Source organism: Capsicum annuum, chromosome 4 (genome assembly GCF_002878395.1).
Source record: "Capsicum annuum cultivar UCD-10X-F1 chromosome 4, UCD10Xv1.1, whole genome shotgun sequence".
Lineage (NCBI taxonomy): Eukaryota > Viridiplantae > Streptophyta > Magnoliopsida > Solanales > Solanaceae > Capsicum > Capsicum annuum.
In genome coordinates this window covers 219,222,159-219,294,247 of record NC_061114.1, presented here as the reverse complement: position 1 = coordinate 219,294,247, position 72,089 = coordinate 219,222,159, and the positions used below count along the sequence as shown (strand labels likewise).

Below are 72,089 nucleotides of genomic sequence, written 5' to 3'. Positions count from 1 at the left end.
TATTAGCCTAACCATTATCCTTCATATAATCCTTATTCACTCAATAGCAACTAACCACTATTTATTTAATAGCCAATATCTAACATCTAGTCAAGGTTCATCACTAGACCAAAACCGCTATTTATCCAACATTCATTATTATCAACTAATCATCCTATATCCGTTAATCATTACTACACAACACATTACTACTTGTTACCCAAACCATCTTTTATTAGCTGATACCATTCATTTTCTAACCATCATTTACCAACTAATCCTTGCTTAACTATTCATTATTTAACTATTTAGCAACTATTCAAAGTTATTAACTAGTCACCTCTTATTAATAACATCATCTCTTATTATCTAACCTCATTAAAAGACAACTCCTCATTTATCAACTAATCAACATCACAAACTTAGTCATCAATACCAACTAATCTTCATCCATGCTAGGTCCGACCTCACCATAAGTCACACATTAACCATTGCTGGTACTATATTTAAACTAAACAAAATTCATTAACTAATACATTAGATTCCTTGCCATCACCAGTATCTAATCAATAAAATCGTAAGCAACATACTGCGTCTTCCTCCGTCCCATACCGAAGAGATGTGTATATAAATATATATGTATTCATGAACCGTAATCATATCCTTTAACTGATAAACACTCCTTGGATATTCAATCATTATCATAACACAACCCTTGCCCATAAATTTATCAGAAATAGTCACAACATCATAATCACGGCCTTAGGCCAATATACATATTCGAAACTCATATCGATAATCTTATTTATATGCCGTAGCATATCTCTAACCATCTCACATCTAGGAGGTATCTCACCTATTGGAGGCATAATATAGATAGACATGTAATAATCTATAGAATATCTTATATAGATAGGTCATACATCATAAATATGAGGAATATCACCTCTCTAGGCCAATTTATATATATAAGAGTAAATAACATCTCTATAGGACAAACATCAGGTCTAAGAAGAGATAGTAGCGTATCTACAAGGAATATCATCTCTAAATGCCCAATATCACTTCCACAGAAAGTATCATAACTATAATTCAAAACCCATAATCCGGGAACATCAACACTAGTTACCAAGTTACGAAGTAACCTTATTCTAAGATTTACTAGCCTCATCTATGTCTAACATCCGCAACTAAGTCCACAAGACTTAACAAAAGTTAAGGCCTAAGTGGGTCAGACGATCCCACTTCGAATCATCAATTTCCATAATAAGGCACACTTCTAGATGTCACGCAAGCTATATTCAAGCCTAAGATAGCAGCTTCCACCAGAAACAAGATACTCAAGTCAACTCTATCCAACTTACGGTTTCATAACTACCACACTAGCCTAATAAGGCTAAATATACAAATCATGCTTCAAATACTAAAACCACCTCCAAAACATAGGTTTACATCATAACTACGCTACAACTAATCTAAACTAGAGAGAAAAATCAATAAGATTCAAAAGGGGTATAAACATACCATTTTATGGATCCCACAGTTTTAGGGCCTACAACACATTATCCTCCACAACATTGTTAATATCCATCTAATCATCATACCTTAACCACTCAACAAGAATTATCCACCAAGTATAATTCAAGGAAAGACTAATCATGCCATTTAATAATTCATTTATTCTCTCATTCAGGATCATCCTTAATTATTTTATGAATGTAACCAAGTTATTTGATTTTGCATTGCCACTATCATGAAAATTACTATCCTCTAAAAGTGTCATATATCAGCCAACTTTGTGGGACATGCAAATGTATAATTTAACCACAAGGTTAAGTCAATAATAATTTATCTTCTCAAAAATTTTCCTAATGCATAAAGCCATAGCTACAACTTATGTCCTGACAATCACTAACCCAATATTTTTCAACAACAACACTTCATGGTCAAGCCAAACCTCTCTTATATCACTAATAACAATTTAAGATATACAGAGTCATTCTTATTTCTACCTAACAATATTTTTATTACGGGCTTTACTTAACTCTTAATCACCTAAAGAGTGGTCCCCACACCACTAGCACATAAGCAAGAAAGAATAAAATAAATAGATTATAGGTCATTGATAGTCTCATCACCAATATCACATTCTAGACAAGTCATCGATCAAATTTTATAGGTATCAACAACCTCTACCAGTCTTTGTCACTTTTATTTAAAACTTATTATTTTTCCAAGTATTAAGAATTCTTTCACACAAGGAACTCAAAGATAATGTCACTTAGCTAGTCCACACAAGGAACTCATTATAATTTTAATAATAGAACTATACAAAAATTTTAAATACGGTCTCAATGACCTGACCACACAAGGATCCCCAAATAATATCAAATAATCGAACTACACAAAGATCCATCCACAACATCATTAACAAGAACCTTTCATTACAGAAAACACATATCACCTCAGTCTTTTATTCATGTCATTTTTTCACCATCTTTTCTTGACATCATATTCTCACATCATCCTCTCAATTCCCATACCATCAATCTCATCAGTATAATATTATCAAAATAAGTAAGCACCATAGAATTTCTAGTTTCACAATAACAAGAAATCAAATAATCCCATCACATTTATCAACAAAAACAACTTAGTCAATTTTCATCACTTAACAAAAATAATTCACAACAATGAAAAAAATCTAGTAATACAAGTTTACCAAAATATCAAACACAAGCAATCAATAAGTTCACAACTTTCACAAGTATTTACCTATTAACAATAACTTTTAGACCTCATTAATAGATACCAATTGGAATCTCCTAGATTTTTATTCAAAATTATTAAGATACCAAGTGGAATTGTCTAGATACCAATTGGATTCAATCTAGTAGTCCAAGATTAGGATGACACGATGGAGAGAAAGAAAGGAAAATGATTTTTACATGCCTCATAGCCTTATGAAGATTGGGTGTGGGGCCCTACACACGAATCTACGAAACTCTACTTGACATTGCTCTTATTAACATAATGTTGGGTTCGAAATCAAGAGGGCGTCATGCGGAAGCTATTAGTTGCAAACCATTGTGGTGACAAATCAGAAGACATATAAACATCACTAAAAAGCTTAATATTATTTTATTATTTGGTCAATTGACCTAAATATAAAACTTAATATTAAAAACATAAAAACTAATAAGAGAGCAAATCTCCCCCTAAACAAAGACTCTTTAAAGAACTACATTGGAGATGTTAGTATGTTATGGTATGAGAAGAGGTCTTTTATTTATAGATGTCCAAAAGTTTTCCTCCAAGAAAGAGGTTAGCCAAATATAGAAAAGAATTATATTTTTTCTTTCAGGAAAAGTAAAAGTAATTATGTTAACTTTTATTTTCCTTCTAAGAAAAAATAAAACTTAAATATAATAAGAAAATAAGGGCAAAAAACCTAACAAATCTCCACTTTTTGGCTTGATTTTCTTCAAAATATTCTTGATCTTCCTTCTTCTTGTGCATGATCTTCGTTCTTCATATATTCTCTTTATATATCACTGTTGTTTGGCATGCTTAAAAATGAAGCTTTTGGGGTTAAAATAATATATTAGCCCTTTTCGGGTTAAAAATATTGGAGCCTTTTTATAGGGTTAAAAGTGAGCTTTATTTTCAAATATGTGACAGCAGGATTGTTGAAAATATGATTGAAAATTATCTCCACATGTAGCTTTTGGACATATATCTTCATTATCATCAAATTGATTGCAGCTTGATTTTGAAACCACTTTGAACTTGTTTAATCTCGTCTCAGCACACCATTGGACCATTGAACCGTAAACTCTAATACCATTTGCTGGGTTCGAAATCGAGAGGGCATCATGCGGAAGCTATTAGTTGCAAACCATTGTGGTGACAATTCAGAAGACACAAACAATACTAAAAATCTTACTATTGTTTTATTATTTGGTCAATTGACCTACATATAAGACCTAATATTAAAAACATAAAAACTACAACAACAACAACAACAACAAACCCAGTGTATTCCCACTTTGTGGGGTCTGGGGGGGGTAAGATGTACGCAGTCCATACCTCTACCTCTGATGAAGTAGAAAGGCTGTTTCCGAAAGACCCCCGGCTCAAGTTACGAGATATCAAACAAACACATAGTACAGCACAGAAGCAGATGACATAACATAGATACTGCAGCCATAAGGAATATAAAACAGAGTAAAGCAGGAATGCAGGAATATAAAGCAGAGGAAAGCACACAGATTCGTAACAAACATAGAACACGGAACACGGAACAGAACATTGAATACGGAATCATACCAGGAATACACCCCCACCAATTACCTCCCTACATTAGCGACCCGAACAGGCCCTAATCCTCTGCCGTAATTCGCGTCTTCCAGACCTTCCTATCTAGGGTCATGTCCTCGGTAAGCTGTAACTGTTCCATGTCCCGCCTAATCACCTCACCCCAGTACTTCTTCGGTCTACCCCTACCCCGTCTAAAACCATCCAACGCTAGCCTCTCACACCTACGGACCGGGGCATCCATGCCCCTCCTCTTCACGTGTCCGAACCATCTCAATCGTGCTTCCCGCATCTTACACTCCACTGAAGTCACCCCAACCTTCTCCCGGATAGTCTCATTCCGAGCTCTATCCCTTCGGGTCAGTCCACACATCCAGCGCAACATCCGCATTTCTGCCACCTTCATTCTTTGGGTGTGGGAGTTCTTAACTGGCCAACACTCCGCTCCATACAGCAAGGCCGGACGGACTACCACCCTATAGAATTTACCTTTAAGCTTGGGCGGCACCTTCTTATCACACAGCACCCCCGATGCAAGTTTCCACTTCATCCATCCCGCCCCGATACGGTGCGAGACATCCTCGTCAATCTCACCGTTACTCTGGATCACGGACCCGAGGTACTTGAACTTATCCCTTTTCTTTACCTCCTGCGCTTCTAGCCTCACCACTACCTCATTCTCTCGCCTTACGTCATTAAACTTACATTCCACATACTCTGTCTTGGTTCTGCTCACCCTGAACCCTTTAGACTCCAGAGTTTGCCTCCACAGCTCTAATTTGTCGTTCACACCCCCTCGCGTCTCATCTATCAGGACTACATCGTCTGCAAAAAGCATACACCACGGCACCTCCCCTTGGATACGCCGCGTTAACACATCCATTACTAGCGCAAACAAAAAGGGACTAAGAGTAGATCCCTGATGCAATCCTGTCAGGACAGTGAAATGCTCTGAGTCTCCTCCCGCCGTCCTCACCTGGGTTTTCGCTCCCTCATACATATCCTTAATTACTCTGCTATATGCCTGCGGTACTCCACTCACCTCCAAGCATCTCCAAAGCACCTCCCTGGGGACTTTGTCGTACGCCTTTTCTAGGTCGATGAACACCATGTGCAAATCCTTCTTCCTTTCCCTATATTGCTCCACCAACCGCCGTACCAGGTGAATTGCCTCCGTCGTCGAGCGGCCGGGCATAAATCCGAACTGGTTTTCCGAGATAGACACTATCCGTCTCAGCCTCACCTCGACCACTCTCTCCCAGATCTTCATAGAGTGACTCAGTAATGAGAGAGAAATACTCCCCTAAAGAAAGAGAAATACTCCCCTAAAGAGAGAAATACTCCCCTAAAGAAAGACTCTTTAAAGGACTACATTGTAGATGCTAGTATGTTATGGTATGAGAAGGGGTCTTCTATTTATAGAAGTCCAAAACCTTTCCTCCAAGAAAAAGGTTAGCCAAATATGAAAAAAAATTATATTTTTTTTCTCAGGAAAAGTAAAAGTAATTATGGTAACTTTTATTTTCCTTCTAAGAAAAAGTAAAACTTAAATATAGTAAGAAAATCAGGGCAAAAACCCTAACAAATCTCTCCTTTTTGGCTTGATTTTTTTCAAAATATTCTTGATCCTCTTTCTTCTTGTGCATGATCTTCGTTCTTCATATATATTCTTCATATATTACTGCTGTTTGGCATGTTTAAAAATGAAGCTTTTGGGGTTAAAAAAATATATTAGCCTTTTTCGGGTTAAAAATATTAGAGCCCTTTTGCAGGGTTAAAAATGAGCTTTATTTTCAAATATGTGACAGCAGGATTGTTGAAAATATGATTGACAATTATCTCCTCATGTATCTTTTGGACATATTTCTTTATTATCATCAAATTGGTTGCAGCTTGATTTTGAAACCACTTTGAACCTGTTTAATCTCGTCTCAGCACACCATTGGACCATTGAACTGTAAGCTCTGATACCAGTTGTTGGGTTCGAAATCGAAATGGTGTCATACGGAAGCTATTAGTTGTAAACCATTGTGGTGACAATTCAGAAGACACATAAACAATACTAAAAAGTTTAATATTTTATTATTTGGTTAATTGACCTACATATAAAATCTAATATTAAAAACATAAAAATTAATGAGAGAGAAAATCTCTCACTAAATAAAAGACTCTTTAAAGGACTACATTGTGGATGCTATTGTGTTATGGTATGAGAAGGGGTCTTCTATTTATAGATGTCCAAAACCTTACCTCCAAGAAAGCGGTTAGCGAAATATGGAAAAGAATTATATTTTTTCTTTCAGAAAAAGTAAAAGTAATTATGATAACTTTTATTTTCCTTCTAAGAAAAAAGTAAAACTTAAATATGTAAGAAAATCATGGCAAAAACCCTAACACATATACCAATGGGAATCACCAGATACCAATTGAATTTAAGTAATAGCATGTAAGAAAGAAGAATTTAAATTTTTCTATTGTCCTTTAGCCTCTCGAAGAAAAGTACAGACATCTCCGTACCGTTCCGCAAGACACTACTAGATATGTTCTTGTACGACGAGATCGACGAATCTAGGGCTCTGATACCAACTTTGTCACGACCCAAATGGCCATGAGTGGCACCCTTACTAATCTTCCTGTGGGAGAACCATCTAATCCGAACCATTACTCAATCACTTAGTCAATATTAAGATGATATTATTATAAAATTAACATAATAACAATAATTCAGGACTAATCATTATTAATGTGAAAGTCAAACAAACTACTTACTAAAATTTTCAAGACCCGAAAGTCATCGTACAAGAACTACTAACAAAGATCGTGTCTAAAGAGATATCCAAAATAAAGTAAATAATGAATGTTTCGTTGCCCGAAATATGGATAATAACCAATAAGACGCCGCACCAGTTTCTTGCCCTTTTTTTCCAGTTTATTTTTATTTTTTTGCTTATCCTTCAAAGGAATTAAACCCTATTAACTGAAATTCCTTTCACGTAATATCTGATAGTAAAAAGTTTGTGATTTTGATCCATTAAATCATTAATTACACTAATCATTTAAAATACCCTAAGCTTTTAATAAATTCTCAAAATTTATTCGAAACGACGTAGAAATACATTAAATATGTACATTCACTAAAAAGTACATTCTGAACCTATTGAAAATACTACAACACTAATTCGAGGTCATCTCAATCGAAGATTGACCATGATTGGGTTTAACTTTATTAAAAGTCAATAATTCAACTAATGACTTCAATAACCTCCGAACACCTCAAGAATTGGTGCTATCATCCCGTGAGTCGTAATCTAAGTATACAAATTACGAAAAACATTAAAATAGAGAAGATGGAAAAATTCTACAAATGACCGAGAGGATCGTTACACTATCTCTCCTGTAATCAAATACATGCATTTAGGAACATAGCGTTATCGAAAAATTTAATTTGTTTACCAAAAAAAATAATAATTTAATTTTACTTTTTGTGTAATCCTTCAATAGGTTGGCCTAATTTTGCAAAATTTTAATCATTAGTCTTTTCTATCCTTTCTCAAAAGATCAAGTTCCACGTGAGATTAGTCATTTCCATTCCTATCCTTTCTCAAAAGATAAGTTCCACGTGAGATAAAAGACAAAAGTGAACTAGTCGATCAAAGATACATTCAAGTTTAATTATTATTGCACGTAATAAACTATTTTATTTCTAATAATGATGAATTATTTTGAATCATTTTTCCTCTAAAGCTATCATAGATTCATTTGAATAGCGAAAAAGTTACCAAGAAGAGTTACATAGTTTAATTGTGGTTTAGAATATTGATATATGGTATTTAAAAAATGAAAGGGGTGGAATGGAAATGAAAAGAGATAATACATCAAAAATCTCTGAACTTGTCCCGATAACTTACTTTAACACTTAAATTTTATGGATAATTATTTACCTCCTAAATCTTTTTGAAGTAATTATATACCACCTTAAAAAACCAACACCACTCTTACTGCGGAGAGTGTGTTACACCTGTGCCTCATCAGCTACATCAGCGCCACATCAAAATTTATTTTTTAAAAAATGACTTCACTAATTTATTTATAATAAAATATTAATAAAAAAAAAAATCTCCCCCTTCTGCCCACCCTGTCCCTATTCATTCTTCTTCAAGCCCCACCACCCCCTTTCTTGTTCCACCCCCGGACAGCCCGCACCTCACCCCAAAATCCATAATGATGAATTACGAAACAAATCTTATCAAATTCAAACCAAACATCCAAATTTAGGTATGAAATTAAAATTTATGGATTAAATTAAACATCTAAATTTATCTTTATGAATTATAAAGATCCAAATTTGTTTGTTTATTCAAATTAAAACTTGCATCAACAATCAAATTTTTTATACATATATTTTTCTTGTAAAATTGATGAAATCTAATAAAAATGGAGATGGTGGATTTAAAGAAGGAGAAAAGGAATTGGGTGGGGTGCGGGCTACCCCTGGCGGGGGTGGGGTGAATTAGAGGTGAAGGTGTAAGAAAAAAATAAAATAAAGGGGTGTGGAGTGGGGATAGTGGTGGAGGTGTAAGAAAAAAATAAAAAAAAAGGGCGAAGGGGTGCGGGGGTATGGGGTGAGGTGAGGGGCTGGTGGGTTTTGAAGAAGAAGGGGTATGATTTGGATATATAGGATAAGAAAGGATGTAATTTGGATATATAGAAGAAGAAAGGGTGTGATTTGGATATATATATTATATAAAAGTAGGATCATTTATTTTTTAAAATTAAATCACACTTTTTTTTTCTTTTTTTTTAAACATCACGTCAGATTTAGGGTTTAAATTAATTTATATTAAAAATGTTAAGGAAATAAATAAACACGTATTAAGTTTAAGTGCTAAAGTAAGTTAAAGTGACAAATTCAGTGGGTTTTGATATGCATTATCTCAAATTAAAATGTTGGAAGGAATGTGTAAGACATTTAGGGAGATATTACAACAATCGATTTTTGTTAATTACCGGATGTTTCTACACTTAGATTAACATATTATTTTATTCTGCTTTAAATCATTTTCTCACAACCTTTCTAACTCGATTTACATATAGTCTATCTTTATCAAAATATACTTCATAAAGAATATATTACGAGAAAATTGAAGTGGTTCAATGAACATCACTAATAACCAAAAAGAACAAGCAAGAAGACCGCCCCAAACTTTCTTTTTTAACTTGCACCCTATTCTATTTATTTTTATAATTTATATTCTAACCTCTTGGATAAAAACTTGCACCCTATTCTATTTATTTTTATAATTTATATCCTAACCTCTTGAATTTCTTGCATTTTACATCTCAAGATGTTTTCTTTTTTTAACTTACATCCTATCCTATTTTTTTTTTTACAATTTACACCCTAACCTTTGTATTTTCTTAAAAAATAATAAAATTATTTTTTTAATAATTTTTTCATGAAGGCAAAATAGAAATAACAATATACTCCCTCCGTTTTATTTTACTCGTTTCAATTTGATATTGTACATTGATTAAGAAAAATAATTAATAACATGACTATTTTACCATAATACTTTTATTAAATAATGTTTACATTTTAATTTAGAGATAAAACAATTAATACTAAGGGTAAAAAAGGAAAAAAAAATTATCTTGTCTTGATTAATGAAAAATAATAAGTAAAATCAAAAATTGAATTAGGAAATTTGGAACGAGTAAATGAAACGGAGGAAGTATTATTTTTTAAAATAAATTTATTTAATTTTTAGTGTAACGAACTTTCAAGATATGTTCTTGCATTCACATTTATCATCTAACTATAGTCGTGTGATAAGTATTCTCACTTTAATTTGTAAGTGCTAAAATTTCGTAGTGATGTTGCTTCTGAGCGGTAAAAGTACGGTGCAGTGAAATTTCTGGAGCCATGTCAATATTAATGCAATCATAATCACCTATACTACCTGTCAGAAAGAAAATAATAACGTAAAAAAAGGACCAAAATATTGAGGAAAAATGAATAGAATAGCAGTAGTTAAGGATAAAAGCAAAAAATATAACACATGAATTGATAGAATTTGTCTTTAACAATGTCTTTATATATCACTAGTTCTACAATATCAATCTTCTCTTAACTCAGATGGCATTCGTTTGAAATTTTCTAAAAATTTGAGTTTGCAAATTTTTCATCTAACTTCCTACATTAAAAATTAAATAAATTTATTTTAAAAAAAATACTTCCTCCGTTCCATTTTACTCGTCCGAAATTTTCTAATTTAATTTTTTATTTTACTTGTTATTTTTCATTAATTAAGACAAAATAATTTATTTATTTTTTACCCTTAATATTAATTGTTTTATGTCCAAATTAAAATATAAACATTATTTAATAAAGGTACTATGGTAAAATAGTCATGTTATTAATTGTTTTTCTTAATCAATGTACAATGTCAAATTGAAATGAGTAAAATGGAACGGAGGAAATATATTGTTATTCCTATTTTGCCCTCGTGAAAAAATTATTAAAAAAGTAATTTTACTGTTTTGTAAGGAAATTCAAAGATTAAGGTGTAAATTGTAAAAAAAAAAAATAAGAGAGGGTGTAAGTTAATAAAAAAAAAAAAAAGACACCTTGGGGTGTAAAATGTAAGGGACCCAAAAAGTTAGGATGTAAATTGTAAAAATAAATAGGACAGATACAAGTTTAAAAAAGAAAGACACTTTTAGGCGTAAAATGCAAACAATCCGAAGAAGACACAGACAAGTTGAAGATCAGACCCCATAAAAGTCTTCTTCTATTGTACTTTTTTCACAGAATAAAGATGAAGGTCACAAGTTAAACAGAACAATAATCGATCATGACATTCATTTGATTTATATATATATATATATATTTGGATTTTGGACTGTTCATTACATTACAGTCCAGAATATTTGAGCAAAACTATATAGAAGTAATCCTTACAAGAAATCAAATATTGATGAACTGGCAATTAATGTAGTAGCAAAGATATATACTCTCTTTAATGTAACAATGGCACGTCAATATTTACGTGTCAAATTCACGAATATCATGCAACTCTGCTAATCAATAAAACAAAACAAACAATATGATCATCCAGCTCAACTATTTATTACAATAAGGACACAAGTTAAAATTACAAATTAAATAATATAATTTAATTTATCCAATCTATATGTACTTCTTTCATTTAAAAAAAATGATTCATTTTAACTTGACATAAAATTTAAAAAAAATAAAATTGAATTTTATATTTTTAAATTAAAATTATATCAAATATACAAAAATGTCCTTTAATCTTGTGGCCTTAAATATACTACATGAAAAATTGAAATTAAAGTATTGTAAAAAAAAATATATTTTTTAAACAGATTAAAAAAAAAAGTAAGTCATTTTTTTAAACGAAGTGAGTAGTACTTTTAGCTTGTTCATACGCCTTAGAAAATCAATTCATCCTTCAAAAAATTAGTATTGCGTACTTAGTACCCGTTTGACCATCAGAATTTTTTTCGAAAAATATTTTCACTTTGTTTCAAATATAATTTCAAAATGGTGTTTGGTCATGAGAATTTCTAATACAACTTAAAATTATTTTTGAAAAAGTGAAAAGAAGTAAATGTTGCTTTCACTTTTTTCACTTCTATCTCTTTCATAAAAATTCAAAAATAACTTTTAATTTATATTCATGAAAAAATACAATATCAATTCTAAAAAAAACTGATATTCATGACTAAACGCCTGATTAATATAATTTCAAAATTAAAAATATCATATAATATGAGCAGAAAGTAGTGAAGTATAATTAAATTAATTAGAATAAGATTGAACAAATGAATTTGAATTTTGCAAGAAAGAGATGGGTAGTTAACAAGTCACATAAAAGCCAGTAGGTTGTGACATCAATATTTGGCTGGCCCCTCTTTTAAATATTTATATTTAATGCAGTCATGTTAATATTCATGTCTCCCAACTTCCACTTTATGAGTGTGTTACACCCACGTACTCCTAATTAACACCTACATCTAATTCATCTTTAATATTCTTTATTCTAGCTGCAAACACATTAATTTCATGATCAACTCTCGAAAAACACCACATCAAAGGATGTGAGGTAGTGAATGAAGCAGTTCGTCTCTTAATTAGACGTCTCGGGTTTGAGTCCTGGGTGTGAAAAAATCCTCGATATAGAGCACTAATTTTCGAATGGGCCCTATCCGGTGCGAATTCGAATTAGTCGGACTCCAATGTGCATACTAGACACCGGATGAAAAAAAAAAATTTTTTTAAAAAAAAACACTCTCTGGAAACACTAGCATTTGACATTTTGAAATTTTTCTAAGTTGCTCTAAAGCTTCAAAAATGTGTCCGAATATGTGTCGAATCCTTCAAAAATAATATATTTTTAAAGAATTCAACACGAATGCAACAATTATTTTAAAGAATTCGAGCAACTAAAAATTTATTAGTGGAAAAAAGTATTGTTTGCTAATCCATTGGCATTTATTATTTTCTTGACACTTGAATATGCCTTTCTTAAAATCATATGGCACACCATATATTTCTTAACAAACAATAAACAAAACGATAATTTTATGGACTTTGTGAACTTCATGTAAAGTAAGTGAGACTCAATATGGGTAATATATTGATAGGGTTGTTACATAGTTGATATGGGTAATATATTGATAGGGTTGTTAGATAGTTGTCAAATAAGTAAATGTGGCATACTCATTTGGACCGATTAAAAAGGAAAGAGTCATATAATTGGGACAAAGGGGATAATGTTCAATAACAAAGGTGAAAATAGATATAAAATGATAAATTATCTCTTAAATTTTTAAATTGAATAAATAAATTTAAACAATTATTTTTACTTAACCAAATAAGTAAAAATAGACTAAGAGTGTTTAACATTTTGTTAAGAATTCATATCAAACTGTACTTTTAAGTTTTAACCACTGCATTGAGTAATGGCAGAAAAATTAGGTTAAGGACGGTCATGTAGTAATTAAAGGCCAAGCTGTAAAATTTATACTCCATTTGTAGCTTATAGTGTTGGTGTTACTTATTTAGTTGAAATATTCATGGAATATACTTTTCTTTAAATAATTGGAAACTTTTTGTATAAATAAATACTCGAACAACGTGCTTCAATTAACATAGTGTACCTACACATACAAAATAATTCAATTTTCACAAAAACTTCCCTTGCACAATGATCGACCAAGGCGGACTTGGCATGCCCATTTAGGAGTATTATTTCATATTCTTTTGTAATTTAATTATAGTATTATTTTGATATAGTAATTATTTTTCTTAAGTATATTCTGCCATTTTTCTTTAAATATTTTGTCTTAATTTTTCACTTTTATTATTTTCGTTTTTCTCGAACAGCTTTGTAATATTTTTATCTGAGTCAAGTGTCTGTTGAAATTAATTTCTCTATATCTCAAGGTTGGAGTAAGATTTGCACGTTAATTTTTTCAGAATATATTGTAGGATTACATTGAGCAACTTATTGTATTATCCATCTTACTAAATCGAGAGGTATTATTTTTACTTTATTAATATTAAATAATTGCAAGACAAATTTAGAGTTTTAAAATAGCATTCAAAAAATTGCTTCGTGATTAATAAAGTGAATTGAAATCTCACATTTCAAATCTAAATTCAGCATAGAAGGTTTAAATTCGAGTATAGATAAATTACTAGGTGATTTTTTTCATCTATTTTATTTTAATGAATCGAGTTAGCTGAACTCTGCTGAGGCGACAGATATTTGAAAAATTTAGTAGACACAAGTGAAAATGAATAAATTCCTTTTGCAATTATTCCACCGAAATATGCATTTAATATACTCGATAACCAGTGAGATTAATTAATTACATTTTCCTAATTAGATAAAAAGGTCCAAGAAGGTTTCTTTTTAAAAAATAAAAAGATTGTAAGCAAGCAAATTAACAAAAAGACAGAAAAGTGTTATAGAATTTAAATTTTGTGCATCGTCAGTGTACAAAGTATTCTACCAGGTAAACTTGACTTGTTATTACAGGTTAGTTAATTTTTTCTTTTTTAATTTTTATGTAAATAATTAGATAACCTACGATAACTGCAATAGCAGATTAAATTAAGTGATAATGTAGAATATTTTATGTATTGACAGTGCACAAAACTTAAACTCTAAAGAAAATGCAGAAAAAAGTTTTGAGTGTATGAGATCAAGTCTGTTTGTCGGTGCTTTTGTAACTCCGACGAAAGATAAGGTTATAATAAGAGGACAAATGGATTATAGAGCCTCACATTCCCAAACTCAAAAATTTCTCTGTTAATTAGGGGCAGTGGTAGGGGGAGAGTTTTTGCCAAGAGGTTCTTACATATATAAATTAATCGAAGGAGTTTAACAATCATATATTATTAAATTCGATGTGGTTCCGCACCTGACTGATGAGAGGTAACAAATATTTTAAGATGTAAATAGATTATTTCCGTTTCCCCATCAATTAAGTTCTTCACAGTTGAAAGAATAATATGTATCTGGACACACGAAAATTGTTTATACCCTAAAATATGTCTATTGTGAACTCTAGTTTTATACGACGCTACATAGAGAAAGCATCAACCACTTTCAATAGTTAGGATTTCCTAAGACTAGTTAGGATAATTAAAATAGCCCCTACTGGCCACTTTTCAACTATGTTTTTTGGAAAAAAAAAAAAAACAGCACAAATAATTAATAGGAGAGAATATATGGTCCATTATTAATAAGGTATAATTCATATATAACTCTACGCATCCACTGAATCAACTTCTCCAACTCGATGCACCTCAACTAATACTTCCATTCAACCAACTACGTAATTGAGAAATGATCATATTGTGTTGTATCAAGCAGCCGTAAATAAATTAATTGACCAAGCATCTGAAACGATACTGAAAACGAAAGGAGGAAAAAATTCATTCAGAAAAGAGCATGTAAAGTCAGGGCAGCTAAATTAACCTCGAGGAGAAAAGAAAAGAGATCAACCTCTAACTACTTTATTCCACGACAATATGCTTGCGTCGTTCAATTTTTCTTTCACAAATTTTCAACAGAAAGAGAAACACGAAGAATTATATATGAAAACGAGACAATCCATTATTAATTGGTGATTCAAAATATAATCTTCTAAACAAACCTTAAAGCGTGATAAACAAACCCTAACATATACACTCTAAAATTTGATATGCCAAGAACTCATAATGTGTAATTTATACAAGAAAATAAGATTTCTTGTATAATGATTGAAAAGGGCAACCATTCCTTTAAATAAGGGAAGAATTATTTGGATAAAATAAAGCAGTTTGGGGAATTTGCCGCATAAACCTAATAGGACACGAATTGAAAAAGTCACGTAGCAAAATTTGTCGTAGAAATCAAAATAGAATTTTTCAGCAGATTGTCTTCTTTTAATTAGGAATGGTAAGTTTTCTTTAAATGAAAGGAATTTTATTCTTGTGAGAAAAGTTTTTTTTTTTTTGTGATAATATAGTAAATATTTAATATTAATAAAATAATAGTAGCAGGTGAAAAGACGATTTTATATAAAACGAAAACTTTAAATGAAGGACAAAAAGTTCAAACGACATTTTTAAGGCCCTTCACACTTTTAATATTATATATATATATATATATATATATATATTATATTATATATTATATATTATTATTATTATTATTATGATATTATTATTACTATATAGATATAGATATAGATATATATATAATAATTTTAATTATGTATAAATAATATAATTTTTAATCAAAAAAAATTTGGATGACCGCCTAAGCTAAAGGTAGCTCCGCCCCTAATTAGGGGTACTATTGGAAATCCAAGCTAAAAGAACTCATTTGTATTGAATTCGATTGCGCGTATTAACTATTTCACCGAATATCTATTATTTTTTTAAGCAAAAAATGATGCTATTACTACAAAAACTAGTGTACGTACCCACGTAATACATGCATAATATTAAAATAATATTTTTAATATTTTATGTTGTAGTGTTTGTTCAAACATGTTAAATTCTATTATCTTAAAAAATATCAACAATGATGTTATTTCTCAATGAAATATAAAAACAAATATTTTTTTCTCTAGCCTCACCCACCTCCCACCACCTCCACACCTCCTCAATTTGTTTTTTTTTTAAAATAAATCTCCCTCATCAATTTGATATTTTTATTTATTATATTATTCACAATTTAAAGATATTATATTTTTATCCTTTTCTTCAATATTTATAAATATTTTTAAAATTAAATACATATTTATCATTATTATCAATAATTTTTATCTTTTCCTAATATGTAAATAAAATATATTTAAATATATTTTATAACATTTAAATTTTAAAAGAGATAAGTTTGAAATGTACTATTTACTATTGTTTCTACCACTAATATTGGTTATATAGATATTAAAGAGATATTAAGAAAATAGAACTCTACTTCAATTTAAATTTCATTTAAATTCAAATTCAAATATAATATGTATTTGGTAAAAGAAGATCAATTTATTATTCTTCCTTATCCATAATTTTTCAAATAAAATACATATTTATCTTATAATGTATATATTTGAATTAAGAAAAAATTTGAAATCAATAAGACTAATTCACATGTTATTTTCTTTTAAAAAAAAGTCCCCACTTTTTTTTTCTGCTATCACTATAACTATGTTCTACCCACTACTACAATTTATTTATTTACTTATTTTTAATTTTTTTCTTTTATTATTATTATTATTATTATTATTATTATTATTATTATTATTATTCAGTACTATCACTACCAAGCCTGTTTAAAAAAATAACTAAAAGTACTACTACGTACTAAGTGTGTACTACTATTATTAATATTAGTTATATTAATATTTTTATCTATTTTTTCAATATTTATAAATATTTTTTTAAAATTAAATGCATATTTATCATTATTATTATTCTCATCAATAATTTTTATCTTTCCCTAATATGTAAATAAATTATATTTAAATATATTTTATAACATTTATATTTTATAAGAGATAAGTTTGAAATAGTATATGTCTATTAGAACTCTTTAATTATTAGTTTCTATTTTTAAGATAATGAAAATCTTTGTTGTAAAGGATAATTTATTCAAATTCAAATACTTAATTTCTCAATTCAAAATTTTTATTATAATATTTTTAATTTTGTCTTAAAATATATTTTAATATTGTCTTGAAAATTATCACGTGACTATTTTAGTAGCTTGACACGTGGCATCTTGTCTTGCTTATGTTTTGCCTTTATTATTACTATGTACTACGTGTGTACTACTAAATAATAATAATAATAATAGTTCTCTTAATATTTTTAATCTTTAATTTAATATTTAATAATTTTTCAGAACATTAAAAGGAAAAAGTTTATGAATAGTAAGAGTTCATTTATTATATTATATTAGTTATTTATTTGTTACATTAGTATTATTTTATTTTTATTTTTATTTAATATATTATTTTTATTATTATTAATGTATATTATAAAAATAGTAGTAAATATTATAAATTTAGGAAATATTAAGAATTTAGAATTCCATTCCCATTCAAATTCTATTTAAATTCAAATTTAAATATTATATTATATTAATTTGTTATAAGAAGATCATTTTATTATTCTTACCTTATCCTTAATTTTTTCAAATTAAATGCATATTTATTATACAATTTATAAATTTTAATAAGAGAAAATTTTGAAGTTAATCTAAATAAATTTTTTATTTATTATACTTTTTATATTTATCCCTACTACTACTTATCAGTACTAACACATATTGTTTACTATTGTTTGTTATTTATTTATTTACTTATTTATTTATTTATTTATTATTATTAGATGGACCAATCCATGTAGTGACAATAACAACCTTGGCTTTGTACGCTTGTCATCGAGATCTTAATAAGAGTACAACATGATTAATAATGAAAATTCATAAAAATATCAGTCGCAAATTAATTTGAAATTAAAACATAAATATTATTGTTTGTTGGCATACATAAGTTAGAGACTCTAATGTTTACCCCAAAAAAAAAATGTTAGATACTCTAAGAGAAGTTTATGGGGACCAATCCCATACAGAAAAACATGTATTTTAAATATTAATTATACTTTATTTTTTCAATTATAATGTTATTATAATTTTTTCTTTAAATATGATCTGATAAATATTACGTGATACTTAAAATTTTAGTATCATATACGACGAAAAAATATGAACATTTATTTTAATAAAATAATAGTATAAAAGTGGTAATAAAAGTTAGCATTTAAAAAGTTAATATGCGACTCAAAATCTTAAGAGAAACCTAATTTCATTTTTCATTTATATAATCAAGTGTATTATTTTTATCAAAAATCAAACAAACAATATTAAAATAACAAATTACTTACTTGAATTTGGGCCTATATATACAAAAGAAAAATAGCCACTAATATGATCATCACTCATCTGCATATAAAAATAAAGAAATTAAATCAAAAGTGTTTCAAGAAAATAAATAATATGAAGAATGCAACAACAGTTAAAAAAAAAAAAAAAAAAGATTGAGGAAAGTTTAGTGTGTACATTGCAGAAGTATATAGAGAGAGGTTAGGAAGCTAACTTCACTCCAATTCAAATTTGAATTTGAAATTTAAATGTCATAATAGGTGATTACATTTAAAAGATTTTTCTTTTGTGCAATAATAACAAACTAAAAATCTGTAACAATAAAATAATTGTGCATCTGTTCATAATACTACTTATACTGACCTCTATTACTCAGCCTATAAGAGACAAATAATCACCCGAAAAATAGTTTTAAAAACAAAAAAGAAAGAAGAAAGGGTGGTAGAAGAAAAGAAAAAGAGAACAAAGGTTAGGTAAGTGCATTTAAAAGATACTATTATCATACTTCTATGTACTACGTACTATAAAAGAGATTTTAAGAAAATAGAACTCTACTTCAATTTAAATTTCATTTAAATTCAAATTCTAATTCAAATATAATATGTATTTATTAAAAGAAGAACAATTTTTTATTTTTTCTTATCAATAATTTTTCAAATATAGTATATACTTATCTTATAATGTATATATTTGAATTAAGAGAAATATTTGAAATCAATAAAATTAATCCACATGTTATTTTCTTTAAAAAAAAAAATTCACTTTTTTTTTTTCTATCACTATAACTATGTTCTACCCACTACTACAATTTATTTATTTATTTATTTATTTATTTATTTTTTTATTTATTATTATTATTATTATTATTATTATTATTATTATTATTATTATTCTGTACTACTACTACTACCACGTCTGCTTTAGAAAATAATTAAAAGTACTACCACGTGCTAATTACTATTATTAATATTTTTATCTTTTTCTTCAATATTTATAAATATTTTTAAAAATTAAATGCATATTTTAAATTATTATTATTATCAATAATTTTTATATTTTTCTAATATGTAAATAAAATTATTTAAATATATTTTATAACATTTAAATTTTAAAAGAAATAAGTTTGAAATGTATTATGTATTATTGTTTATACTGGTTATATAGATATTAAAGAGATATTAAGAAATAGAACTCTACTTCAATTTAAATTTCATTTAAATTCAAATTCAAATTCAAATATAATATGTATTTGTTAAAAGAAGATCAATTTATTATTATTCCTTATCCATAATTTTTCAAATAAAATACATACTTATCTTATAATATATATATTTGAATTAAGAGAAACATTTGAAATCAATAAAATTAATTCACATATTATTTTATTTTAAAAAAAAGTCAAAATAACTAAAAGTACTACTACCTAAGTGTGTACTACTATTATTAATATTAGTTATATTAATATTTTTGTCTTTTTTCAATATTTATAAATATTTTTTAAAATTTAATGCATATTTATCATTATTATTATTATCATTAATAATTTAATAATATTAGTTATATTAATATTTTTGTCTTTTTTCAATATTTATAAATATTTTTTTAAAATTTAATGCATATTTATCATTATTATTATTATCATTAATAATTTTTATCTTTCTCTAATATGTAAATAAATTATATTTAAATATATTTTATGACATTTAAAGTTTATAAGAGATAAGTTTGAAATAGTATATATCTATTAGAACTCTTTAATTATTAGTTTCTATTTTTAAGATAATAAAAATCTTTTTTTCAAAAGGATAATTTATTCAAACTGAAATACTTAATTTTTCAATTCAAAATTTTTATTACAATACTTTTACCTTTATCTTAAAATATTAGCTTGTTGACATCTTGTCTTGCTTTATCTTTTGCTTTTTTTATATATATATAGATTATAGCATGCCATTTGACAATGTATTATTCATTTCTACTACAAATAAAGCACATGTCATTTGATAATGTATATGCCATGTATATTATATTATATAATTCTGTCCGTAGAAACTTAAAAGTCTGTTTGGTATTTGATGTTGAGAAAGCCAAAAGAGGAAAAAAAGAACACCTTTTTTGATAAAATAGGGTGGTGTTTAACTAACTTGTAAAATTGCTTTTAAAATGAACTGTTTTCTAACCGCAAGGCCGAGGAGGAACTTAATTCCAAACAAATAATGCGTACAACTAAAAAAGTTGAATAGAATATGAATTTTGGAGGAACAATATCACAAAGAGGCAGCTCAAAGAGACTATAAACTGGTCGTTTGGCCTTGGTTTGAAGGCCTTAAGACTACACGAATAAAAAAGCCATCCTAGTGCACCAAACTCCGGCTATACACGAGACTCAGAGAATGGCTAGACCAGAACTTAATATATATAATCTTATCCTGCATTTCTGATTTCTTCAGAAGGCTATTTCGACAACTTTATCAGTTACACCACCAAGGCTCGCCTTCAAAAACCAAAAAAACTATACAAATAGTCGAGCAAAAACCCATCAGTAGCAACACCTATTGCATCTTCTGATATGAAAAATTCTCCAAACAAGGAAGATTTATGTGTAAAAAAGCTGCATGCTGCTATACTATTTCAACTTCCCACTAAAATTCCGTGTTTTAATGTTTTCAAAGACAAATTCTTCTTACAAAAGAATATAGCCCAAAAAAAAAAAAAAAGAATCCAGAAGACAAAGAAATTACATGACAAATAGTGCTTAAAATGACCACTATTTCACCATATGCTTTCAATGGTTTTCTCTACTCAAAGATGATGTTGTTGCTGCATTTGTGTGCTCAAACTATCTGCTCCAGTGTAACTTTCTTCATCTTGTCAAAGTGCAAACAGCTTTAAGGGTTTCAGAGTCCGCGGAGAGGCTGGAAGTGCGCGCACTCAACCCTCCGCGATTTACCCCCATTGCTCTCTTCTCATTTACATGAATGTACCAAAGGTCCAAAGGTCAGGTTCAGCATCTAGTTTCCAACTTGACTTTTTCGGTTGAACTAATATTATCCCTAGGCTAATGAAATATTTTAATCGACCTGCTCACCGATCAAGTCTAGGCCAACGAGTAGGAATGATATACCTTGAAACAGCAAGAAGTAAAAGTGGATTCCTTGAGCTGACAGTAGGCTTCTAACTGAAGCTGTCAACAGCAAGAAAGCTAAGGCCAATTCTTTTGTGTATATTCTGTTGTGCTTCTTCTTTCTTGATGCCTTTTTCTCCTTCTCCTTGATTTCCTCCCTTAGTTCGGCCAAATCAGGCACTGAAACACCTCGGTGGTGCTTTGGTTTTCCTTCAGCCAACAAGGCAATATCACCGGAACGTCCTGATTTCTTGGTGACTGCCCAATCATCCGAAACACCTCGATGGAGTTTCGGTTTTTCATCAGCCAATGAGGCAAGATCGCCCTCGGAAGACCGTCCTGATTTCTTGGTGACTACCCATTCGTATGCACTTCCGAGTTGGAAGAGGCCTGAGACCATGGCATTAAACTTGGTCACGGACATGGTGTTCTCGAACAGAAGGTATGGCACGATGAATGGGAAAGACTTAGGTGCCGGAAGTATATTGAGAAATGACATGGCAGCAGGGATGTAACAGACAACCCATGATGGGAGCGTCGCCTCGGGAATGAACATTGTCATTGGGAGGATTATGCAAAACAGCGTAAACGAATAAAATGGTAATATCAACTTCCTCAAAAGGAAGAAGAGAAATATCAAATTGCCCTTCTTCCAAATGCTTATCTGCATCAACCGAATTGCAAGCATTATTGCTAGGCACAACATTCAAATATGGTAACTTAACAGATACAATTGGATATTACTTAAATGGAAGCATTCCAATTTGATAAGTTTACCTTCGATTTAATGATGTCAGGTAAACAAATACGGAACAACTGCATTGGCCCCGAATGCCATCTATGTTGTTGCTTCCTATACGCTTCATATGACTCCGGTAACTCACACTGACACTGTAGTATAAACAAAGTGTCTTGTTTAGGCTCAAAACAAAACAACTACTTCCAATAAAGCAATACTCGAAAACGAAGCTTCTTGCAGTAAATTTACCTCTACATCATTGAGAAATATGAATTTCCACCCATGAAGATGAGCTCTAACTGCAATATCCATATCTTCAACAGTAGTCCTTTCCAACCATCCACCAGATTCTTCCAATGCCTTTATCCTCCACACACCAGCAGTCCCATTGAAGCCAAAGAAGTTCAGAAAAATACCATTCACCTGCTGCTCCACTTCAAAATGAAAAGCCAAATTAATGTGCTGCAATCTTGTAAGTAGATTTTCATCCTTGTTCACAAATGACCATCTTGCTTGTACCAATCCTATGTCCTCATTATCCTACAATTCAAAAATAAAACAAACCACCCACATCAGCACATTCTACACTAAATGATATCATATAACAAAGGGCACCCCGGTGCACTAAGCCTCCGCTATGCAGGGAAGGGCCGGACCACAAGGGTCTATTTTTATACGATTGCATACAACAAACCATACACAATTAACTGAGATTATCACAAGGTAAATTTTGAAAGATACCTTGAAATAAGGAACAGTTCTTTTAAGAAAATCAGGCATGGGCTGAAAGTCAGCATCAAAAATGGCAACAAACTCATAATCTTTGACATAGCTACAATTCATGGCTGACTTAAGATTTCCAGCTTTATAACCTTCTCTGATCACTCTATGCCTATATATGATATTGGCACCTTCCCTCTGCCACTTGCGAACCTCCTCATTGATCAATGTCTGAGTAGTTGGATCATCAGAATCATCAAGAACTTGAATCAACAATCTTGATTTAGGCCACTCCAAACAACACACAGCACCAATAGATTGCTGATAAACCTGATAATATGACAATAATGTAACCCACCGACAACATAATAATAACTTCTTGATTAGACAATTAAACAAAATCTTGGAAAGACAAAAAGAATTTACTAAAGCTTACCTCTTTTTCATTACACATAGGGATCTGAACTAGTACCATAGGGTAGTAACCACTACCATCACCAGACTCCAGATCCACTCCACCCTGCTTAACAATTGGCTTAATCTTTCTCATTTTGACCCAAAAACACCCTAAACATAGTACTAATCTATCCACACTTTGGATAAGGAAGAGGATAATGCAAGCATTGGCTAAAAATTGAAGAGGAGGAGCAAGATACTCCACCCTAATCAACACCCATTTCGAATAAAACGAATCGAAAACACTTCTCACAGCAAATGGATTTGCAAATGTGTGAAAATCCAATGAATACAAATACTGCAGATGAAGATCTGAAGCACTGAAATGCCAGCCTTTAAAATATGCAGCTATTTCAAACCCTAACAAGATAACCGACAACCAAAGGAAGAACTTTATACAAGTATAGAACCGGTTGTTGATACGAGGATTTTCAGTAGAATCAGTTCTGCCTGAAGCAACACGACGACGTACTACGTATGCAAGACTTAACAATGCTGATCCAATGGAAGTTAAACAGCCAGCTGCTTTATGAGCTTTAAGCAGAAGCACCCAAGTGAGCTGTTTAGCATTCTTGTTTCGGACTTTTTCACGTTTATAAGGAGACATTGAAGAAACATCATCGTTTGGTAACAAGAAATCATCTTCAGATGGTCCTTCAAGTTCAACCATAGACCAGTTGTTTGGATTCTCCATTTTCACTACTACTGGTGTACCCCTATGAGTCTCTTTACCCCACCAGGTAAAAGATGGTGCCATTGTTGTGTTATTCAAACACACCAGATGGGAAAATTACCTTTAACAGCTCAAACGATTGGAACTTTTGTCAGTTCTTGAACAGACCCAAATGGGAAAATCACACCAAAAGTTACCAAGATTCAAACTTTTTGAGTTTTTGAACACACCCAAATGGTAAAATCACACTAAAAGTTGTCTAAGATTGAAACTTTTTGAGTTCTTGAAACAGAACCAGATGAGAAAAACAGACAAAAAGTTTCCAAGATTCAAACTTTAGCTCTATTTCAGCTCAAATAAACACAATGTGAGCAATTCAACAAGGATAAAACTAAAGGGTATTTGAGTTTTAAGAAATTCTTGAACTCAAAACACTATAACGGACTCATTGTAGAGTCCACAAAGAGAAGAGATAAGAACAGGCACAGACAGAGAGAGAGAGAGGGGGGGGTTAATAAAGGGAATATGAAAAAATTGGAAAACAGTACTATAATTGAATGTAGAGAGAGAAAGAAGAAAGGGGGAAAGCTATAATATAATGGTATGATTTGGTTGAAGAAAGTAGTACATTACAGCTTGCAAGGGCTTAACAATTTGTACTAAAAAGGAAAAAAAAAAAAAAAAGAGATGTATAAAGAGGAAGAGAAAAAAAAGAATGGCAGTGTTTGTTGTGGTAACAGCTCAACACGTCTTTGATTTATGGAAATTTGACAGCACGTTGTTCTTTGTTTTTTCAATACCACCACTCTTGTTTTATCAACAACAACTTCCAACACTGTTAAATTTCAAAGTAAGATTTGAAAAAGACGACGTGTATAAGACCTGAAATAAAATATGAAAAAGATGAAGTGTACGCAGATGTTATATTACTCTCGTTTTTTCAAAAAATAAAATTACCAGAGTGGTTTTATTGCTTTTCTTTTTTCTTTTTCACATGATCAAGAACATCAAAGGAAAAAAAAAAGACCCAAAAAAATCAAATCAGACATGAAACTTTGTGGGCTATGGTGTTTTTTGTTTCAAGAGTTTTACTTCTCCACCCACTACTCCTTAATGGTATATAATAATGAATCAAGAACAGAAGAATGAAATAACAGATATTATATTCAGAATAATAATAATAATAATGGCATAATATGTGAATATATTTGTAGATAAACTAAGATTCAAATGGTAAAAAATATTGTAACAGGAAAAGTAAAAGATGTTATGAAGTTATCAAATCCTCCTTCTTCCTATAATGGAATTTTTCACCATGTGAATTCCACAAGGTAAGAAATCAAGATTAAAGATTTGTCTATTTGGTCATGGGACAATAAGAATATTTGCTAATGATGATTATAAAATAGTACTTAATTATATAATATGAATACACAAGGAGAGAAGAATTGTAGGAGGAGGATGTGATGATACAGAGGGGATTAGCCACTCATCAAATCTTTAATTTGTAAATGGCATAGTGATTACTGATTAGGGAGATTTTTAAATCATAAGATCTGGGAAAATAATAATTTGCATTTAAGGGTTTTTTTGTTTTTAGCTGTAATAAATCCATTTTTCTTTTGTAAGAAAGAAAAGAAAAATGGAATTTTTGTTTTGGTATTTGTTTTCTTGTTTTTGGTCATTTTCGACATTCCATTGACCCAGAAAATAGCGGGTCAGGCCCGTCATCATAGGATTAATGTCTAAATCACTCCTTTGAAATGGTAGTCCTTCCTATTTTCCTTCTTATAATAATTATTATTGTGTATGTACGGATCAATTTGCGTCAATACAGATATTGGATAATTTTTTCTATCAAGATTTGGATAAGTAAGAAAATACCAACTCGTATTTTTTTTTTTTGATTTTATTATTAAAAATTAACTTTTAGATCTCGTGATTCTGAATTCACGTTAATATCCATTCAATTACATAACCTACACTAATTAACAATTTTAAAAGAAATTACAATTATAAATTGACTCAACACTAATCTTGATATGATAACTTGAATAGTTTTTTGTTATTATTAAAAATTAAATTTAATATCTCGTAATTTCCTATTCACTTTAATGACCACTTGATTACATTAATCTCAATTACACTTTTAAGTGCATGAAATATATTATACACCAACAATGATAAAGGAAATTATGCTACTATTTTAAACCAACCTACAATAATCGGTTACCTCTCAATAGGATAACTTAAAAAATCAAAACCCGCTATAATTCCAAATTAATGAACTATTTTTATTTTGAAAAAATTGAAATAGGAGGACTTGATAGTAATTACACACCACCATTTGTCTACTTTTCATTTGTCTTAAAACCAATTTTTGTCTTTGTGGTGATAATAATAATTAGCGTCATTCACGCTAAGGCCAAAAAGACAATGCCCAAACCAAAACTTGACACTTCAACAATACGAATTTTCGTACGTACAAAAGATTTTATTTAGTGGTGGACCTCTTTATTTTTTTTTAAAAGTATCATTAAAATTAAATCAAATTGTCTTTTTACAATACTTCCGAAAATAACGAAAGTTGCCTTGAACAAGTGGAGCTGTAACAAAAAAAAAAAGCTGCATCAAAATCTTTCCTTTTCCAAAGGTAAATAAAATTTCAAAAATATAGTGCAAGTGGAACTTATTGTAACCTTTTATTAGAAGCATAGTATACTCATAAAATCATGAAGTGATTTACGTGTAGTAATATAGTACGTACTACTTAATATGGTAATATGAGTGATATCACTTCTTTTAACCCAAATGAAATTACAAAACTAACTATAATTGGATCCAAAAATTAAAAAAAAAAAAAAAAGTAAAAGATCATGGATATTATTGAGAGTCTAACATGTTATTAAAGCCAAAGTTTTTAATAAGAAAAAAATGGTGCATTTTAGCTACACTTTAATTAATATGATATGAATTGTGCTTTTCAAAACAACGTGATTTCAATGGGTGTTGGCTCATCTATTTATCTCTTTAAAATGTATAGGCATATCAAGTATTTCAGCTTTGAATAGAATCTTTAAAATTTTAATATTGAACTTATATTTATATATATCACTTATTGTAATTTTAATAAATTTTTACGCACAAATTCATACATCACTTTGAAGTATTGATTGAGTTTAAACGAACCAACTCGACAACAATATGTCGCCTCTTTTAAATATTGACACCCTATATAAAAAGTTTCTGCACTTATCATTAGATATATGAGTTTTCGCGAATTCAATAACTTTTGTCTAAACGTTAAAATATTAACTTAAGAACGCTATAAACATCCTATATTTTAAATTTTGAATTCCGTTTTATGTATTTTGTTATAAATAAAATATTTTTTTATTAATGCCTTGAATAATATGCGCGTGAGAAGCATCCTTTGGATGATGTAAGAGCATTATATTACAAAAGAAAAAAAAAAAAGGAACAACGCAAAAAAAACAAATTTGAATGTTTAAATTATGAACTAAACACCGACACTTTTGAGTCAAATACAAATGTCAAGTAATCAGCATGGTAAGACAAAACAACAAGACAGGTAAATTCGTTGATTGAGTAAAAAGAGGCCTAACAGGATGTTAATTAAAAATTACTAATTCCAATTATATTTCCTGCTATTAACTTATTAAATTAATATTAATAAATGCAAAAATGTATAGTAATTTACTCATTTATTACCTACTTATAATTTACTCGTAGTAATGTATAAATTCAATTTTTTAAGACAACGTTTTTGAAGGTTAGGTCATGAGCGGTCTCAATAAATAAATGATGTGTAAATACTAATGATTATTTGGTCGTTGGGTTCAAGTTATGTAGGTGTTAGGTTTGCATAACAATACAATAGGGTTTACTTGTTTCATCATCTATTTCGAATAAAATAAGATATAAATTGACTTATAGTGTTTTTGTTACGTGAGATTGTAAAATAATAACCAAGCAACTTATATGCTGTGTTGAATTTATTCACTTCCTAACCAACAATCAGACGACGAACACGTGATGTTTATAAAAATTTGTTTAGAGAAAAAGAAACAAATTGCAAGTACATTAGTGCATATATCAAATTCAACAAGAGCTTCCTCAATGGAGCTAATTAATAACTCCCAAAATTGTAGAAAGTAATAGCTTTTGCCTACAGAGATTAATATTAACTCAAATGAGGTTATCATATTGATAAGAGTAGGGAACCTACATTATGATGTCATTATTGATGATTGCGGGTTAAGACTAAAAAGATTGAGAGGTCCACTGATACAACACAGCTATAGAGAGCAGAACAGTGTAGCATACGAACGCACTTGCAAAGGAAGGAGCTAAATCGGCAGCTTTGATGGAAAAAGATTAATGTAGTTTCTCTAAATTGAAGCAGATTGAGCAGGTATATTAGGAACTAATTTTAAAAGAACAATCATGACATGTAATGATACTCAAATAATGGAGGCAAACCCTTTATCTTTTGCTATTAATTCAGACTAAGCAGAGCTGAAGATTGTATGTATACGATTAAGTTTTAGGGGCGGATCTATTAAGGTTCGTGCGGTCCGTAAATTTCGACGGAAACTCTCTATATATAGTTGTATATATATACAAATATAGTTAAAAATTAAGTCTGTCACCCACAATTACAAGAAACTGTCTAGTGTGAGTGGCAAAGAGCTGGTTTTGTACCTGTTGGCTTTGTTAATAATTGCAACGCATACTTGATACCAAGCAAAGCCAAATTCCTATTTCCAAATAAAAAAAAAATACCAAGCAAAGCCAAATTCCTATTTCCAAATTACAAAAAAAAAACTATTTCCAAATTCCAAATCAAAACATCGACTGAGACTCTTGTTCTTGAGGTTTCCTGCTGCTACTACAGTGCTGCTGCTGCTTGGTCTCTCTATTTGTTTGTTCTCCGTAAGTTACATTGAAAAATTATTTTGTTTCTCTTTCTTGAGCCTAGAAACCCAAATTTAGAATTATCTATGTATCTTGATAACTTGATTTAGGAGAAAGTGTTCTAATTTTGTGATTGAGAATTTGAGATGGAGAATTTTTTCAATAAGGTTAATTATTCACAATCAAGTTCTTGTAATGTCAATGTCAATCGTTCTTGTCTTATAACTGATCTCGATTTAGGTTCACTTAAAGCCGACCCGGAAGAAAGAAGACCTATTTCTGATTATGATTCTCGAATACGAGATGAAGTGAGTAAATATTATATTGAAACAGGGTCTTGTCAACTTGTCTTGAAACATTAGTTGAGGCAAATATGATTTGGCAAATGCATTAGTTGAGGCAAATCTTGTAGAGACTTATTCACTTGTTTATTTACTTGTGAAGTTGACTTTGATTTTACCCGTCCCTACGACAACTGTTGAGAGAACATTCTCTTCCATGAAACACATAAAAAATGAAGTGCGAAATAGTATTGGTGATCAATATTTAAATGATTGTTTAGTATGTTACATAGAGCGTGATGTATTTAAAAATGTAAGTAATGATGTCATCGTTGATCGTTTTCAGAATATGAAAACTCGTTGTGGGCAATTGTAATGAATTATGGATTTTATGATATTAGTAATATTATTAAAAGTTTAAGTTTAGTCATTTTATTATTATTCTTTTATTATTGATTGATTTGTTAATAATCCTATAGATCGAAAAGATGAATAATCCAATTGAATTACTTGGCACCTGGTGAGTTCGAATCCTGGATCCGCCTCTGTTAATTTTACAATAATATTCAATTAACCCAAAAAAGAATAACATGGACGTTAATTCGTAAAAAGTTACTTTTTAATAAGTATTTTGGATGTGAATGAAACGGATTTCTACGCATATGAGTGATTTAGTTGGACTATATTTTTGTACATCTCAAAATCCAGTGACATATATTTCTCATGCACCTGTGGGTGTGTTTGGAAATCACAATATAATTATTAAGTTGTGTAATTCAAAGCAAAACAAAAACAAAAATGAAATAGTAAAATTTACATACAATTTATCCTTCTCATCATATTGAAAGATCATAAAGTGATGGAAAAAGAAAGTTAAGATAAATAATATAAATACAAAGAGTAACATATATATTTGTTTAAAGAAAAATAAAAGAGAATTAGAAACTTATCTCGACTTATAATTACATAGTAAAATTATCACTAATTACAATTTGGCTCTAATCTTTTTGGGACCTTATTCTTGTCAATCTTGTCAAATTAGACCTTCCAAAGATTTTTCTCATTTGGACCACCACCCACAATTCAAGGAGTATTACGACAATAATTCAATTTCAATTTAAAATAAATGCAATATCTATTCCAAATGTTTTTTATTTAAACAAAACAAAATTATTTTTATATTATTTGTATAGGAAAATGCCAAATGGGGTTGTCTCTCAAACAAAAAAGAATGGCACAGTTTCAAAATTCAAAAATTCTGCCATGTGCCACATGATACGTAGTTCCTTAAAATGGAATTTTCTGATTAATGTACTCTCTCCATTCCCCTTTTACGTACACTATTTAAAAAAAATAAAATTCACATAATATAATTATTTTTTCCTCCATGTCTTATTATTAACATTAATTATTTATTTATTAAATTATTTTTAAGACCTAATTAAAACATTAATTAATAAAAGTATGCGATAAAATAGTCATGTCAATTATTATTTTTTTAATGTGTGTCCAGAGTTCGATAAATAAAAACGGAGGGAATATAAAACCGGCAATCAACCACCTCCGGTTAAATTTCTAACGCTGTTTGTTTATAGCTTGTAACTCCGCCGGCTCCGTTGGATTATCAAATTTTATAGGACTAGTAAAATTATTTATTATGTGATATTATTTTTTAATTAGTCCGTTCAAACACTAGTTTAATTTTTTTTTTTTTTTCGATTTAACTATAATGGTATATTTTTCATAGTTACAGAAATACTATAACAAAATTATACCACAAATTTTAAAAATAACAATTAAAGTTCATGTTAAGTCAAAGTAATTTGGTAAAGATCTTTTTCCCCTTTGCTCTTTCATGTCATCATAATTTTTTTGGGTGCATAACCAATGAATGATAATTGCGCTATGAAGACTTACTTTTGTGATGACTTAAATTTTACTATATAATATAAATTGAAATAAAAGAGTATATAATCAATTTAATCTTGCAATGCAAAAAGAAAATTTACCATCAAAGAATGTGATGCAGTAGATGATATTGTTTCTCCTTTAATCAGAAGTCTCGAGTTTGAGTCATGAGTGTGGAAAAACCCTTGTTAGAAAGTGCTACCTTCCAATGGGCTATACCCGGTGCAAATCTGGATTAATCGGGCTCCAATATAAATACTGAAAACCAGATGAAACCAAAACCAATGCATAGAAAATTATACAAGAAAAAGTGAAAGGAAAAAGATTAACAGAGGAACAAATGAAATGCTTAATTAGGGATCCAAAGCGTGTAGGGTCAACTAATGGGGAAAAAAAAAATAGTCTTAAACCAAATCTGTTAGGGTTGATTGAAAAACATAGAGTATTAATCCAACATATTAATCCCCAAGATTATATCATCATTACCATTGTCTATGTACAACTGGATACCTCAATTATACATCTAGGAGCCTTAATTTATGATTTCATAAATTAACAATAGATAACTTTATTATTATTATTATTTTGGTAGAAAGATAACTTTATTTTGTTTATCAAGTAAACAATGATTAGTGACATCTAAATTTGTCTTTTTTAATTTGCTCGTTTGGGTTCCGTTGCCAGTGACCACATTACACTTTTGGGGTCCTTCTGATTGGAGATCGCTAGTTAGAATTATACACGTATTAGTAAAAAAGAGTTTAGTTATGAAAAAGTTTATGCATTATTTTATGCATGGTTAGTTATGTTGGTTTTAGTTATTTAACATGATATTATTTATGCAAGATCCAAGATCTATTTGTATAACTCACTTCCAAATTAACTACCAAACAGCCCCTTAGGGCATAAAGTCGCATATTTTGCCTTTCAATCTTATATTTTTATCCTTTAGTAATCAAACTTAATTATGCCTAATGGGAATATGTTCTTTAAAACTAAGATTACGCTTAGACATAATATACAAAATACTATGATATAAAAATATAATTTTAATTATTTATTACGAGAAACAAAAATTAAATACCAACACAAATTGGAGCAAAAGTACAAATGATCTACTACTATAATTTATGAATTGATTGGAAAATTTTATTGGCACAAAAAGTGTGTGATCATGATTCATGTCTACTTATGAATGACATATGAAAAGTTATTAACACTTAAATTAACAAAATATTTCGAAAATTTTAAAAATAAATTTGCAATGATTGTCAAAATCAACAACATGTGTAAGTAAATTTTAGGCTGGATAAGTTTAATGTAGAGATGATTACGACCTATTGAAATGGAAATATTAAAGTTTGATTAATATTATTTTTGTCGGTGTGACCAACTTTTTTTGATTATTTAATGTTATATAACTAATATGCAAAAACACAATATCTTGACGTTTGTATGGTTGTTGGTTCTCTTTTATTATTGGGGTTGTCGGTTGCTTTTTTTTTTTCTTTTTTTTTTTTTGTGGGGTGGGGGGCGGCGGGGGGGGGGGGGGGGGGGTTTCATATTTAAATCGTGCCAAGTCCTTTTGTTTCACTTTTGGTTTTCCTTTTTTTTTTTTTTTTTTTTTAATATAAGATTTTAATAATGGTAACCTCATTTAACTTGTAGGGTATCATATACCTTGCAAAAAATAACCATAAAAATCACTAGTTTGATATTAACAACTACAATATATTTATTGTGGTTCCACACATGATCTGATCGGTAGATAAGTTGTTTTTGATAGATTCTTAGCTTAAAAAGAAAACGCTAATTTAATAACCTGTCCTATGATATATGATACTATCATATAGTGAAGTGCGATAAATCGATACATAAAATTCTAAAAACCGCTTCAATCATAATAAATTGAATTTCATGTGGATCCAAGAATTAAAAAGCAAATTTGCTTTTCCTATCTTTTTTAAAAATTTATTTTTAAATATTTCTCTAAGATTCTTGATTCTATTGGACCATCTGAATATTTTTTTATTTTCAATTAGTTGAATAATAAATAAAAAACGAGAGAACATTATCATTTTGACTTGTGTTAGGGTAAAGATTCAAAGGGTTTTATGCCAATTTAGTGGACGTCACGTAAGAAAGTATTGTTATTCGAATATTGCAATTAAATTTATCAGATGCAATGGACTGACTTACAACAAACAGAACAGTATTAGTTTGTTTAATTTATTTTAATATCTGTTTTTATTTAATTTAAACAAAAATATTAGTACACCTTAAGTAAAATCGACACAAGTGCTGCCACGTTAGTTAATTTAATAAAAGGTCAAATAGAAATTGTATAAACATTGTGGACTCAATTAATGCTTTGCTTCAAATGTTGAGTACGTGTTTAAAATGAGAGTGATATTTTTCTTAATTAGTGAAGATATTTCCTAGAACTTGAATTTGAAAGTGTTCTCTCAAAAAATATCCCTCCATTAAAAAAAATATTGATCTACTTATTGTTATAATTTATTTAAAAAAGAACGACCTAATGATTTAATTTAACATTTTTTTGGGTAATATTATAATTTTATTTTTTTACAAGATAGGTTTAAGATTGCACTATTAAAAGAATATTTTGATACATTTATCATAATTTTAATTTAGTATCATAAGATTTTTTTTTTTTTTTTAATTTTATGCCTAATTAAATTAGATCATTCTTTTTTAAAGAATGGGAATATTTTACGGCATGAAAAATGTCCTAGGTTGTTTGTAGGTGCAAGTCAATTTTGTTTTTAACAAATACTATATTTTATTTCTTGCAGGCTACAGCTTGTCGTTTGTTTCAATCAACATTAATTAAATATTAATTGACTAAACTTTAATACTCAGAATTAGCAATCAAAGCACAATTCGATGACACTGTACAAATAACATGAATTAGCAAGAGAACATCTATCTTTATAAAATAAAATTTGTTATTAGTATTTAGTTGTATTTTATAACGAATTTATCGATTGATTATAAGAGAATTTTGTTAGGTACGGGAATTTAGTGATATATTAATTGCAAACAATCCTTAGGACCCTACCCTACAATTCTTACTACTAATAAGCATAAGCTATATATTTTGTTATTAACCAAACACAAAAATAATCTGAAAAATTGTGTTCCAAGAACATCCCAAATAAATACACAACTAGAAGTGATTGTAAATCAGAATTATCTAGTTTGATTGTATTTAACCTTTATCATGTCAGGTAATTTTTAATTATCAACCATCCGACGTTTACTCACTCATATAATCTCAATGGATTCACCAAAGAATAAAACGTTCCCTATCAAAATGTTTTTCATTTTTAAGCTCGGACGATTGAGTTAAATAAGGTTTTTTAGTGGATTTTTTTTTTCTTAGCAAGAAATATGAAGAAATTATCCTATTAGTAATTTTTTCTTTGACTAATTATGTTATAATTATAAATAATACTAATAAGAATGTGATAAAATAATTAAACACGTGGCAAGAAATCCAAATAAAGGCCAAAATAGGATTAAGTAGTGCAAAGACAAAATTAACTGTAGCACTTTAGCTGTCCATCGGAGATATCAATGTTCACTTTTTCTTTATTGTATTCAAAATTTCAAATTAAATCACTCATTAATCCAAATCCCAGTTAGGCAAATTTTAGTTAGTTCTCTGGATACTACTAATTTTGGAGTATTATTACATTATTAAGCTATAGAGCTAAGTAGCTAAATTAAAGTTATGACCATCATGAGATGTTGGGAAAAGACACATCTTAATCTAATTTGATGGACAACTTATTACTGTCTTCTTGTTTGGCGTGATCTACAGCTGGGCTTTCAATAGCATGACACTAATGGATCGTTTGGTACGCTAGATAAGGTGAGATATTCCAGAATCAAGTTTGAATTTTCGGCATCAGATTTATATAAACAATCAAACATGATATAAATCTAACATCCTATTTAATCTCGGGATAACTCATCCTACCCCATTCAACTTAATATTAACCCTTATTTTATTGCACCTCGCATATGAAATAAATTAGTCAAAAAAAATTATATTTAATTCTGGGATTATATTCATGGGGACACGTTTGGACTTTGGATGGGCTTATATATATAATGAATTTCTTGCTACAAATTTAGATTTTTGAATCAAAATTACTCAATTCAACTGAATCCGTAACCAACACATCGACTCCAGTACCCCAGGATGGAATACAAAAAATTTTACTTTGTTGAGAATCTAGTGGTGCTGTTTGAAATAGTTATTGTTATTAAAAAAAAAAAAAATTGCAATGCAATGAAAATTTGCACGTAGGTTTTTTGGTCGTTGACATAAAAGGAAAAAGAAATTATTGTAATAATGAAATAGACATGTAAGATTTTCCATTAAATTTTAGGCAATATATTTAGTAGCATAAAATTCATATATGGATTTGAGGTTAACGGCAGAAATTAGATAGTTGAGATGTCAATTCAAAAAAATATATAACCTAAACACTGATCTTAGCTAAAATACAGCAACAAAATCGTACCAGCATCCATATGATATTGTCTAAAAAATGATGTAACAAGTTACAACCATAACAACATACTCTGTAGTAGTAAATGTTAGGTAGATGTATGTAGATTTTATCGCTATCGTATGTGAGATAAAAAGGTCATCTTTAATATATATATTCTCAGTTTAAGAGATAAAAAACTCGTTCACTATATTCTCCAACATAAATACCGAATAATTTTACCAACTTGAATTTAAATAAATACAAAGATTTATCTCATATATTTTTGTTGTTATTATAATTTGAATTCTGATGTCTCATAATTTTCACCTGCCTCGTTAATGATTAGCAGCTATCTTTAATGGAAGTGATACTATGCTTTTTATCTCTCGATTCCTCGCATGCTGGAATAGGATGACAAGGCTAGAAAAGTGTTATTCCAAATAGACACATAGTAGAATAATAATGTCAGTGTCACTAAGTAATAATAAGGTTTTGGGTAAATTCCAAATGATGGATTGGATAACTATGGGGAAAAGAAATTCAAAAAATACTACTAAGTGGTAGAAAAATATTTGTCATATTTGTGACAAGTTTGTCAATGTTCATATGTTAATGCAGACGTTTGGCACTCATGTCAATGCCTTCTTATTACTAGTTTTCCCCTTCTTTGTTCTATTTTCATTTTTGGAATTCTCTTGCAGTTCTACTCATTTTTTCTAGGCTGGGGGTTGGGGTGGGGTGGGGTGGGGGGTTTCATGTCTTAGATTAGAAGATACCAAAAATGTTGGCAATTCCTGACAAAATAGTTAATAATGCCAGTAATTTTGCCTCTCAATACTACTGGCAATGAGTATTGTGATGGGCTGCACTTGCATTTTGCTTTTAGTTTAGTGCGTTGAGACACTACGTTTGGAAGACACATGGCTTTACTATTTAGCACCCTCACATGGCTTATCTAAGGTCATATTACGGTAAATTAAATTTATATCATATTTTGTCAAATCATTTTCTCATTACTTCTATAGATTACTTTTACCTCTCCTAAAATCATTCATGTCAACCTCTTATACCTCCACACGAAAAATCCAGACATTTTTCTTGTCTTCACATGTTTGAACAACTTTCAACATCTTATCTTGTAACTCTCACCTTGTCCCGATATCTCATTTCTTATCCTATCTCTACTAATATGCCCACATATCTTTCGCAACATCCTTATTTCTACAACTTTTATCTTTTGAACGTGAGAGTTCTTGACTACCCATCACTTTCTCCCATACAACATAGTTGATTTAATTTGCTTTTAAGTTTAGATGACATCTTTTTATCTCAGAAGACTCCAAATATGAGCTACCACTTCATCCACTCTGCACCAAGTGGTGACATTCTCGTCAATCTTGAATAATAGACCTAAAATACTTGAAACTCTTTTTTGGATAGCTTGTGCGTCAATCCTCACTTCCACATCAGCCTCTCTTGGGACTTTATCGTGCGTCTTTCCTATGTCGACAAAAACCATGTGTGTATTCATCAATCTCTACGAGACGAATGACTTCTGTAATTGCGCGCTCCAACGTGAGTCTAGATAGTACATTCAGATTAGTTATGTGACTACTAGTTTTGTTTTGTAAAAATCTACCTTCAGGCTCATTTAGTTTAAAACAAGGTATTTCGGATTACCATGTTAAAATTATTCCAGGATAGATTATCTCACATTCTGTACGGAATACATAATCCTACGAATTTGATATACTTTGTATCTTGATTTTAGCTAATATTCACAAGCAAATGCTGTATAATCTGATCCTGGAATAATCCCTTAGATTATTATGCTCTCCACAAGCACTTTTTTAGTAGTACATTTTACTATTTAGCACGAAAGGGTTAAACTCGTAACCTTGGAATAAATGCAACAGTAAAGTCTACTCACTAGGCAAAGCAATCACCCTTTTCTGTGTTTTCCCTGCCTTAGTATCTCCAGAAAAATAAAAGATGTAAATAAGACTAAACTATAATAAACAACTTTAGCTTCTGAGATCATCTCTTTAAATGAAAAATTAAAACTATGTGAGAGTTGAAAGTTATATCAAGAAAAGTTGACAAGAATTTAAGAGTACAACTATGTGAAAGTTGAAGGTTGTATCAGGAAAAGATGACAAGAATTTGATACAAACGCTCTCAATTTTCATAATGTTACTCCCCCCAAAAAGATTGCCTCTTACGTTTTGCAGACGACAAATTTTTATGCTGTACAGAACATAGACCGATCCCTGCATCACGTTCTCATGTATCTTCCAGTTGATATTCACATTCTGCTTGAATAAACTGGGCGTCAATCAGGAACCAAAGAATCATATAACTTACTAGAAGTCCAACTGACGTGAATCTTAAATAGCCAAAGAATCCACAGATTTTTCGCGCTCTTCTAAGCTTCAATCCCAATATTGAAAATGCTGTAAATGTCACTGCAGATTGCTACAGTACTTGAGGAAACAGCTAACAGTATCATGACCAATGACACTAACCTGTCCCTCTTGGTTGCAATTCCATGTGTATCCCTGTGATCAATGAAAGCGGTGGAAATTTAACTTTGAATATGTAAGGAGATTACACAGAATTGGTTAAGTACTTGGACAATTAACAAGTTTTGATATCCATTGTTAGACCAGCCTGAAAAGGGAAAATGGTAGACATGGGTACTCACCTAAGGACAATAGCAGCAGGGAAAATGAAACCAACAGAGACGGTAGCTGTGGCGCCAGTAAACTGGAAGGCATCCCAGATGCTAGGTACACAATTTGCTCCCAAAAATACGAAGCACATGAGAGCTGCTGTAACTGAAAAGAATCTGCGATTATCATACGCAATAGGAATTGCATATGGGAAAAAGAGGCCATCCATATTGAGACGAAGGGAAAAGAAGACGATTGGGAAAACGAGCATCACGTGGATCACATAGCTCACTCGCACCACATCATTAAGTAATGAGCTGTAAGGAATCCCAAGTTCACCATCAAAGTTGGCGAGTACATCATCCAACGTGTGATCGCCAAAGAGAAGGAATCCGAAAAAGCTGGTGGCTACATATACAGTTGAACATAATACAATTGAAGTACGGACTATTGACTTCATCTGGCTGACATCTCTTAGTTCATTCTCTATTGGATGTACTGCAACATTAAGTGAAACAAGTATTAGACTTTGGTACTTTTTACTAGTAGTTTCTGGCCACTCATTGAGCGTTTATTAAGACTGACAATTAGGAGTAGGCCGAAACATCTCACAATATGTGGAGGTGACAAATTGGTAAGATATTGCTCACCACCCCAACACATCGTGCTGAGTATCAATTTTTTGGGATCAGTAGGTTGTGCTGAACATGCGAAGAAAGACAATAAAATTGCCCAGGAGTCAGGATTTGATCTTTCAGGACCATGGAAAGTGACTATTACATGGACCTGGGCAGCAGAATGTGCCCATCATGAGGATGGTGTTTTAGCAAGTTTTCAGCGTATTTAAAAGATTTGGACAAAATACCCATTTCCAAATCATGCCCAACTGACGTATGTCAAAGATGATGAAGATTCCATGTCATACTGCTGTCGGATGTAGTATGAGACAGAAGAAAGTGTAAGTTACTTTTACCATGTCAAAAGAAAGTGAAAATTATCCTAAGGTTGATGAACAGTGTTCATTACCTTCTTGAGGAAGAATAGGAATCCAAGAAATCCTTTTTCTTTCAAGATTCAATCCCCCTCTTTCAATAGTTTCTGTGAGTTGGCAGCAAAGGGGTAATATGCAGGGAACTTAGAATCATCAAATTCAATTTTGGGACCTTTCATTGATTTTATACTACAACTAATGATACATTCATATCCATTTGTAAGTTGCTACAGAAGGCAGAAACTATTAGAATTATGAGAACTTTTTAACTAAGCCAAGGAGTTTGTACTAAAGAAATAAACAGAAGGAAAGAAGGAAGACATGTAGAAGGAGATCATGAAGATATCCTCTCAGGGAAAATAAAAGATTACAATAGTACAGGAAATTATCAAAGAGATAAAAAAACATTACACATGGGACAAAAAAATTTGATGACCAACATTGCATGGCATATAAACCAAGAAAGAATAGGTAGAAAACAAATATTTGACAACAATTGCTCAAATTCAAAAGGCCTAATATTCCCTGAATTAACCAGGTTTAAATGTTCAAGGAACCTTGAGTAGCAATTTCACTTTGATTTTTCCATTGACATTGAGGAGCTACAAAGCTTCTTCTCTTTTATTTTGTTTGTCTCTGTTTGTGTGGTTGAAGACAAGAAGGTAAAACTGAAAACACAGATCGCATTTCACATCACTAAGCTCTTTTGAAAAAAGAAACAAGAAAATTTTGTTGACAAGGGACATACATAGAGGAACACCTACATGTCCTCAACAAACCCCAATTGACATCCATGACTTGAAGATCTCAAAAGAACAGCTCACTAAAATGTGGATTAGATGCTTAGGAAAAATGTATAACAACGAAAACCTAGACACTACTCAGATATCTCTTGAACAAAAGGAAACTTGTTGACTAAAGCATGTGATACAAAATCCTTTGAGGAAACATCCTCAGCTTGATTTGGGTGTTCAGATAACATCAATAAGGAAATTTGAATTATATACCTGTTCACTCACAGAGGGATTTATTACAAACTATATTCTTTGACAAAATACTGTAAAAGTGATGAAACACAGCTAAAACTTACTATTGTGATGGCAAATATAAGCAGTAACAAGTACAGGAACAGTTGTGAAAAGCTTCCAGAAGGACGCCTGATCAACAAGTTTAGGCAGCAAGCGGGGCATCCCAATGCTTCCATTAATGAACTTAACAATGACTATTCCAGCAGTTATCACCACAAATACAACAGCTAAAGCGACTGACAGAGCTGATGTGTATCTCAATGAATCTGCCCAACACAATAAGAGAATTAATGCATGTTAGTGATTGAGTGCAGATACTGCATTCAAAGGCAAGTATACCATCTAAAAAGTAGAAAAACAAGTATAATGAAGGTGCAAAATCGTATTGCTGATTGATTTAGAGACTTCCCAAAAGCAATTGGACAGTACATGCAATACAGTCCCAATTTCATCCCACGGACAAGGAGAACACCTCCATCAGTAAAGGCAATGCTACACTATAAGAGCTAAGACTGCACTATTATGCAATAATAAGTTAATAATCTAATGAACCTGGAAATAGTAGTAGGGACTGTTCATTGAAAATTTCCCAAAATAATTGTATTTTATGCAGTAATTACTTGGGTAAAGTGCAGTAAAACACTAGATACCAATTTGGTTTACCACCACATAACATCACCAGCCCTAAATCTCGAATACATAATTTGCATGTTCCACTATGAGGTGACATCTCACCCTAAGTGATTCCTTCATCGTTTTAACCACTATATATTAGTTGGTTCTCATGAAGTCACATTTAACTAATAGACACATGCATTAACTTAAAGCTGAGTTTCACAACCAATCCACTCACAGATTGGAAGTAAATCCTTCAACTCGTATTAGAGTTTATCCGTTAACACATCTTTTCCCTATGAATGAAAAAAGAGGAGCAATGCCTTTATCAAAACGAAAAAGAATCTATTTGTAATTAATTTATCAAAATTCATGATATAGAAACTTAACGAAAAAGAATCTATTTGTAATTAATTTATCAAAATTCATGATATAGAAACTTACTCCCTACTTCCCGTTCCATGGTCCGATTGCATTTTGTTAACTTATAACCACAATTGTGTCAGGAGAAAATAAACACTCCTCTTATTCTGTTTCACGCTATTCATATCCACTTTCCTTTATACTGTCAGAATTTACAACAAAAATTTGGATCTAAATGAAAAGTCAGTCTATCACTGTATCTTCATACAACTTCAAAGTATTGCTACTTCATATTGCTGATCCTTTTACATGACACTTTTCTGATACCATGCTTCTCAACTTGTCAAAGTCTCATTTTAAACTTATCTAACTCTAGTACTGTAAACTGTACTTATTTTCTTAGTTTCAGGAAGTAGTCATAGACTCGTGGAAGAGCAGCTAATGTGAAGCAGCAATTATCTCACTTTCAAGTTTTTATACAGTAAGGAACAACTCACTTATGTAATATGATTATTAAAACCTATGCAAAACTCCAGCTGTTTTGAAATGTCTATCCTATTTTTTATTTTTCGGGTTGTTTCTTTATTCTTCTTCCTTTTTGGTAAGGTGAGATAAGGGTTGTTTCTAATTGTTGTCTACTAACCTTAAGCCAAAGGCATTTATAAATTTTAAATACCATGAATTCAAGAGCCTCAATTTTACATGTCACACATTCATCCCGTTCTACTCTCTTACCATTCAAAAAAAAAATCACCCAAAAAATACTAAACAAAAAAATTCATTTAATAGTCCAGTCAAATTGTAGAACTCTTGGACGGAGGGTGTGGTATCATGAAAATGTGTAGGACATGTAAAATATAACACCTATTACTCTATATACCAATTTCTTTTTGATTGCTAAAGGTATTTCATTGATTTCAGCATCAAGTGTGTGCTATAAATATTTACAAGAGGTAGCACCATTACGAGCAATACATAATATATACCAATCCAAATACACAAATCGGTTTTACTCGACAGATCTATATCTGGAATGTAAACATACATGGAAACTTTGGGATACGGAACAAGTTTGTTTGGGAAAGGAAGTGGGGAGGAAAGGGAAGAGTAATAGAATAAAGAGTAAACTTATAGTGCCACATTGATTAGCAGTGGGATTAGCTATGTTATATAAGTATTTTAGAGAACTACAGAAATTGACAGATTAACTTGGTTTGAGCTATAAAACGTAACATTTCGATGCATTTGAGAAATTTTCCATATTTTTGACTACAAATACAGTTCATTTCCATATATGCACCCTTTTTCCCAAGTACTCATGTCACAATTCGTAGTGAGGATATAAAACAAGAATAACATGTTGAAGCATTGAGAGGAAGGGAGAGATGGGTTAGTAGGGATGCTCACCAACGCGTTTGAATGAAATAAGAGGAGCAAAAACAAATAGCGTTGTAAGAAGCAGAAAATTGGAGCGTGAATTCCACCAATGTTGGCCAAACCATTCCTCCGTCACACCAGAATAATGCACCCCATCTGACGATGTCCCAGATAAAACATCTCCTGCAATCAAACAGACCACTTTCATAGCCTACACAAATAAGTCTGGAGCTACTAGATTTAGCAACTAACAAATTGCAATAACACTGCAGGCCTTCCAACTATACCTCTTCCCCGCCCATTTTCTTCAGTTGAGAAATTAAAAAGAAAACAAAACTTATCCCAAAGAATGAGATACTTGCCATACAAGCATCAAAGCAGCTAAATTTACTCCGGATTTGGACATCAATTTTTGCATTTTGTTAAAAATAATTCGCAATTCCTAAAGAGGTCCATAGGTAGGAGCCCCTAGTCAGGAGGATTTGGGTGTGGCGGGTGCCTCTGGTCTGTGAGTGTATGTTACTACTAGGTGGGTGTCGTTTTCCGGATGCCCTATTTCTTATGGAGCTTATTTATCTTATTTTGTATTGCTCTGATTTCTATTTTATTTTAGTATGTCTTATTCCTTTTTATGTTATGCCATCCATCATGCTGCATGTGTCATTAAACTCTTGTTTACTTTTTTCTATCTTGAGCCAGGGGTCTATTGGAAACAACCTCTCTACTTCTTTGGAGGTAGCGGAATGGACTGCGTACATTTTACCCTCCCCAGACCCCACTTTGTGGGAATACACTGGGTTTGTTGTTGTTGTTGCTGCAATTCCTAAAGAGTTCATCAGAAGTGCTGCAAGTAACTATCTTTCGTAGTTAAAAGTATTTCAAAATGTCTGAGAGCACGTAAAAACAATTTTAGTCCTCAAATTGTAATAATGTTACATAAAATGGGACAACAAATAAAAAGACAATCAGGTTATAGGTGATTGCAACAACAACAATTAGCCTTTAGCTTCGTATCAAAACCACACCATTCTCTCTCCAAACTCTTTAATTTCAATTTTACATATGGCATGGCTCCACAAGAATAAACTTCGGTACTTCCTATGATCTTTAATTACAATCACAAGATTCAAAAGTACCTTTTACTAACTTAAACTCCGATTCAAGTCAAAATCACACAAGCAAACTGAAATGGAGTAACAAAGAAGTTGTCGAAAAACCCAATACAGTCAACTAATTTTTTCCAAGTAAAAGGATCCAAAGTCGTGAACTTTGTTAATTCAGAGTGCGTGGTTTAAGAAAGAATCAGTATTTCAAGAAGATCAACAAATTTCAAAATTTAACGGAAAATAATAAGCTGAAAAATATTAATCCCTCCACTCCCTTTTCCCTTTCACATTTTGCTTCTCGACAATCAAATTGTATGAACTTTGACTAACATTTCAATATTTATTTTTTCATCTTCAAAAGTTCTCGAGCATCTAATTTTAAATTTAAATTATATTAAATTATTCTAATTCAATTTAGCTCCAAAAATTAGTCAAATTAACTCTCATAAAAAAAATATGACAAGGTAAAAACGAACTGAACATAGGGAGTTGGTTACCAATGATGATCATGTAAACAACAAGCGTCCCGAGATTGTTAATCACGATACAACCTTGCAACAATGTACGTCCAAAGCCACCAAAAGCATCGCCGGCGAGTCCAGAATAGGAAGCGGACTTAGAAGCTCTAGTAAACCTCAACAACATCTCAATCGACTTCTCCGTCAGTAACGCAGCGAGAATAATAACAACAACACCTGGAATTGCACCGAGCTGTTTCAGTGTAGCCGGAAGTGCCATAATTCCGGCGCCGACAATCGTTGTAGAGAGGTTGAAAACCGCGCCGGAGAAGGAAGCGCCGTTATAGTGTCCCGAATCGGCGTCCTTTTGCTGTAGAAGAGGGGCGGTTTTCGGGCTCCGGCGGTGTTTCCGGTCGGAGGAAGGCATTTTGGTAATTTTGGGGAAACTGAAAGGGAGGGGGGTTTTTAGGAATTTTGTTGAATCAAAAGGCGTTACATGTAATTTACGCGGGAAGTAATTTGGACAGCGCTTTATTTAAGGAGTCAACCAATGATAAACCGCCACGTACTATAGTGGGTCCCACGGACAATTTCGTGAGCCTTGTTGGTGCCAACAATTAGAGAAGGATTTTTGTCCCAAATACAGGTTGAAAGTTTGGACATGTAAAAATTAATAACTGATAAATCAAATCATTATGTGCAAGATTCGAACCGAACCACTTCATAAGTATTTGTTTGAACATGATATTGTGCTCTAAAGGAATTCTGTGATCTATCAGTCACACCTACACAACTTCAAGCAGATGTTATTAGAATTACAAAACATATTAATTAAAACTTAAAAGTTTGCTTAAAGGAATGAAGAAAGTGCAGAGTGAGAATACTGTAAGGGTGACAATGACCAAACTTGGCCCATGAGAGAAGTCTTTTGTTATTGAATATGGAATGTAACCATGAGAGAATGAGTCCAAACTAAAAGACATCAAAATAGGAAACGGCAGGACTAGAAAATTGAAGTTATGTGGATATTTGAATTAAATATTAAAATTATTTGAGTTGTCTAAATTAAAAGGGGGTCTAGAACCTAAATAAAATAAAAAGATGGCAATAAAATAAGAGAATTTTCATAGAGTTGACCTTTAGTAATTTAAGATTGGGGTGTATTAAATCGATATACTACTAATACTAATGACTAGTGTGAGCTAAACAACGCTCTTTCAGCCAATTTGGTACTAGTATAAGCAGTTTCAATTTAATGCTAACCCTTCTTTAAGGACTGTTGCATAGACTAAGATGTGAGTAAAGCAAAAGCAAAAATTTGACCCAACCAGTTTGATTTATCATATGAAGAAATTTCCAAGGTTAGCAATGCCTAGCATATTAATGAATCTCTAGACTCTAGTAGTATATAAGGGCAAGACTAAGAGATGCAAATGACTTTGTCAAAAACCTCTCAACCATAAGCTAATGAATGCATAACATGTGTAGCATTAAAATTTAAAGTATGTGCTTGTATAATTGATTTTTTTTTTTTCATTCTTAATTAGAGATATTAATTTCAGCTCCAGAATAAAGAATTTCTTTATAAGAAACACTTTACTCCCTCCTTGGCAGCCACAAATATGGATTAGTCGAGCTAGTGGTTTTCTAGATACCTTAAGTTCTAAAAAAACACATTGCGCGACACGAATCAATCAGATTATATGTTTTATCAATTCACTTTGTTAAAGAAACATGTTCTTAAATTTAAAATCTAAAAAAGTAAGAACAATGTTGATGCTCCCAACAAGAAGGGGGATCTATTTGGGTTTACAAGCTTCAAAATTCATACTGTTAGTTTGTGTCTGTTCAATGGCTAGACTTTTTTTAAAAAACATAAAGAAGTGCTATTCTTCTTTATTCAATTTCTTTTATAGCAAGATAGGCTTTAGGAAGACATGAGTGCTCCATGCATTTCAGTTGTCACATGATACTCTATCTGAAATCACTTTTTACCCCTTCACTTTTTAAAGTATGCCAGCTAAATCAAGCAATAAAGACGATGCACATCTCCCTTTAAAATTCAAACGAATCCTAATATAATAATCACTTTTTGGATAGAATTAGAATCTTGACATTGCACTATTATATACATCACTGGTGTTGTATCTTTTCTACAGTAGTAGCTTATGGATAACAGACGACATTTACCAGAACATATCCAAAGTAACCAGTTGTGTTGTGTTATTCGATTTTCAATTTTAACAGTTATAATCAAGTTTGATTTCTTGTTCTACAATGAAGTAATGTGATTCTACTTTCTATAGTTTTGTGCTACTTCAAGAAAACTATAGGATTATGAAGAAATGGTTTACCCACAAAAAATTGTACAAAAGGTTTCAAAGTTGATAGGATATATAGCTCATAGCAGTGCTATAGACATTGATTGTAAGCCTAAAACACAACAAAAGTAGAGTACTTCCTTTAAGGGTTTGCATTTGCAATATATACAGGCAGTTTAGGATTCCTACGAACAAGAATAGCTTTGAACTTACTGATTGATCAACATCTATCCAACTCGACCAGCATCATCCAAGTCACTGTATGCGCTTCCTCTTGGACTTCCGCTTTGAGTTGACCTCCCCAGGCTCTCGTGACAACCCACCAGATTTGGCACCCACAGCAGAACTCCATAGCGCCCTTTCAACATCTGATGGAGTAAAAGAGTTTCCTTTTGCTGATAGCTCCTATTACACAATTGCCAAAAGAACATGAAATGAGGTAGGTTCAATGCTTCAGAGAAACTATAAACAATGTGCCATGGGTTAAGCATAAAAGTTCAAACGACTGACAAACACTACAAAGGTTTTGTTGGTTCACGGAAAAGCTTCTTAGCATTGCGTAACAGAAACCGTGTTTAGTATAAAGACACTTCCTCTCAAAATATACACACTCTAAATCCTTCCTAAGATTAACGGCTTAGGTAATCAGGTCTTACTTATACGTGTTTTTACTTCAAAATGTTAGGCATTCAAACTTGTGGAATCAATCAGCATATAAAAGTCAATTCAATTCCAGAACACCATAAATTTACTTCAGGCCAACACATAAATATTGCCTTCTTCATTCTACACCATCTCATCAGGTCCTTGATGCAAACCTTACCAGGCAAGTTGCCAAAGAATCAAACTTCATCTCTACTGAAGCCAAACCTATGATCACAATGATCACTTCCCCCCACCAGCATAGACAGAGCTTCTCTTTGGAAAAAAAGTTGTTTTCTTCATCCAAAGGGAAGGATGTCTGAGGTACGACTACAAGGACCATGAAACATATTTCTAAGAGTTATTGGGAGGGGAGGGGGGATTAGCATTCCTTGATGCCCTGGTGAAAGAACAGCAGAGGAACAAGCGGTTACATCTGAATGGCATGCATGTAAACAAAGTCAACACAGAGCAGACTATTAGTTTCTTTCCTCAGGAATGTGGTCTTGAGCGAAGACCAAAAAAATGTGGTCTCGAGTGAAACTTAAGGAACAAATTACAAACTGAATGATGAGATACTCGTGCACTGTGAAGGCAGAAAACCACATACTAAATGACGCACAAGTATGAAATCAAGAAATGATGGCCTGGTATCCATGCATAATGTATTATTATCATAGCTAATCAAACTAACTTCTGAAACTAGGAAGAGAAAGCATCTTTGTTCAACCCAACTTTTAGATGGAAGCTAGATCAAAAAGATTGCAATAGATTACCTTGTTTACAATAGAGTCATTAGAGCCTAGAGGAATATTGTGTGATCCGCAATCAGGCAGTCATTTAGATGACAAAAGATATGTGCATATTTATAATCCTAATTACATCGAAATTTAAGCCCTTTGTCACATATTGTGAATGAACCAAACTAAAGTAGTTTACAGTTTGAGCAATTTGATGATTTCATTCTCAAAAAATAGGCTAACCACACCCAGATGAAAGCATCATGATAAGTAAAACATAGAGAAAAAGTCTAGTTTACCTTGGCTTTTGCCTGCAATTTGTCCACCAAAACTAGATACTGTTTCAAAGTATAGTCTTTTGAGTTACCAATTGCAGCAACCATTGCCTATCAAAACAGCATTGTCACATAAATCAACATTTTAGTACCCCTCAATTATCAAACTGCAGAGAAGCAAAGAGACTATTCCAGAGCAAGAAGGTGATGATAAACTTTACTTCATCCGACATGAACGGTGCAATATCTGGCGCATAAGCAGCCAGAACAGCAGAGGCAGTGGCTGGACCAATGCCTTTCAAGACAGTGAGCTCCGAAATAGCTTTCTTGATATCAGGTAGAGACTGGAATGCCTTCTCTGATGCAGATCTCACCACAGCATCGTCAAGTGATGATACAAAATCCAACAGCCTAGGCCTGAATAACAATGATCATACATTACTTGGATTTTTCTAGTAGGCTTACGTGTTGGGTTATGGGTCTTTTTCCCTTCCTATGTGATAAACAAAGCCCAATTTGGACCAACCCACTTCTGCCTATTACTATGGGGCTATATAGACCTTTTTAGGTCTTATTTCACCATCCACAAAAGAATTTTCAGCAGCCATAGAGAGAAAAATGGAGCAGATTTTTGCCCAAAATTTCAGCCCTAGCAGCCAACTTCAAATTGCGATTCCCGCTTCGTTTCTTGTCTGATTGAGTTGATTTTTGGATAACTTGTTCCTCTCATTTCAATCTTTGATTAGGAACTGACGGAGTTGAATTTGGTGACCTGTAGCTCCTGTTTTTCATCCGTGAACAGTAGCTGTGTTTTTGCTCCTTTATTTCACTAGTTTTTGGTGTTGTGGTTTATGTATTGTTGCTCATTGTTTGGCACTTGTTTGGTGGTCATTTGTCATGAACTTGCCCTTTTAAACCTTTTAAAATTCGGTTAAGTTAGTTAGTAGTGTAGCAACAATAAAGAAAAGAAGGGACGGCCACGATTAGTTCTTGTTTAATGAAGACCAAAGGCCCAGATCATGCCAGCTCAGCAGTCGCCAACTCAGCCTCCAGGTGGTTATAAACATAACAAACAGGAGAGAGAAAAAAGCAGCAATCATTATGGTATTTCCTTCCCCATTTTTTCTGCTTTATGGTATTTCCTTCCCCATTTTTTCTGCTTCTTCTCCAAATTCTCTCCTCCTCCTTCTGAAATCTCTCTACTTCCATTGTAGATCTTCGAGCTATCAATGGATTCCTCCACTTCTTATGTTTAGCTTTCAGTTTATTTCCATTTCCTTGTCATTTTAAATTTCATTTTGATAACAACCACTTTCATAGGGAAACTATAAACAGCTACATACCCCGAGTCGATCACAGTTTGTTCATTTATGAAACTGTGTACTGCCTATGAAAAAGTACTTGATGAAAAAGTACAACCCCACTAAGTTTGATCATGAGAAGAAATGTGTTACTATTGATAAGAAAGGCAACAAAACTATCTTACATGCAGTTGAGGAAGAGGGAAGTCTGAGAGTCTGGAAACGATATATGCCATCATTTTATAAAGATGACCAATTTATGCCATATAAGTGGATAGTGACCAATCTATGCTTTGTGCACTTAGTTAGTGCACAATGCTTTTTCTTTTTAACGGCACAAGTGCAAACGGCATGTGAACAATAATTTTCAGATTGTGTACTTTTTTTGTGTGCACAATCCATTAATTTTCATATTGTGCACAATCCATTAACTTTTAGATTGTGCACTTTTCTATTTATTTTTAAATTTATTATTTTCAAATCCAAGCTTCATCTTCTTCCCCTCCCATCTCTCTAAAAAATCCAACGGTCCCCCCCTCTCATCTCTCTAAAAAAATCCTACGATCCCCCTCCATCTCTCTAAAAAATCAAAATCTTGGTCCGTCACCATGTCTCTAATGGTCCCCCCACCCTAATCCATTCGTCTTGTTAGAAAAAAAGTTCAACGTCGTGGGGGCACTTTGACGATCCACAAGTTAGTTATTCCTTTCTCGGTTAACGTGGTGTAAAAGAATTGAAAAAGGGTTAGTTTTACTCCATTGCTATTTGAAATTTAATTACTTTATTTTATGTTTAACTTTTTGGTTGTCTGTATTATATTAAAGGTGTATTTTTTATATGGGTTTGTTGCTATATATCCATAATGAAAAAGAAAATAGGTTGTTGTGATGAAATTGTTGATCAATTTGAAGTTTCTTGGCCGTCTCTATTTAAAGGAGAATTTTTCGGGTTTATAAGAATGGGCTGAAAGCTACAGTAATAATTCAATGAAAGAACTAATTGACTGTATTTAAAAACATGTTTGGCTTCAAAGAAAGAGAAAAGAAACTAAGAAGAACAAATGGCGCTTCTTTTACAAAGTTAGAATTCTAGTTGTATTTTTTTGGCTTATTTACATGAATGTTTCTAGTGGATTGACTTGCTTATTAATTAATTAATAAAATTTCTAATGACAAAGTTAGGCATCTAATGATTGAGACTTAATAGATGGGACCATATTTATTTGTACAAAAAGTAAGTAATTAATGTGAAATTGAAGTACATCTTGATTGTTACTTTTGTTTAACCAAAAAATAAAACTAATCACTGCCTTTGTGAATTATAGATATTGAATGATCCTTTTTCTAGAACTTACCAGTAACTTTGCATTTTCTTTTACCAATAAAACAAATAAGAACTTGTTCTAAGATAAAACTTTTGTTCTGTGAAAATGAAAACCACAACAACAATAACAATTAAGTACCTTTCTTTTGAATAGAAAAAGCCAACATCCTTATGAATACAAAGAAGTTGAAAATAATAAGTCAATGAAAGAAGTTGTCATTGTCTAATTAAAAATGAAAATAAGTTGTCAATTTTTTATTGTACTACTTGTAGTTGTATTCATGTCTTAGTGGCGTAGATTGAATATTGTACTCCTCATATTATATCTTCTTGATTAAGTGTTAGTAACATATTTGTTTAGTTGATTAAGTCTTAGTACCATAGTTAAATTCTTGCCTAAAACTATGAATCAAACATTGAGGATAACTAGTGGTAATTTAAATAATAATATAATATAACGACATATTTTTTGACGTTAATGGAATTTGGTGTATAGGTTTATATAATGCATCAGATCATGCATCCTGGGCCCATTGATGGGTCATTACTTACATTACAAGCGATTCACAAATCACAAAGTTTGTGGAATGAAAATATTGATTGTAATGAGACTATCGATCCAAAAATAAGTGATGCGGCATGGACGATTTTTTATAACCCCCCTCAGTGCGTCATAGATTATATTTCCAGGGTGGGGTTATGGGATGTTGTCGGGGTAGGTAAGATATAGCTTGACCATAAGCTCATCACGACCATGATTGAGCGGTGGAGGCTAGAGACACTTTCCACCTACCCTTTGGAGAGGTCACTTTGACTCTGCAAGATATCCAAATTTTGTTTGAACTATGTGTTGAGGGAAATGTTGCGGTATATCCAAATCTAAAACACTGTAATTATGATTAGGCTAGGTTGTTACAAGTTCACACTGGCTTCACTGCTGCACCGAAGAATTTTATAGGGACTAGCCGTCTTAATGTTGGTGTATCAATGGAGTATATTCGGCAGCAGGTAGTTCAACATCCTATTACAGAAGACTCCTGATGATAGGGTTCGAAGGATAGCTCGACTATATATGTTGTTGATTTTAGGAGCTATCCTATTCCCAAACACATCGGGAACTCCTTGAGTTTGCGGTACTTGAATTTTCTTGACTTGACGGGGACCTACAGCTGGGGAAGCGTTGTTCTAGCCTATCTTTACTGGTGTCTTTGTTGGATATCTATTAGTGGGAAAAAACTTGGAGGATTCCTTCCTTTCCTCCAGGTATCTTATCTTATTATGTTAGTTTCAATTCGATTGTTCGTTAGTTTAGTTAACATTAACTAATATGTAACTTTTAGATATGGACTTGGGAGAGGGTCCTGCCCTTCCAACCAATATCGGTTGGTGATATTGATGAGGATGAGCCGTTGATGCCATATGGTAGGAAGTGGACGCGAGGGGTTAGGCGCGTTACAGAGGCACACCACGCCCTAGTCCCCATGCGAGCTCAGCTTGATCATTTGACGTCCGAGCAGGTATGTTTTTTTTATGTTCCTTAATATTAAGTTGCCTTATTATGTATAGGGACGGGCGATGTCATATTTTTAGTGTATTGTGATGAGTCATATATTTATGTATCATCACCATACACTAATAAGGTAACTTAATATTATGGAACATAAAGAAAACATACTTGCTCGGACGCCAAATGATCAAGCTGATCTCTCATGGGAACTAGGGCGTAGTGTGCCTCTATAACGCGCTTAACCCCTCGCGTCCACTTCATACCATATGGCATCAACAGCTCATCCTCATCAATATCACCAACCGATATTGGTTGGACCGGCAAGACCCTTTCCCAAGTCCATATCTAAAAGTTACATATTAGCTAATGTTAACTAAACTAACGAATAATCGAACTGAAACTAACATAATAAGATCAGATACCTGGAAGATAGAAAGGAATCCTCTATGTTTTTTCCCACTAATAGATATCCGACAAAGACACCAATAAAGATAGGCTAGAACACGTTGCCCCAGCTCTAGGTCCCCGTCAAGTCGAGATCAACAAGAAAATTCAAGTACCGCAAACTCAAGGAATTCCCCGATGTATTCAGGAATAGGATAGCTCCTAAAATCAACAACATATATAGTCGAGCTATCCTCCGAACCCTATCATCAAGAGTCTCATCTGTAATAGGATGTTGAACTACCTGCTGCCGAATATACTCCATTAATACACCAACGTTAAGACGGCTAGTCCCTGTAAAATTCATCGGTGCAGGAGTGAAGTCAGCGTGAACTTGTAACAACCTAGCCCAATCATAATTACGGTGTATTAGATATAGATATACCACAACATTTACTTCATCACGTAATCCAAACAAAATTTGGATATCTTGCAGGGTCAAAGTGTTCACTCCAAAGGGTAGGTGGAAAATGTGTCTCTAGCCTCCATTGCTCAATCATGGCCATGTTGAGCTTATGGTCAAGCTGTATCTTACCTACCCTGAAAACATCCCATAACCCTGCCCTGGAAATATAATCTATGATGCGCTGGGGGTTATCAAAAATCGTACATGCCACATCACTTATTTTTGGATCCACAGTCTCATTACAATCAATATTTTCATTCCACAAACTTTGTGACCTGTGAATCGCTTGTAATGTAAGTAATGATCATCAATGGGCCTAGGATGCAAGATCTAATGCATTATATAGACCTATACACCAAATTCTATTAACATCAAAAAATATGTTATATATATTATTATTTCATTACCACTAGTTATTCCTCAATGTTTGATTCCTATTTTTAGGCAAAAATTTAACTATATTACTAAGACTTAATCAACTAAACAAATATGCTACTAACACTTAATCAAGAAGATATAATATGAGTACAATATTCAATCTACGCCACTAAGACATGAATACAACTACAGATAGTACAATAAAAAATTGACAACTTCTTTTCATTCTTAATTAGACAATGACAACTTCTTTCATTGACTTATTATTTTCAACTTCTTTGTATTCATAGGGATGTTGGTCTTTTTCTATTCAAAAGAAAGCTATTTAATTGTTATTGTTGTTGTGGTTTTTATTTTCACAGAACAAAAGTTTTTTTCTTAGAAGAAGTTCTTATTTGTTTTATTGGTAAAGAGAACATGCAAAGTTACTGGTAAGTTCTAGCAAAGAAAAAGGATCATTCAATACCTATACTACACAAGGATCATACAATACCTATACTACACAAAGGCAATAATTAGTTTTATTTTTTGGCTAAACAAAAATAACAATCAAGATGTACTTTAATTTCACGTTAATTACTTACTTTTTGTACAAATAAATATGATCCCATCTCTGAAGTCTCAATCATTAGATGTCTAACTTTGTCATTAGAAATTTTACTAATTAATTAATAAGCAAGTCAATCCATCAAAAAAATTCATGTAAATAAGCCAAAAATACAAATAGAATTCTAACTTTGTAAAAGAAGCGTCATTTGTTCTTCATTCTTTCCTAGTTTCCTTTCACTTTCTTTGAAGCCAAACGTGTTTTTAAATACAGTCAATTACTTCTTTCATTGAATTATTACTATAGCTTTCAACTAGTTCTTATAAACCTCATTGAAAAATTCACCATTAAATAGATACAGCCAAGAAACTTCAAATTGATCAACAATTTCATCACAACAACCCATTTTCTTTTTCATTATGGATATATAGCAAAAAAACCATATCAAAAATACACCTTTAACATAATACAGACAACCAAAAAGTTAAACATACAATAAAGTAATTAAATTTCAAATAGCAATGGAGTAAAACTAACCCTTTTTCAATTCTTTTATACCACGTTAAGCGAGAAAGGAATAATTAACTTGTGGATCGTCAAAGGGCCCCCACGGCGTTGAACTTTTTTTCTAACAAGACGAATAGATTAGGGCTCCTTGGAGTAACTGGTAAAGTTGTTACCATGTGATCAAGAGGTCACGAGTTCAAACCTAGGAAACAGCCTCTGGTAGAAATGTAAGGTAAGGCTGCGTACAATATACCCTTGTGGTGGGGCCCTTTCCCGAACATCGCTACATAATGGTAGCTTTAGTGCACCGGGATGCCCTATTTTTAGGAATGAATTAGGGCGCGGGACAATTAAAGACAAGGTGGGGAACCAAGATTTTGATTTTTTAGAGAGATAGGAGGGGGGACCATAGGATTTTTTAGAGAGATGGAGAGGAGGACGACCGTCAGATTTTTTTTAGAGAGATGGGAGGGAAAGAAGATGGAGCTTGGATCTAAAAATAATAGATTTAAAAATGAACGGATTGTGCACTTTTTTTATGCACGGTCTAAAAATTAATGGATTGTGCACTTTTTTTGTGCACAATATGAAAATTAATGGATTGTACACATAAAAAGTGCACAATCTGAAAACTTTCACACACCGTTTGCAATTGTGCCATTGAAAAAAAAAACGTTGTGCACTAAATAAGTGCACAAAGTATAGATTGGTCACTATCCACTTATATGACATAAATTGGTCATCTTTTTAAAACAATGGCATATATCGGTTCCAGACTCGAAGTATGAATATGATTAGCAGTAGTTCAATGGGTAAACTCTTGAGGAAAGGGCGTAATCTCATGGCTCATTTGTTTATGATATAATTAGATCCTGACTCTGATCAAAGGGGAACTTCGGGACCTGTACAAGAGGTGTTAGAAAAATATGATGCAGTTTTACTGAGCCTAGATCATTATCTCCTATAAGAGCACTAGACCATGTTATTCCCTTGAAAACTGGGGCTTCATCGGTTAGCTTGAGACCCTATAGGTACACTCATTATTAGAAGGGGGGGTTGGAGAAACAGGTTACTGAAATGCTCACCAGTGGTATCATACAACATAGTCAGTCCCCTTTCAGTCCCCTTTCACTTCACCTGCCTTATTAGTCAAGAAGAAAAATGGAACGTGGAGGTTTTTTGTGGACTACAGGGGCCTTACTGACATAACTTTTAAGGATTAATATCCCATCCCAATAGTGGATGATCTATTGGATGAACCGTGTGGAGCTATTATATTTTCAAAAGTGGATTTAAGAGCAGGTTACCACCAAATAAGGATGAAGTCAGAAGATGTGTATAAGACAGCCTTCAGAACTCACAATGGCCATTATGATTTCAGAGTCATGCCCTTTGGACTGATTCTTTGATGAAGTTTTCTTTGATGACATCCTAGTATATAGTCCTACACTAGAAGAGCATGTTAAACGTCTGGAATTGGTATTTCAAACATTAAGCAACCACTCTCTTTTTGCTTAAAGATCAAAGTGTGCATTTGGGCAAAGTAAGGTTTAGTACTTGGGACATGTTATACTGCTGAAGGGGTGTCAACTGATCCGGAAAAGGTGCAAGCAATGTTGGATTGGCCTAGACCTATGACCTTGAGGGGCTTTTGAGGTTTTCTAGGCCTCACTGGTTATTACAGAAAATATGTGGCTAACCATGAAAGTATAAGCAAACCCTTGTCTGATATACTAAAGAAGGATACCTTTAAATGGGCTCATGCACCTGAGGAAGCATTTCAGCTTCTGAGAAGAGCTTTGGCCACTACTCTTATTTTGGCACTACCAGATTACTCTCAGACATTTGAGGTAGAGATTGGTGCATGCCAATCTGGTATAAGTGCAGTGGTAGAAACAAAATGGTAGACCTATTGCATACTTCAGCAAAGTTTTAGCTCAAAAACATAGGGACAAGTCAATATATGAAAAAGAATTCAAGGCATTACTCAGTGCCATTGATAAATGGAGGCATTATTTGCAATACAGGCATTTTATAGTGAAAACTGATCACCACAGTCTTAAGTACCTGCTAGAGCAAGAGTAACTACTGCAGTTCAACAAAGAGGACTTACTAAGCTATTAGGCTTGGATTATGAGGTTCAATATAAAAAGGGGACTAAGAATCAAGTTGCAAATGCCTTGTCTAGGCAGCATGAAGATGTAGGCAACTCAGGTGAACAACTGGTACCTCCCTAACTTAATGTTATTAGTGTGTCAATTCCTTTATGGGTACAAGATATTTATTAGAGCTATGAAGGAGATCCTTTAGCTGCTAAAATGATAGCTTAGTTAATTGTCAATATACAAGGACCTCAGGTGTGGCATTGTAATTCCGGAGTATTGAAGAGGAGATTTATATTGGTACTCATGGCGAGTTAAGAGCACAATTACTCAAACTATTTCATGATTCCACCTTTGGAGGTCACACAGGCCAGCTTGGAACATTCAAAAAGTTAGCACAAATCTTTTACTGGCCATTGACGAAACAGATGGTGATTGATTATGTGGCTAGGTGTGATGTTTTTCAGAGAATTAAGGATGAAAATGTGGCATATCCAGGTCTGCTTCAACCTCTTCCTATTCCCAACCAAGCTTGGAGAAATATCAGCATGGATTTCATTGAAGGCTTACCAAAGTCCAAAGGAAAAGACACAATCTTAGTTGTGGTAGATAGGTTGACAAAATTTGCACACTTCATTACATTGTCCCATCCCTTTACTGCAGTTCAGGTGGCTGAAAAATTCTGGAAAAGAGTCCAGACATTGCATGGTATTCGTAAGACTATAGTATCTGACAGAGACAATCTGTCAAGGTGTTTTTGAGCAATTTTTGGCAGGCTCTATTCAAACTCAAAAGGACACAACTTTTATTTAGCTCAGCTTACCATCCCCAGACTGATGGTCAAACTGAGAGAGTTTAATCGTTGTATTGAAAATTATCTTAGGTGTATGACAAACCACAGACCATCTCATGGAAGCAATGGTTGCATTTTGCAGAATGGTGATACAATACTAATTACTATTCCAACCTGCAATGCACCCTCTTTGAAGTACTTTATGGATTTTCACCTCCACAATTATCTATGGGACCATTGCTGGAAGCTCTCATTCCAGCTGGGGATGCAGTAATGAAGAGGCAACAGATGCAACAACTACTTAAGGTTAATCTACACAAGGCTCAGGAGAGGATGAAACTTTTTGTTGATAGAAGATCTGAGAGGGTGTTTCAACCAGGTGATATGGTTTACTTGAAGCTACAACCATACATGGTTTACTTGAAGCTACAACCATACAGACAGTTTTCTGTTGCATTAAGGAGAAACTTGAAGCTATGTTCAAAGTATTATGGACTCTTTAGAGTCATCAGCAGGGTGGGTCAAGTAGCTTACAAACTAGAGTTGCCCCCTACTTCTAAGATGCATCCAGTGTTCCATATGTCACTCCTCGAGAAAAAGTTGGGAGCTAAATCAGTAGCTTAAACCACTCTACCTATTACTAATGATGACGGTCAGTTTTTAGTTTATCCGATGGCTATACTGCAGAGACAATTAGTTCAAAAAGGTAACTCAGCTATTGTCAAAGTGTTGGTTCAATGGTCTAATCTGGCACCAGAAGATGCCTCCTTGGAAGAGTATGATTTCTTGAAGGCTAAGTTTCCTAATTTTGACTCCAATCCTTGAGGACAAGGATCGTTTGAAAGGGGGAGTAATGTCATGAACTTGTCCTTTTAAACCTTTTAAAATTCGGTTAAGTTGGTTAGTAGTCTAGCAACAATAAAGAAATGAAGGGACGGCCACGATTAGTTCTTGTTTAATGAAGACCAAAGGCCCAGATCATGCCAGTTTAGCAGTCGCCAACTTAGCCTCCAGGTGGTTATAAACATAACAAACAAAAGAGAGAAAAAGGCAGCAATCATTATGGTATTTCCTTCCCTATTTTTTCTGCTTCTTCTCCAAATTCTCTCCTTCTGAAATCTCTCTCTACTTCCATTGCAGATCTTCGAGCTATCAATGGATTCCTCTACTTCTTATGTTTAGCTTTCAGTTTATTTCCATTTCTTTGTCATTTTGATAATAGAAAATAGAAAATTGTCCCAATTGTTGGTTTCTCTTTCGCAAATCATTAATTGATAATAAGTTTAGTTAGTCAATTCCCGACACCATTTTGGAGAACATTATTGTAACTTTTCGTGATTATAGTGGAGGTTTTGATCTCGTGGTTTTTTACTTTTCAAATCAAAGGGTTTTCCACGTAAATTTGGTGTCTCGTGTGATTGATTTTATTCTTGCCTTGTCGTATTTGTTTGGCTGATTTATTTGTTGTATTATTACCATTGTTCTTGGGTTTGCTTGTTTTCTGTTGGTTCAAATTGAAAGGGAAAGTTGGATTTAGGTATTCTTCCGCTACTACCCTGTCGTGCACTTTGATAGTGCCATTCTCTTTCTCAACAAAGTGGTATTAGGGAGTAGGTTGTTGATTTGAATGATGAAGGAAAATATTAGCAAAATTGTGTGTTTGAATGGCAATAATTATCATAGTTGGAAAGGCAAGATGAAAGGTCTTCTGTTTGTCAAGAAAATGCATTTGCATGTGTTTGCGTCTACTAAACCTCAGTCCATAAAAGATGAAGATTAGGAATTTGAGCACCTACAAGTTTCTAGCATGTATCTCATTCACAATATGGTTTCTTACATTATCTTCAACCCATTGTCTGATATAGCCACAAACATGTAGGTGCTCAAGTTCCCAATCCGCATCTGTCATGGATTGAGGTTTAGTAGGCACAAGCACAGGCAAATGCATTTTCTTTACAAACAAAAGATCTTTCATCTTGCCTTTCCAAATATGATAATTACTACCATTCAAACACACTATTTTGCTCATATTTGCCTCCATCATTCAAATCGACAATCAACAACAACCTACGCTCTGATACTATTTTGTTGGGAAAGACAATGGCACCATCAAAGTGCACGACAGGATAGTAGCAGAAGAATACTCAAGTCGAAACTTTTCCTTTCAATTTGAACTAAGAGGAAACAAACAAACCCAAGCACAATGGTAATGAGGCAACAAATAGATCAACTAAACAAATTCGACAAGACAAGAATAAAACCAATCACACGAGACACAATTTACGTAGAAAACTCTTTGATATGAAAGAGTAAAAAATCACGGGATCAAAACCTTCACTATAATTACCTAGAGTTACAATAATGTTCTCCAAAATAGCCACCAAAAAAGTGTCAAACAACGAGCAACAATACATAAACCACAACACCAAAACTAGAGAAATAAAGGAGCAAAAGCACAAAAAATGAAACTACTGCTCACAGATGAAAAACAGAAACAACAGGTCACCAAATCCAGTTGTTCCTAATCAAAGATTGAGATGAGAGAAACAAGTTGTCCAAAAATCAGCTCAATCGGACAAGAAAAGAAGCAACAACAACAACAAACCCAATGTATTCCCACATAGTGGTCTGGGGGGTAAGATGTACGCAGTCCATACCACTACTTCAAGAGAAGTAGAAAGACTATTTCCGATAGACCCCGGGCTCAAGACAAGGAATAATAGACAAATACTTAATAAAGCATGGAACAAGATGTCAAGACAAAAATATGCCACCCACTAGGGATAATAAACAAAAAATAGTAAACACATTCGTAATAAAGCATACAACGGTGTCCTAGCAAGAATAATACATCTACCAAGTAATGTCCTACCCCAACGACTCAAACTGGCACTAGCCTTCCATCCTAATCCGTTTAAATAAAAAGTTTCTTTTCTTTATTCTGGGAACTCATTAATTCTAACTTTCCAAATGACATATTTAAGATCACAAAAATAAAAGACATTTTGGTACATTCTATATATCTTTAGTTAAGAGTATAAGATTCAAAAGTTACCTTCTAGTCCATCATACTTCACTTGAATGGCAGAGTAATGTATATTTCTGAACTCATGAGACTAAACTTAGAATAAAACTCTAAACCGGATATGTACCTCGGTGAAGAGTATCAAGTCATTTTGTACTTCAGGAAAAGAGTGATATTTCTTGTGTTCTAACTTTTGTCTAGGCCGCTTCTTTCGAGGTTTTCAGCTTAGTTGACTTTTTGTATCCTACCCTTTGTTTTAGGCAGCCTCTTTCAAGGTTTCCAGTCTAGCATAATTCTTGCGTCCTAACTTTTGGTTAAACCGCCTCTTTCGAGGTTATCAACCTAGAGGATTTTTTGTATCCTAACATTTGCCTAAGACGCCACTTGCTAGGTTTTCAAATTATCGGACTTTTTTTAAGAGTCTTGCTTAATTCATAGTTTATACTCTTGCGGGCGAAGAGTAACATGTAGTTTATGTTGGTACATTAAGAAACGTTGTACTTGAAGGTTTAACTAGAATTTAAAGAGTTTTTTTACTTTCTTAAACTCCATACTAAGTCAAAATCAATCAAACAAATTAAAACAGATTGAGTCACATATTATGCAGACAATTCCTCAAAATACAGTAAATTAACTACAAAAAAAGTAGCACAAACATATTAACTCCGTTTCAAATTGACTGATCTGTTTTGAATTGACACTGAGTTTAAGAAAATAAAGAAAAAATTTGAAATGCGTGGTACCAAAATCCCCTTCTAATCATGTGGTCTTAAACATACCACGTACAAAGTTGAAACCAACGATTTGCTAAAAAAGAAAAGGGGGTTATTCTATTTTAAACAGACTAAAAAAAAGTATGTTAAATAAATTGAAACGGAAAGAGTAATACTTATAACCAAATCAATATACCATAACAATTATCAAAAGCAAATACATACTCCCTCCGTCCAACAATACTTCTCCTCTATTGACTTGACACCTTGTCAAGAAACAACAAATAATAGTGGCAATTTTACTAAAATATAATTAATTCAACGCTTTTAAAAATGTATTGTATAATGAAAACAATTAATAACAGAGGGTAAAATGGGTAAAAATGAATAAGTTATAGATTGATTTTTCAATCTGAACATCTATTTCATGAACAAGTATTGTTGGACGAAGTAAGTACTATATTTAAGCATATAGTAGACGAAGATAGAAGTAAAAAAACCTCCATTTGCCTCTGGTAAGCTTCCATTGCATTAGCTTCTTCAATTCAGGAGTAGTAATGTAACTAGGGTTCCGTTGCCGGAGAACACCGGGAAGTTCATTCCGGTAGAAATCATCAAGGGAGACGAGATTAGGCTTATTTAGCGACTCGATTTGAACTTTGTAAGAGCATAGAGCTTCCTTCCACTTTCCCAAATCGGAGCATTTGAAATCCATCGCGGCGGGCGAATAATATAGCTGTTCGGAGGTGTAAAGTTGGAGATGGTTCTATCGCGCCATTTCCTAGATATATGATTTTTTTATTTTTTTTGGGGTGCCATCACTAGTTTCTTGAAAATACAAGAGAGTCCATTAGTTTTGAGAATTTGCTTTTTTAACCATAGTTCATTTTTTTTAACACCCTCTTTTTTACTTTTTCGAGGACTCGATCCACAACTTCAAGGATTGAAGATGGAGGGTGTTATACCTTTCTCGGCTAAGATCAAGAAGATGGAGGGTGTTTATCATGAAACAACTCCTTTTGTCGATTTAAATTAATTAATTTAGTGATTTAATACAACTTTTTCTTGAAGAAAGTTCGTTAAACTCTTCGATTTGTTTATTTTAAGTACGAAAAAGACTCAAAAATATTCCTAAATTATCTGAAATAGCTCAAAAATGTCCCTTTTTTGGCTAATAATATCCCTTCGTTAAATATTTGGCTCAAAAATACCCCTCCCTCTAACGGAATTCGAAAAAGGATCAAAAATATCCCTAAACTATCTGAAATAGGTCAAAAATATCCCTCTATTAAATATTTCGCTTAAAAATACCCCACCCCTTAACGAAATTAAATTATTTCGATTGAATTAAACCCTAACTTTAACTTTTTAACCCTAATACTTTAATTTTTTTTACATAAAAGTATTATTTAAACATTAAAAATAAGATAATAAAAAAAAAATATTTGAATTATAATATAAATTGGTTGAATTTGATTTGAAAAATAAACATACATTTATTCTAAAAAATTATTTTCACGTTACATCTTTTTAATCTTTAAAGAAATTAACGAAATATAAATTAACGAAATTAATGAAATATAAATTTTCAGTTAAAGAAATTAACGAAATAAAAATTAAATGATGAACTTTATATAAATTAACGAAATAATCAAAATAATTTAATTTCGTTAAATACCCCTCTGTTAAATATTTGACTCAAAAATACCCATCCCCTTAACGAAATTAAATTATTGCAATTGAATTAAACCCTAACTTTAACTTTTTAATCCTAATACTTTAATTTTTTTACATAAAAGTATTTTTTAAATTTTAAAAATAAGATAATGAAAAAACATATTTGAATTATAATATAAATTGGCTGAATTTGATTTGGAAAATAAACATTCATTTATTCTAAAAAGGTATTTACACTTTACATCTTTTTAATCTTTAAAGAAATTAACAAAATTAAAGAAATATAAATTTTCACTTAAAGAAATTGCCGAAATATAAATTAAATGTTGAACTTTATATAAATTAACGAAATAATAGAAATAATTTAATTTCGTTAAGGAAGGAGTATTTTTAAACCAAATATTTAACAGAGAGGTATTTTTGATCCATTTCAGATAGTTCAGGGGTATTTTTGATCCTTTTCGAATTTTGTTAGAGGGAGGGGTATTTTTGAGCCAAATGTTTAACGGAGGTATTTTTGAGCCAAAAATCTAACGAAGGATATTTTTGAGCTATTTCGGATAGTTCAGTGGTGCTTTTGAAATTTTAATTGATGTTTTTAATGTAAAATACTGTATATTTTTTCTCTCTTAACGCTGCCGGCTCTATATAGTGAAAAAATAGGCAACCGCCTTAGGCTCTCAAATTTGAGGGGCCTCATTTTTTCACAATAAGAAATTATAATTTTTTTATAAAAGAAAAATTATGAAGCATTATTCAGAGAAAAAATAAACTTCTTGTATAAAAGTAAAGAATTATTAGAAATTTGATATATTTAAATATTAAAGTACTATGTAACAAGAAAGATTAAATGCATTAGTTATATTAATAAAAAAAATTTATTAGAAGAAATCGACTATAAAAAAATATTAACAACTTTGCATGTCAAAATATCTAAAATATAGACTTTATAAAAAAATATATATATTTATTTATTCATAAAAATGTAAGGCCTCCATTCAATTTTCATTTTAGGGCAACAAGGTGTTTGAGCCTCCCTGTCTCTTGAACCCCCTTTTTTTTTGTTAACATAGTTAATAAACAATAACATTGTTTTAAGGGTTATTCAAAAAAAAATGCTTGTTGAATTACTGCAACATATCTCTTGAACCCCCTTTTTTTTGTTAACATATGTAATAAACAATAACATTGTTATAAGGTTATTCAAAAAAGTGCTTGTTGAATTACTATAACATATCCAGGGTGTGTTTGGTATGATGAAAAATATTTTTCATGGAAAATGTTTTCTTGAAAAATAAGTTGGTTTTCTACTTATTTTCTCATGTTTAGTTGGTGAGTGGAAAATATTTTTCGAAAAATATTTTATGTTGTTTGGTTGGTGAGTAGAGAGTATTTTTTAGAAAAATATTTTCTAATGTTTGATTGGTGAGTGAAAAAATATTTTTTAGAAAATACCACTAACTGTTAACTAGTATATCAGTGCCTCTAGCAATTCAATAATTTGTAAGAACTAATTTAACCATACAAATAATATCAATATCGAATACTAAAATATTACAATCACTAAATTTAGACAACTATTAATTAGCAAATATATGAGACATTTTTCAATGTTTTGTCAAGACAATCTCAAAATACTACAATCAATAGAAATATAACGGAACGATAAGCTTATTCAACCTCATGAAACAAGTTACATCGATGACAAAATGAAATACTATGCAACTAGCAAAAGTAACATAGGTAAGTCTTCCTCTATTCATGTGAAAATAACAGTACATTCAACGAACATTGGAAATGGAAAAAATTTGGGTTTCAGTATTTTTTATTTCAAGCAGTGAAAAATTGAAGCAAAACACAGTGAAAAATATTTTCAAGTAATGTAAATTTTTTAGAAATGTAAATTTTTTGAGTCATGTGAATATGAGTGTTGTTGGGGTGGGAAAGAGGGGCAGGGATGGGGTCATAAGTCAAATTTGTCATTTTCCTCCAAATTGAGGAAAATGAGATGTTGTGGAAAATATTTTTCATACATTTTATTACAACTAAATAAGGAAAAATAGAAAAACATTTTCCAAAAAATTTTTTCCATCATGCCAAACACACCCCCAATGTAGTTCCACAATCTCACACGTAAAGTTGAAGGAGAATAATGTATGCATAGAAGCTACCTACAATTTAAAAAATAACTTTGGTTGCCTTTAAATTGAGAAAAGGTAAGTGAGAGTTTGCACTAATTTAATAGGTTTCATACCTTTCACGATTGAAGTGGCTGGTTTAACCTTACTATTCAATATCTTGTTTATCATTATATCATCTTCTTCCTCAGTCTAATGTCTTCCTCCTTGTTTGCCTTACGAATTCGAATGAGTTCAAAATTTGTAAAAATAAGATCAATTTCTCCTCCTGTATTTACGGAAATTGCTCATTTGGTACGAGGGATAAAGGATAACTAATCTCAAAATTAATTTTAAGATGATCTTATCCTATATTTGATTGAAATATAATGCAGAAGATAACTAATCCCAACATAAATAGTACTAAGATAACTTGTTCCCAATCAAACAACCACTTAAAAGGAACTAACAATTATACAAATACACAACTTATGTTTTCAATATTACAAAAAATCACAACTCCCTAAACATATTACAAAAATTCCAATATGCACACAGAATATTATGCATATGTCGGTTATGTTATGTATATTAATAGCGAGAGAAAGTAAAGTAATTAAAAAAATGAAAGAGAGTGTAATTACTTCTAAAAGATACTGATATTTATGTTATTTATACAAAAAGGAATTAAAACCCACGATCCGAACGAGCCGAAATCACAAGAAAAAGCCCAACAGATTGCCTTCGCTCTACATTTGGGCCAAAGCCCATTCTTTATAATTTTAGGGAAAAATTCAGAAATAGCATTATTTGTGCCTAGATTTGTTAAATTACTAAACATAACATCTTTTATTTCATAACATAAAAGAATAAATTGTATCTGCGTGCATAACAGTAAAATAGTTATATTTGTATACACAATATATTTATATATAGTGAAATACACTATATCGTGCTCATAACAATAATGAAATATATTATAGCCGTGCGTATATAATATATCTTCCTAATTATATTTGCACAAATAATAAATATGTCTACTATATCTGTTATAAAACTCAAAACTGACATTTTATGATACACAAAAAATAACAAATGACTGCTATAAAGAGTAAGGGCTCATTTGCTTGCATTAAGTCTGAATCTAAATGGCTGACTATTAAGTGTATTTGTTTTTTATTAAAATTTTAACTTTTAATAGGTCTGAATAAGTTTTAATCATTCAGATCTAGAATCAAGTTTTAATACGGCTGAAGAGGTATTCTGGTGTTGGATAATATTCACCGTCACTCTATTCATAATCATCAATCACCACCTCTGTCACCGTCATCATTGTCAACCACTAGCCACCTTCACCATCACAACTACCATCGATAACAAATATCGTTACCAACCACTATTGTCAATCGCTACTACACCTACTACCTTTCTTATTCTAATCATATTTACTGCCACCACCGCCAGGCGCCATCAATAGCACCACCATCATCAATTACTATCGGTCAATCCCTACTATCGATCAACTCATCTATCACAACTAGCACCACCACTAACTACCACTAATACATCACAACCACCCCACATTCTTCGGTGACCACTACCATTGTCACTAGTAACGCTACATCTACCATCACTTCAATCACTATCATCGCTACAATTTATCTCTATTAACAACCATATCCACCATCACAACTAACAACACCTCCAACTAGCACCAATACATCGTCAACCATCATGCATTCACTTTTCAGTCATCTCAATCAACACCTTCAACTACTAATATCCAGCAACGCCACATAACAACCACTGCTACCACTATCAACCACCACCATCATAACAAACACTACAATACCAACCATCATAACTATCACCACTAACATTACTAATCACTAACATACGTTGTTACCACAACTACCATTATAAACCATCTTCATTATCACTAACAAACATAAATATATTTTTTTCAAGCAAATAGTAATTTTGTTGTATTAAATTACATACTTTTATGAACTAAACCGCATAATTTTCCTTTACTTGTATATATGTATAGCTGAAAACTTGGATATGGTACCCTCAATTTTATACATTTTTAGAGAAATGATGTCATTTCTTTTCACAAAAGATCTTTGATAAATGACAACCACAAAATGCGATTGAAAGAAAATTTTATATTATCGTTGTCTTTAATAATATTGTATATCTGGAAGTATCTGTAAATAGAAAAGAAACCAAAACAAGCAAAAAGTAATTAGAGGAATAAAGTGAAAAAATCTTGATGATAGAGATTTATATATAATATAATGGAAACAAATTGAAATTAAAGCAACTTTTGCTGGATTGTAAATTTAAAGCTTAGGGACAAAAAGATAAATGTGCACTAGAGAAATTCATAAAATTAGTTTTTGGAAATCAAATTTTGTAAGAAAGTCAAAGAGCTAGGCCATACGTACCTTAATTAATAAATAAAAGATTTATCCACATCTAGACTGTAACACATTCATGTATAATGGTCCCAATTGATTTGGCTGTCATCACAACAAATACTACCAATTCGAATTCAGTATTTTCAGAAATTTCTGGAATGCAATACTATAAAAAATATATCCGTTAAAAATATGATCTTAAATTTAGTACGTGAGGAGGAGATGTAGACAAAATTTGAAGTTTAAAAATTTTGAATTTGTTACTGAACTCGTAACTCGTTTACACATATCTAATAAAGTTTGTAATACAAATACATAATCTAAGTAAAAACTATTGAGTTCTTTTGAACCCTTTAACTAGCTAATAATCTAGCTCTGTCTCTGACAGCATGGATCACATGATCTAAAATCTAAATATATGGCTATCATGAATATAGTGTGTACCAATATATTTTATATCCACATAAGAAGATTGCACTAGCTAGCTAGCTAGCTTATTTAGTCGTACCGATCTTATACTCTCTTATTATTATGTATCAACGTGACAACAACTTTGATATATATATATATATATATATATATATGTCTTCACCAAGCCCTAATTTGGACCTCTCTATATAGTATATATTTGTAAAAATGAAGTGTATTTCTCTTCATATTTAATTTGTTATGTTTGTTCTTTATTTTCTTTTAGATTGAAGACGGCGTAGTGTACTCACAAGTATATATATTTACACTATCCCTTCTTGAGGCCATTACTTAGATGCATCTCTATTTTCAAGAGTGGTACAGATATAGTTGATCATGAGATATTATAGGTTCCAATATGTTTTTTTTCCGTACTGAATTCTGGATATATATACAAAATATATAAAGTATCCTTTTAAAATATAATATTTGGGGGTGTGTGTGTGTACTTTGGTAAGTTAGAAGATTTATCATAAGTTCCAAATTGTAGGACAATAAAATCAGACGTGGAAATCGTAGAGCCATATAAGGCTTTTGTTGCATGCATGGCAGGCGTGTAAGGAGTTAGGACCAACTAACTTTTTATTTGTTCTAAAGTTTGAAAACTTCTCCTTTCTGTTTTCTCTCTCTCTCTTTTTACTAATAATGATGGTGTTTGAATCTGTTTTCATGTATTTTAATTGATTTCATGAAATATCAGGTAATTTTTGTTGTTTAGGGTACATAATTATATGTTTATACACTAAACTTTTAAGACTTTTTCAAGAACACTTAGGAAGTTTTTCACCACCGTCAACACAAGTTTAATACGAACTATCTAAGAAGTGTGTTATATTTAAAGAAACAAGATGAAGTAGACATAAAGTTTAGTCCTCCTAAGGAATTAATTCCCCTCAAGTACCCGAGGTTGCAATATTTTTTCCTCCTAGGAGTAAATGACTTCACAATCAGAATGTAGCGGTACCTTAAACTTTCTGATTTACTCACTCAAAGGGAAATTTGGTGTACTCACTCAAAGAGAAATGATCACACAGAGTTTTTGGAAGCAAGCGTTTTTTGCATGCACGTTAATGGAGGAAGCTGAAGCCGAGTGAGCGACGACTACGGCGCAAGGCACTCCTTAATTCTTGCCTCACTGTCCACTTGAAGGAGTGTTTCTTAATAAAGAACACAATAAAGTTGTTTTCTCCCATCAATGTGGGAGAAGTAGACTTTCCTTTACTTAGTACACTTTCATTTTAAGTGTGCTCACTTTTCCTTCATTTTACATTCACACCAATTGAACTCAACAACTCCGTCTATAAGATAGAACAAATGCCATGAAATCACCTATAATATTTTTATCTTTACTAAAAATTTGAACCTGAAACTTCTAGAGACGGTATAGGAAAAATAATTTCACGTAGCTTATGCAACTTCTAGTTCATAATATTGTTTAATTTCCCACTGGCCACTGCAAATTATACAATATGACTCTTTTTTATGTAGACTAAAATATGACATAACATATATTTCACTAACATAATAATCCCTATGTATATAATCATTCATTGCATAATCAACTTATACATTTTAATCTGCATAACTATTTAGATTGTGAGCCAAGTAATCCATAATGTCTGAACAAAACAATTTTTTATTTTTATTTTTTAAAAAAAAAGAAGGAAAAGAAACGCAAGTGAAAAGGAAAAAATAGGTTTCTGATTCTGTCAAACATTTATTGTTTTGTCTTTAATTAGGTAAAATCAACACGAATAAACAATTATAATGAGGACAGATTGGTTGAACAACACATTTTTGTTTAATGCGTTAGTTAATTCTATCAATTTTCTTTTCTAAACTAATATATAATTTTTCCTTCTTTAATAATATGAAGATAATCACACGGATTATTTTAAGCCCTTAAAGAAATGGAATTATATTTGGTATCTTGAGAACTAGAACTTTTAAATATCTCATGATTTTTTTCAATATAAAGATGTGAAGCATGTTTGATGGCGTATTCCATGCAAATTAATTAGGTTAAATAATGCTTGGTTTCCTAACTTTTCCCCTTTAATTTGACTTAAAATGCAATTACACCCTTTACTTCTCTTGTGATTACCCTTAAATAATTAATTACACTTCTTACTAACAATTATATAGAATACTCCCTCCGATCGCTTTTACTTGCTACACATTTCTTAATTGGTTTTTTACGTTTACTTGTCATTTTTGACACATCAAGAGAATACAACTTTTTTTTCTATTTTATCCTTAACAATAATTATTTTTTTTCAAATTAATTTCAAGATACAATGTAAGCATCATTTAATAGGGGTACTATAATAAAATAACTATGTTATTAATTATTTTTCTTAATATATGTGCCAACTCAAAATGTGATAATTAAAACCGAACGAAGGGAGTAATTACTATATAGTTTTAGAGCAGTGGCGGACCCAGGATTTAAGGATTGTGGGTGCTTAAAAAAATTAAAAAGCTGAAAAAAGGAAAAAATTGCCTCAAAGAGGTTCAAACCCGTGATGCCCCTTCTAGTGGAGAAGCTTAAGATCAATCTAAATGTCAATGCACCTAACCAACTTTTTGTTTTAGTGGGTGTTTTTATATCTTTTATACCTATTTTTATATATTTTATATGGAATTATAGCTATTTCATGTCAAGTTTACTGGGTGACGAATCACCCGGAAAACAATGTAGGTCCGCCCTTGTTTTATGGAGGTGTGTTTGGTAAAAGAAAATGTTAGTAAAAGCTTTTTCAAGAAGCAAAACAATCTTAACCTATTTTCCACCTTTTTTTTAAGAGAAAAATAATGCCAAAAACAACAGATGTAAAAGTTACAAGTTACTAATAACAATTATACAATATTATACGTATTTGCATTTTATTAAATAGAAAAGAAGTACCCCACGCTATGCTTTTGGAAAATTATGGAATAATCGATTTCCTCCAATGTATGTCAATATTTGACAAAAAAACAAAAAAACTGAGATATTTGATATGGCAGTTGATGCACGATGTGATTTGCATTAAATAATTCGCCCAGAAGTTAGGTAGATTTGGTTTTCAGCTATTTATTCTCAGTGAAAAAACAGTCTGGTAAAATAAAGTTACCGCTATGCACAGTATTCAAAAAAGAGCCCACCACAAAGATATATTGTACACAATAGTCACATGACAGCAACTTTCCCCTTCCAGCTATTTATTCTCAGTAAAGATAAAGAAAGATCACTGCTTCCATTACTAAGGGGTAAAAATAATTGGGACTTTTTATTTATGGTTTAATCGTAAGGTGCTAGTATATTAGAAATACACTAGTCAAACAAATCGAAACTTGCATATATAGTAGCAAAACAAATCCAGATGATACTGGATCGGGAAAATATTTCTTATCTCCGTCTCATATTAATTAGGTATATTTCATTTTACATGATAATTAAAAAATCATAAATAAGAAATTAGTTTTACTAATTCATTCAGTAAAAACTTTCTTAGGAATTTTACAACTAAGTGTGAACACTTTCAAATAGCATTAGTTACAGAGGTTATATGAGAAAAATTTAAATAATGTTTTCTTAATTTAGTAATGTGACCAACTAACATGTGATGGAGGGAGTACTATCAAGATCTGTGAGT

At 31.7% G+C, this 72,089-nt stretch overlaps 3 protein-coding genes across 3 annotated transcripts; all 3 read right to left on the bottom strand.

The window, feature by feature from the left end:
* Positions 1-21,161: 21,161 nt before the first annotated feature.
* LOC107867270 (probable xyloglucan glycosyltransferase 12) lies at positions 21,162-26,123 on the bottom strand. The gene is made up of 5 exons (XM_016713434.2): positions 23,787-26,123; positions 23,372-23,680; positions 22,880-23,170; positions 22,669-22,782; positions 21,162-22,555 (listed from the first exon to the last, which is right to left on the bottom strand). Exons 1-5 carry the CDS (start codon positions 24,561-24,563, stop codon positions 21,839-21,841), a joined length of 2,208 nt encoding a protein of 735 aa, XP_016568920.1. The 5' UTR covers positions 24,564-26,123; the 3' UTR covers positions 21,162-21,838.
* Positions 26,124-38,144: 12,021 nt separating this feature from the next.
* On the bottom strand, positions 38,145-45,454 carry LOC107867271 (amino acid transporter AVT6A). Its single transcript, XM_016713436.2, has 5 exons — positions 44,782-45,454; positions 43,209-43,361; positions 40,886-41,089; positions 38,837-39,302; positions 38,145-38,690 (listed from the first exon to the last, which is right to left on the bottom strand). The coding sequence occupies exons 1-5, from the start codon at positions 45,167-45,169 to the stop codon at positions 38,558-38,560; spliced, it is 1,344 nt and encodes a 447-aa protein (XP_016568922.2). The 5' UTR covers positions 45,170-45,454; the 3' UTR covers positions 38,145-38,557.
* A 1,652-nt stretch (positions 45,455-47,106) lies between these two features.
* On the bottom strand, positions 47,107-62,786 carry LOC107867272. The gene is made up of 4 exons (XM_016713437.2): positions 62,267-62,786; positions 48,942-49,137; positions 48,745-48,831; positions 47,107-47,468 (listed from the first exon to the last, which is right to left on the bottom strand). The coding sequence occupies exons 1-4, from the start codon at positions 62,479-62,481 to the stop codon at positions 47,319-47,321; spliced, it is 648 nt and encodes a 215-aa protein (XP_016568923.1). The 5' UTR covers positions 62,482-62,786; the 3' UTR covers positions 47,107-47,318.
* Between the last annotated feature and the right edge of the window lie 9,303 nt (positions 62,787-72,089).

Bases quoted from the DNA above. Each gene is read 5' to 3' on its own strand.
- LOC107867271 (XM_016713436.2), bottom strand. From the start codon at position 45,169: ATGCCTTCCTCCGACCGGAAACACCGCCGGAGCCCGAAAACCGCCCCT. The intron at 41,090-43,208 runs GTGAGCATCCCT...TGTGTTGGGCAG, and splicing joins TATTTCATTCAAACGCGTTG to ATTCATTGAGATACACATCA. The intron at 38,691-38,836 runs GTGAGTACCCAT...CATTGATCACAG, and splicing joins CCTGCTGCTATTGTCCTTAG to GGATACACATGGAATTGCAA.
- LOC107867270 (XM_016713434.2), bottom strand. From the start codon at position 24,563: ATGGCACCATCTTTTACCTGGTGGGGTAAAGAGACTCATAGGGGTACA. The intron at 23,171-23,371 runs GTATCTTTCAAA...TTTGAATTGTAG, and splicing joins GAACTGTTCCTTATTTCAAG to GATAATGAGGACATAGGATT. The intron at 22,783-22,879 runs GTAAATTTACTG...TTTATACTACAG, and splicing joins TATTTCTCAATGATGTAGAG to TGTCAGTGTGAGTTACCGGA.
- LOC107867272 (XM_016713437.2), bottom strand. From the start codon at position 62,481: ATGGATTTCAAATGCTCCGATTTGGGAAAGTGGAAGGAAGCTCTATGC. The intron at 48,832-48,941 runs GTAAAGTTTATC...CTGTTTTGATAG, and splicing joins CACCGTTCATGTCGGATGAA to GCAATGGTTGCTGCAATTGG. The intron at 47,469-48,744 runs GTAAACTAGACT...ATTGTGTAATAG, and splicing joins AATTGCAGGCAAAAGCCAAG to GAGCTATCAGCAAAAGGAAA.